This window comes from Schistocerca piceifrons, chromosome 3, assembly GCF_021461385.2.
Source record: "Schistocerca piceifrons isolate TAMUIC-IGC-003096 chromosome 3, iqSchPice1.1, whole genome shotgun sequence".
In the NCBI taxonomy this organism is placed as follows: Eukaryota; Metazoa; Arthropoda; class Insecta; order Orthoptera; family Acrididae; genus Schistocerca; species Schistocerca piceifrons.
The window spans coordinates 494,833,905-494,887,594 of NC_060140.1; the positions used below are offsets into that span (position 1 = coordinate 494,833,905).

Consider the following 53,690-nt stretch of genomic DNA (forward strand, 5'->3'; position numbering starts at 1 on the left):
AGAAAATCACCCTCATCAGAAGTGGTTGCATCAATAAATAATGTTGCTCCAATGATCATTCATGAAATCACTTCAGAATCCGGAATAGACCTTCCAACAATTTCAGAAGAAGAAGAGGGGATATCATCACTCCCACAAGCAGAAGAGGCTTTCCCAGCACCACCTCAGGGAGATATACTGGCATCAAGAATAGTTCCAGAACCAAAAGATGAAGCATCATCAGCACCCAGAGTATCATTTGCAACTGTTGCAGAACCATCAAAGCAGCTAACAGACAAGAAATCTTCAGCAAACCAAGGAGAAGTGCCACCTGCAAGGAGGAGGAGCCAGAGGTCCAAAAAAGCTGCAGTTCGTAGTGAGAATTTTTTATGGTATCATCACAAGGAAAGGAAAATTGTGTCATAGCTACACCTCCAAGTAAGCCTAATGTTAATACTTTAAGAGAGACTATCCCAACCAGCCACCCCAAATCTCCAGCCAGTGCTAATAAATTTGCTGTTTACCATCAGAACATTAAGTAAACTAGATGAACTATCCATTAACATTCTAGATGTTGTTGTTGTGGTCTTCAGTCCTGAGACTGGTTTGATGCAGCTCTCCATGAACATTCTAGATAAGGACTTTATTAATAATGCTGATGTAATCTGTTTTAGTGACCACTTTATGAAACTTGGTTGTGACACACTGCAGCTGAATAACTATAACTTAGCAGTTCTTTACTGTAGACATTCTTTAGATAAGGGTGGAGTGGTGATTTACGTTAAGAACAAAATAGCTTATAGATCTTTAGACTTGAGTCAGTACTGTATTGATCAACATTGTGAGGTTTGTGGAGTTGCAATTTGTACTGATTTCTCTGAAATTACTGTCCTTTCATTTTATAGGGCTCCTGCAGGCAACATTTGTATTTTTCTAAAACAGTTAGAATCGCTGTTAACTCATCTCTTTGCAAAAACAAAAGATATTATAATTGTAGGCGATTTTAATGTTGGCTTCCTTACAGATAATAGGAAATAAATGATTTATCACATTTAATGAACTCTTTTAACTTAACAGCACTGGTGGATTTTCCCACTAGAGTCACAGCTAATTCTACAAGTTGAATTGGCAACGTCTTTTTAGACAGCACTAGAATTCTAAACATAACTGTAAAATGTACATTGAATGGGCTCTCAGACCATGATGGTCAACTTCTTGCAGCTGATAATGTTAGCACTCTTTGTAAGAACCACTCCTGCAGTAAAACTTTCAGAGTAATTAACACACCGTCTAACAATAGCTTCTGTAATTCCCTACAAGAAGTAGACTGGGACCAGACTGAGCTCTTTGACAATGTTAATGACAAGTACAATGCTTTTCTAAATGAATTTATCTGCCTATTCGAAGCGGCCTTTCCTAAAAGGACTGTCAAATCCAAACGCAAAACCTACTCTAATAAAAACTGGCTAACACTGGGCATTAAAACGTGTTGCAGAAGGAAAAGGAATCTGTATGCCTCACTCAAATCCAGTTATACTGTAGAAAAGGAAAAGCATTACAAAATATACTGCTCTATCCTTAAAAAAGTGCTAAGAAGGGCAAAGAGTATTTCTATAAAATGAAAAACTGATGTCTCTAACAACAAAATTAAAACTATATGGGGCACAATAAAAAGGGAAACAGGTAAAATCCCTGCTGCAGAAAACACAATAGAAATTAAAACAAATGATACCGTTCATGACAATGTTGAAATAATCACCGACATTTTTGACAACCACTTTCTGGCGTCAGCAATACAAACTGGAAAAACATGTTCTGTTAATGAAACTATGTTACCCCTTCAAAAAGCTATTAATAAAAAAACCAAGCAGATTAAAGTGTCTCCTATCACAGTACATGAAATTGAGAATATAATTAGAGATGTGAAGAGCAAGAATTCTGTTGGCACAGACGGTATCTCTTCAAGATTACTGAAGAAGTGCTATAAGTCGATAAGCAAAATACTGTGCCACATATTCAATGAATCCATCCAGCACAGGATTGTTCCTGAGATACTAAAGTTTGCTATTGTCAAACCTCTCTTTAAAAAAGGCGATAAAGCCGACGATACCAACTATCGTTCTATCTCCCTTTCAACAACCTTTTCGAACATTCTTGAGAAATTAGTTCAGAAAAGACTTATTGAACACCTCAAGCTTTAAAAGGTATTTAACAGTAGCCAGTTCGGATTTCAACAGGGTGTATCAACAGAACAAGCTATTTTTTCCTTTACCTATCAAATCTTAGAGTCTTTTAATAATAAATTGTCTCCTGTTGGTATCTTCTGTGACCTTTCCAAGGCATTTGGTAGTGTTAATCATGAAATCCTCTTAGCAAAGGCTGAATATTATGGTATAAGTGGCTCAGTTGGCTCATGGGTTAAATCCTACCTAGCTGGAAGAAAGCAGAAGGTCATGTTGAACGACTCTGAGGGGTACTCTGTGTCATCTAGCTGGGGCTCTATTGGCTGTGGTGTTCCTCAGGGCTCTGTACTTGGCCCCCTTCTCTTCCTCATCTTTATCAAAGACCTTCCCTTGCATACTAGCTTTAAAACTCACTTTACTCTTTTTGCTGATGGCACCTCTATCCTCATCAAGAAAACTCCCAACCTCAATCTTGAGGAATCAGCCAATATTGTCTTTAGTGAAGTATGTAATTGGTTTGTAAATAATGGGTTATCACTAAATGTTAACAAGACCCAGTTTGTACATTTCCAAGTAAGGAAAAAAGTTGAGGATCAGTTAAGTATTACATTGAATGGTAGTGAGTTACTACAAGTTGAGTCAACCAAGTTTCTGGGTGTACACATTGACAACAGTCTAAAATGATATGAACATATTTTGCACCTCCACAAAAACTCAGCTCAGCAACATTCGCTGTTCATATTATTTCCACTGTATGTGACCGAGACACCACAAAAACTGCTTATTTTAGTTATTTCCATGCACTATTTCTGTATGGCATAGTTTTCTGGGGTAATCAGCCATGATCCAAAAAATATATTCATTGCCCAAAAGTGAGTTATTAGGATAATGAGCGGAGTCCAGCCTAGACATTCTTGTAGGAACCTTTTCAGAAAATTAGGGATACTGACAACTGCATGCCAATATATCTACTCCCTTTTATGTTTCATTGGTAAAAATTGACAATCATACAAACCCAATGATTCATACCATACCCACAATACCAGGAGGAAGATGGACCTTGTAACGGAACATATTAAAGGCTTTACTTTAATGAAGTATGTGATACCCTCCAAATTCAACCAGTTTAACGAGTATTTATGATTATAGAAGAGTTATTGTGTATGTTAACAATGATTGCACAACATGTCTCCATAAACAGTCAAACCATATTTTTATACTGAATAACTGACCCACACAAAAGTTAATATCACTTGATCACTGATACAGCAAATGTCATCATGTAAAAACACTAAGTTTATCTTAAATAATTAATATGAAGTACGGAAAATAGTAGCCAACTTAGGTATTTTGGATCTCCTTAAATAAAAATCACCCAGTGAAACCTATTTGTTCACTAGGAGCGTTTTCACTCAGTATTCACGTAATCAATCCTATTTTAGACGAAAACCAATGTAATTCTTAATAATTCATGTTACTTACTTATTTACGCAAATTAGAGAAGTCAATTGACAAACTTCTAAAAAATGGACTTTTTGTAACAAAGAATTATTCTGTCAAGTCTACAAATCTGTCTGTCATTTTAATAACATGTTAAATTATGTCACTCGATGCAAATTAATAACTTTTCTGCACAAATTATGATAACAGATGTACATGTGACTTGTAAACTATATCTCTTTTTAGTAGTTCTTTGACAATGTTATAAATACAAGCAACAAGAACGGTCGGAGGCAGTCGGAATGTCACTTTGGTAGAGTGTGTTTGTGTGTTAGTGTTTGAGGTGGATAAACAATGCAAAGAACATGCAACGGAAATACTACTTTGTCTTGTGTCATGGTCTTTGGTGGACAGTGGAATTAAGATGGCCACCAGAGTAATAAATATTTGAGGTTTACATATTTGTTGGTTTCGCTCGTTCTTTATCATCAAAAGCACATAAAAAACACGGGACCTCATGTTTTTAACCCTAGACAACCAGATTTAGAACCAGCATCAGCATCGAGACACAGCAGCGATCCAGCAAGCAGCAGCGATTACTACAACGCATTTTAATGGCGCCAACCAAACATCAAGTGCTAACAAGCTCCGTAAATGGGAGTGAAATAGTGCGATTACAGCAATTAGCAATATCAACGACTACGCGACCATTACAACCTCCATTATGAATCAAAAAACCTTACTATTGTACCAAAAGGAGTCCATTACATGAACTGCAAGGTGTCAAATGCTCTCCCACTATCACTGAAATTACTTATCTACGAGCTTCCCAAATTTAAACAACAGCTCAAACAGTATTTATTAGGTAATTCCTTCTATTTGGTAGAAGAATATTTCAGTAAAGTTAACTGTAATTGATTTTTCATTTACTAATTTGATATGCTATTGTGCATTACAATACTCGCAATCACTGTTAACATTACTGTGTCTGTCATTCAGCTATTAAGATCTACCATTTTTAATGTAATTTTTTCTATTCCTATCAATGGGTATTTTGTCTTATACCAGATATCCTCTTGCAAGAGGTACTTTTATGTATTCTTTGTAATAATTCTGACACGTCCTACGTCCATGCTAATGCCTCGCAGTATTGGATTTATGGGATATAAATAAATAAATAAACTCCTGTATATTTCCATAAATTCAGTAAAGAGCTCCCTTTAGCTCTAATATGTGTCAACATTTTTAGAATTCACTGTGTGCACAAAGACAAATAAAATAAGACTAAACAGACAAAGGACACTAATATTTTTTTGCGTACCAGATTTGTGGCGATCTCCTCCCCACTTGCTCAGCCTTGTTTGCGATTATGTGATTTCCGCCCACAAATTTGAGCAGCTTTGCTCAACTCTCCAACTTCCAGGTTTCCGCTAGGAAATCTCCTGTCCACACGCTACGATCTGTCTGCATATAATTGGTATGGACAGGCTTCTTGTGCAGACAGATCGTGAACTGGCCGTGTCACTGAAATCGATATTGAACTCACGCCGTAAAAGAAGTGTGTTAGTTTCTTGTGATCTTTGATTTGTTGCCGTAAACACACGTGCTTCTGCATGTAACTAACCTTGTATTGTGTTTTGAATTGTGCGGAAAGGAGCGTGGTTTGGTTTGATGTCAGCTACTGGGTATGTGGAATAAGAGCATCAACAGTATTTATGTTTTTTGTGTTTTAGTTCGTAGATGTTCGATTGTTGAAACCCACACTTCTCTCGCTCGGCGGAATGTGGATGCTGGTTGGAAAATAACAGTTCTCTCTTCGAAATCTTGAGCGTGGTGAGAGGAATGATTTGTAGGGTGTCATAAGTCTAGGGGACGTTGGACGGTAACAATCTTGTTGAAAGATGATGAGGCCGACGAATGTGAGGACAGTATAGAAGCAAAGCATAATGCTGTAGATAGGGAGATGCTGAGTGAAACGTTCGCAAGTCAAGAGAGCAATGGCGAAGGCTTCAGTGACTTGTCTTAGCAGACAATTTTTCTTTTGTTTGTGTATTTGCAGCTTGATCGATTACAATATTTGTTATACTATGTGTGTGTCTAATATTTGTGTTGTGTTATTATTACATTATCATAAAAGAAGGAAGATGGTAAAATCCGGTACGGGTACATAGCCTACTCCTCGCGAACAGCACCAAGGGGGCCGCCAAGCTTTACGTCCCCAAGGATGGATCACCTTCAACAATGTAACATGCCCTCCTTCATGAGACACTGTGGAGAAATTTGGTATTTAAACCAGGTTATTGGCGCAAAGGCTGGTGATCGTGAACATTACACTACCACCCTACCTGCCTATGCCATCCAAATACTGGCACTTATGCAGTTTAGCAGGTACGGAAAAAATTTTTCATTCCAAATGTATCTGGCTTGGAGAGCTTTGTGGGTGAATATGTAAAGTTTGTTGGTGATTGTACTTTGTATTTTCATAAATAAAGTGATCTGTAGCGTAGCCCACTTGAGGTTAGGTTGGGAGTGTGTTTTTTTTTTTTTTTTTTTTTTTATGCGGCAGCGGCCGCCTATGATTTGAAAATACTGATTAGTTAGTGTATTACGCAATGTTGCGTCATCGGCAGCGCCGCGCTTATCGGGCAGAAGATATCGCCGACGGTCAAGGGAAAATGAAAATGGATGTTATATTCGAAATCAGCGCATCAGAATTCACTATATCGACAAAATATTGAAAAATAAAAAAATTTAAAACAATTTTTTTGATGTAAATAATTGACTGGGCCGAAAATAAATATCGTATTCGTAATCAGCGTATCAAATTTGATAAAGTTTTTCCGTACCTGCTAAACTGCATAAGTGCCCAAATAATGGCCGTGAAAAATTCTTCCACTACAATGATTTGAACTGGCTCACTCGCTAATTAGAGCGTCACCAGGTAAGCCATAGCAGAATATTGTTGGAAGATCTTTCACAAAACACATAGTTAATCTAGTTGAGACTAGAAAGGAGAAATGCTTAATTCTGCTTTCAGATAGGCCCCAATCACACCACTGAAGAACATGAGTGAAACAGAAATTGCCACGTGGAGGGGCTGCACGGTTTGAGACGCCATATCACAGATTGTGTGCCCCCCCCCTCACCCCTGTTGGAGGTCCGAGTCCTTCCTCAGGTATGGGTGCATGTGTTAGTAAGTAGTGCCTGAGTCTGGGGACTGATGACCTCAGCAGTGTGGTCCCTTAGGAATTCACACAAATTTTTGAAACAGATTATTAAAATATCTGAAACTGTTAAAATTGAACAAAGCCCTAGGGCCTGATGGAATCCCTATCAGTTTCTATACTGAATTTACAGCTGAGTTAGCCTATCTGTTAACTATAATCTGTCATAGATCCCTTGAACAGAAAGCCTTGCTCAGTAGTTGGAAGAAAGAACAGGTCACACTTATCTATATGAAGTGTAGCAGAAGCGATTCACAAAACTACCATCCAGTATACTTGACATCCATTTCTTGCAAAGTCTGAGAACTTAATCCGAACTCCAACATAATGAGGTATCTCAAACAGAACTCCCTCCTCCATGTCAACCATCATGTATTTTAAAAACATATTCATATGAAACCCAACCTCACTGAAAATATTAATAGTAACCTCAGACTGTTTGCAGACGATGCATTTGTCTTTAATGAAATGTTGTATGAAAAAACATGCGTAAATATTAAGTCCGATCTTGATTAGGTTTTAAAGTGGTTCTAAAACTGGCAACTTGCTTCAAATGTTGAGAAATATAAAAGTGTGCACTTTACAAAATGAAATAACATAGTATTCTATGACTTTAGTATCATTGAGGTGCAGTTACATTCAGTTAACTCATACAGATACCTGGGTGTAACACATTGTAGGGATATAAAAATTAAATGATTACATAGGCTCTGTGTGGGTAAAGCAGGTTGTAGACTTTGGTTTGTTGTTAGAATATGGGGAACTGGAATCAGTCTACAAAGGACACTGCTTATAGATCACTTGTGCGACCCACCCAGAATATTGCTGAAGCATGTGGGACTCTTACCAAATAGGACTAACCGTGCAGTCACTCCGCACGACAGTTTCTGTTTCACTCATCTTCTTCAATGGTGTGAGAATTAAATTGGGGACATACTCCTGGGTTTCCGTTGTAGATGACTATTTGAAAGCAGAATTAAGCTTGTTTGATCAATGTGAGAGTGTCAGAGAGAGGCTGAAGAAACTGAACTGGAGACACTCGAAGATGTAAACTATCCCGAGAAAGTCTACTAACAACGTTTCAAGAACTGGCCTTAAATGATTACTCTAGGAATATACTACAACTATCTACATGTCAATCCCATGGGGATTGTGAGAACAAGATTAGACTAATTTCAGTATGCACAGGTCTAGGAATATACTACAACTATCTACATGTCAATCCCATGGGGATTGTGAGAACAAGATTAGATTAATTTCAGTATGCACAGGTGTATTAAACAAATTATGCTTCCTATGCTGCATTCATGAATGGAAAGGGAGAAGCCCTATTAACTCATACAATGGGATGTACCCACTGTGATGCACTTTACAGTAGTTCACAGATTGTAGATATAGATGGTTGATTAGTGGCGTACGCCAAGGTCTATGCAACATTATCTGTAAAGTACTTTTTTATTAGTAGGTGTAATAACTAAAACTGTGAAATAAATTCAGAAAAGCTGTGCTATGTTCAAAAAGCAACTGTCACAAATTTTTGCCCATGTGAATGCATCACCAGCTTTTCCTTCTGAAATTAAGAAAATTATATATTCGCTCAAAAATAAAAGCTCATCTGGATTTGATGGTCTCTAAAAATGCGTGAAAGGTTTGCTCCCTTATAAGAAGGCCTACCGTATTTTAAATGTCACACACCACTAACTCGGGGCACTTCTGAAAGAGAGATCGAAAAATGCCTTTGTCAGAACCTTCTGCAAGAAAGGTAATAGGAGAGATGTCATTAACTGTTCATCTATTTCACTACTGAGATAATTTTCTACAATCTTTGAGAAAGTGATGTAAGCTAAAATAGTATCTCACCCAAGCAATAATAGTATCCCAGTATATAACAGTATTGATATTGGAAGAGTTGTTCAACTAAGGAAGCCATTTTCATATTCACTCACAAAATTTTCAAGCATTAAATAACAAAATAGCACCGACTGGTATTTTTGGTGACCTGCCCAATGCATTTGACTGTGTTGCTCACTACATTCTCCGAAATAATCTCTAAGCACTATATTCTCTAAATAAACTCAGGAATTGGTAATATCTTAGTGAACCAGTGGATAATGTCATGTCTAGCGAAAAGAATGCATGTAGGCCTAGTTATATTTAGTAATTCAACCAGTGTAAGCAGAGGAGATTCTTCTGACTGGGGATATCATTTATGGGACCCAAGTTTATTTTAACTGCACTGCAGAAGTTTCACTAGAAAGCCCTTACACATCCTCCATACAGTCCCTACCTCTCCCCATATGATCCATATTTTTGGAGCCCTAAAGAAAGACATTTGTGGCCATACATTTCCCTGGAAGGGAGATATATGTGCCTGGATACAATCATGGTTTTTTTTCCATGAAGGAACTGACCATTGTGTCTCACACTTGGATAAATTGTTAACAGGTGTGGCAATTGCTTTTGAAATAATAATCAGTTCACTTATTTTTTTTCACATGTCTCATTTTTATTGCCTGCTCCTTGTAGATAATATGATGTAGGCTACTTTAACACTGAGTTAAAGGAATTTCTCTTTGGCAAGTCCTACTCCACTGAAGAGTAACTTCATAGCATCTCCTAAATTTAATGTTTTAAGTTAATTCCTAATTTGATTTAGCACTGTAAAGCAATGAAGTGTCATTTCACTGATTCGCACTTAAATAAAATGTGCATCTTGGACGTATTTCTACATCCCAGAGACAACTCTCCTTGGGCATAGGCCATACCAATTCAGGGATGCTAGGAAAAAATCTTACCTTCATGGTCTCGGATGTTATTGAATTTAGCATATGTTAAAATGAAGGACTAAGTAAAGGAACACATATTTTTTTGTTTTCTCCAAAAAAAAATTCTGCTCAGAGATACAGCCCTCCAAAGATGACACCGTGCATACCATTTTGAAGATGTGAATTTTGGAAAAAAATTTAAAATCCATATCTCTGGAACAGTTCTAGATAATTTGTTGGTTTTTTTATTTGAAAGATAATTGCTTTATGATTACAGAGAAATCCTCCTTTTGGACTTACTGTCAAAGTTCTTTTCTATAGCATTCTGAACTTTTTTTAGTAATTTATGGAAAAAAATTTTTTTTCAAAAATGCCAATCTATAAAATTTTGATTTTTTTCTGTTGTTTAGTTCCATATAGTTCTACATTCCCTGAAGTGAGAGCTTCCACTTTTAGGTTGAACAGGTTTTATAAACAATTGAAATTTTTTCCATACATAACACCTGTTTTATTGCCACATTATCACATAACAGGCCCATAAAAATCAAAACATAATTTAGTTTTGAAAGATGAGTAAGAGTCTCATTTTTCAAGCATTTTAAATGGTTCCAGAATGTATGTGAAAGGTCCAAAGACACAAAGGTTTCAATTTATACAACTTATGTGCACTTTGTTTTGTACTGAAATTAGCCAGTCAGTGAACTAAAAATGTGTTCCACTGCTTCAGTATTTTCCTTTGATATAGAGTAATGCCTTCCTGTTGAACCAATAGGAACTGGAGCACTTACAATCTTCAAAACATTGTGAACAGGAAGTGACCACTGATGGCATTGTTACTGTCCTTCCAGCAGCTGGTCAATGTGGTAGCATAAAGTTCACTACAATTTTGTTTAACTCATAACAGGTGTCTATAAACTCTGCAATCCACCAGTCACAGTCATACACACACGCCACAAACATCCTCCTCCTCAGGTTGTGAATCTGAATATTATCATACTGTTTCTGAGGTGATGGCCAAAGGAACAAAATTTCTTCTTTCTTGCTCTTTAAAGTGCATGCAGTATGAGTTCGCCCATCATTTTGAGTCCAAAAATGTGTCTTCTAAATTCATTTCACATGAGTGTTTTCGTTTGGACCATTCTTCTTTTTTCTGTTCACAGAATTCTTCGATTTCCTCTTTTGACAAAAGAATGAGGGCTGTGGATGTGTAAGATTTCACGACTCTCGTAAAATCCTCAACATCCTGAATCACAGCTGTATTTGGTCTGGAAAGATTGTTTTGTAGCATGGTGCTTCCGCAGGCCGCCTACACCATCACAAGCCCCCTTCCCATGATCAGTAGCACTGTGTATCCAGTCAATTGGCACAGGCGACTTACTCAATTCAAACAGCTGGTAATGATTTTTAAAATGACTAGGAGCACCATCAGAAATAATGATGATATTCTGTGCGCCTCTTTCCAGTTGAAGAATTTTTTGCATTCCTAGCAAAGTATGTGCTGAGTCATGTCCTGTGTCATCACTTATAACTGCAACGCATGTGGTCTTGTTTTGAAAATATGTCACTCCTGTAAAAATCAAAACCAGGTCATTACTCCAATGATACCCTTGAACTCATTGTGGGAGAATTACAGACCAGTTCTCAGCAAAATGACAGTGAAGCACTAAACATAGTTCTTCAGCCTGTACACACCCTTTCACATCTGCAATGTGTTCTTGTAGCATTTTCTTCAGATGCTGGTGTGTTTTGGTTTCACTGACCGTTTACCAAATTCAACAATGAAACTGTCAAAGGCAACAATTTTCTTAATTAGTTTATTTTCGTCCCTTGTCGCATATGTAATTTCTGCAGAGTTATCTGCTACATCTGCCAGGCCAAGTGTCTGTAAAGACAGTCCTTCCTTTCCAGGGGAGTCAGCACATTCTTGAAACAAACAAGTCTTTTGCTTTACTTCACAGACTACTAATGACTTCACATGCCCAACCAAGGTGTCATATGTCACATGCTCCAGTAAGTTCTTCAAAATTACCACAGGAAGTTCAAAATTTGCGCAGTACACACATAAACAGACATCTCTAGGTGGGTGTGGAACTACCCACTTAGGTCGTAGTGCATAAAATTTTGATCTTCCAGTATGTGAAGCTGTATAGTTGCTTTTATAAACTTTACTCTTATAAATTGCAAAAGTTTCTTCAATATTGCGAGTCATGTATCTCTTCACTTTCACAACTTTCAGACCTTCATCTGTTATAGCTATGGTTTCTTTTTTGTTGGCACTCTGGTGAGAGCACTCCCATTTATCTTCCGGATAAAATGACTGCACTATTTGAACTTGAGCTGCTTCTACAGGATGACCATAACAGGGATCTGGTCTTCCAAAGACTCCTTTTACAGGCCTTACATTTCTTGATTTGTCTGCCAGGTATTTCAACAGTTCAGTTGATATGTGTGAAAAATTTCTGGCAAGAGTGCTTTGCTTCATTTCCTTCTGAAGAGGGAATTTCTACTTTGAAGAGTGTGGCCAGCTTTTCTGTAGTGTGTTCATCCATAGCTTCAGTAATTTCCCTGCACTTTCTTGGTGCATAGAGCTTATGACTTGACTTAACTGACCACAGTTTCTTAAGAGGACTAACACCTACCTCTGTAGTTGACTAATTCAGGGTATTTAATTCTTTCTCTACTGATACAAACTCTGCATCATCTGCACCATGGGAGGCTTCAGCTTGTTCAGATACTATCATTGGTGTTCTGCTGTCAAAGCATTTAGAACACAAAAAGTTGTCACTGGAAACATCTTCACTCTGAAATAAAGTCTTCAAATGAGAACACTTATTCCCAACCTGAACAAAGTCTGTTTTTTTGTTTGTCTTATATATCACTCTTTAATGGATATGCAAATAGACAGCACACTTCACTCTCCTGTGGCCCTAGTCAGAAGATATTTCAAACAGTCCTTTTTCACAAAACACACTGCAACTGTTTCAAGTGGCAAATTCCTCACGAAAACACAGAACTCACTGGATGGTCTGAGATTTCTTAGAAGCCTCTTCAGTAAACAAATTAGTGCTGAACAACTACAGTACAGAAACCCGCAATGAACAACCAAGACAAAGAAACTGCCAAGAAACTACAACAAAATGTAATGACTGTGAGAAGAAATAACTGCAATAAAGGAAGCGAAAAAGTTAAAAAAAATAATTTTAAAATACAACCTGTTCAACTGAAAAGTGGAAGCTCTCATTTACAGAGTATATAGTACTACATGGTACTAATCAACAGAAAAAATCTAGCTTTTCTGGCTTGGCATTTTTGGAAAAAAAATGTAAATTATAAAAAAAAATTCAAAGGCGACAGTAAAAGAACTTTGACAGATATGTCCAAACGGGGGATACCGTTGTAATCATAAAGCAATTATCTTTCAAATAAAAAACCTCTAACAAAATATCTAGAACTGTTACAGAGATACAGCATTTAAAATTTTTTTCCAAAATTTGCATCTTCAGAATGGTGTTCACAGTGTCATCTTTGAAGGCTGGTATCTTGGGGCAGGATTTTTGTTTTGAAGGAAGCAAAAAAAATGTGTCTCTTACTAACTCCTGACTTATAACACATGCTAAATTCAATAACATCCGAGACTATGAAGGTAACCCCCCTGCCTGAAGTGATATGGATTATGCCCTTGGCATCATCCATGGAATACTACTAATGTAAATGTAACTCTTGTGAATGAGTATGAATACAAAATAGGAAGCTTTACAGTATGACGTGGTGTGCATATTCAGTTGAACTCTGTCGTGCAGTTAACCTTTCAATGCCATTTGGAAACGACTATTTCCTGCAAAAGTATTTCCACCTTCTGTTGTTTCAAGATTTGTTGGCATAGTGATAGCACATTTTGACAGCTTCCCTAGCTGTTTTTCTCAGTCAAACTAAGCACAGATGTCTGTGAATAACTCAAATGCTAACTTCATACATCTGAGGATGGCGACTATGGAAGTTATGGCAAGGGAATTACTTGGGTCAATATATCTTTCTGTTTATGGGATATAAGTTGTTCTCTCAAGACAATTTTGTTCTTCCCTCAACATTTGTATAACACTGGCAGTGATTGCATTTGCCAGAAGAAAGCAATGAATATTTTCAAGCAGTTTGTATGAATTTAAATTCACCCAATTGTTGCTTGAATAATAGATTGGTTTACAAGTTGTTCAATTTGTTGTTCAGTTCCTCACCCTGTTTCTGTTTAGTTGGTATGATATGTCAGGTCAGTCTTAAGTTTCGTCTTTACTAATGCCCTGTCATTTACAGATTTGGAGATTCCATGTCTGTCTTCTGCTGCAGTCTTTCATAGACAAAACAGGGTCTGGAGATGTCTGGCCCTTGAGTTGTTTCCTGCAAAACAACCATCATTACTATACAGGGTATCCTAGGAGGAATGGTCAGTATTCAGGGATATAACAAGAATGGTCATTTGGAGCAAAAAAAGTATGGTGAACATGGGTTTAAAATATAAATCTTAGGATCTATGAGCACATCTTTATCTTTGCTAAGGATCTATGAGCACATCTTTATCTTTGCTACTGTGAAACATACCTCTCCTGCTGAGTAAGTGTTCGTAGCTCTTGAGAGAGGCATATGCATATTAAACCCCATGTTCACTAAACAGTTTGTTCTTCTTTTGGTCCATATTGCCCCTGTCAAAATATGGAAAGCGAAGAGCTTTCAGTAGAAGAGATTTGTTTCATTGTATTGAAGATGTAGTAGTGCTCATAGCACTAAATGCATGCATTGTATAGACCATGTTTACTACACTTTTTGCTTCAAATGATCATTCCTGTCATATCCCAGAATATTGACCATTCTTACTGGTACAACCTGTATGGACTTAGAATCAACATCAGCCAGTTCAATGACTTGGTGTTGAGCCCTCTTTGAGTCTGCGTACAACGTAGGTTTCCTGTAGATTCTTCTGTTTCTGCCAGTCTTGAGCTTCCCGTTGCCAGTTCAGTCTGGCAGTCTTCTTTAAGTCTCCGTCCTATCTATCCAGAGGTCTTGCCCCTTGTCTTTTTTGGTAAATTGGGCTCCAATTGAGTACTTGTTTTGACCATCTATGTCTATGTGGATACTCTGCAAATCATATTTAAGTGCCTGGCAGAGGGTTCATCAAACCACCTTCACAATTCTCTTTTATTCCAATCTCGCATAGCGTGCAGAAAAAGTGAACACCTATATCTTTCTGTGTGAGCTCTGATTTCTCTTACTTTGTTATGCTGGTCATTTCTCCCTTTGTAGGTCGGCGTCAACAAAATATTTTCGCATTTGGAGGAGAAAGTTGGTAATTGAAATTTCATGAGAAGATTCTCCGCAGTGAAAAACACCTTTGTTTCAGTGATGTCCACCCCAAGTCCTGTTCATTTCAGTGACACATTCTCCGTATTTCGTGATAATACAAAACGTGCTGCCCTTCTGTAAACTTTTTCAATGTACTCTGTCAATCCTTTCTGTTAAGGATCCCACACTGCACAGGAGTATTCTGAGAGAGGACAGACAAGCATAGTGTAGGCAGTCTCTTTAGCAGATCTGTTACAGTTTCTAAGCATCCTGCTAATAAAACACAGTCTTTGATTGGCCTCCCCTACAACATTTTCTGTGTGTTCTTTCCAATTTAAATTGTTTTGTAATTATAATTCCTAGGTATTTAGTTGAATTTACGTCTTTTAGATTTGACTGATTTGTTGTGTAACTAAAGTTTCACGGATTCCTTGTGGCACTCATGTGGATGACCTCACACTTTTTGTTATTTAGTGTCAATTGCCAGTTTTTGCACCATACAGATAACTTTTCTAAATCATTTTGCAATTTGTTTTGATCTTCTGATGACTTTACTAGTAAAAAAAAAAGACTCTGTCATCTGCAAACAACCTAAGATGCGTGCTCGGATTGTCTCCCAAATCATTTATATAGATAAAGAACAGCAAAGGGCCTATAACACTACCTTGGGGAGCACCAGAAATCACTTTTGTTTTACTCGATGACTTTCCATCAGTTACTACAAACTGTGGCCTCTCTGACAGGAAATTATGAATCCAGTCGCATAACTGAGATGATATTCCATAAGCACGCAATTTCACTACAAGCCACTAGTGTGGTATACAGTGTCAAAAGCCTTCCCAAAATCCAGAAATGCAGAATCAGTTTGAAATCCCTTGTCAATAGCACTCAACGCTTTGTGCGAGTAAAGAGCTAGTCGTGTTTCACAAGAACAGTGTTTTCTACCGGTACATCCGTGTTGACTGTTTGTCAATAGACCATTCTCTTCAAGGTAATTCATGATATTCGAACACAGTATATGTTCCAAAATCCTGTTGCATATCGACATTAGTAATATGGGCCTGTAATTTAGTGGATTACTCTACTACCTTTCTTGAATATTGCTGTGACCTGTGCAACTTACCAGTCTTTGGGTATGGATCTTTCGTCGAGTGACATGACCGGCCTACTGCCATTTCAAGGTATCTATTCTTTCCATTATATCACAGACCTTGCTGTCTGTCTGATATCAACTGCTTTCTTTTTGTTGTTGTTTGTGTAGCTGAACATTGATCTTTCCATTCCTCTTTGGGCTACTATTAGTTTTCTAACAATGAACATTTAATGTCCATGTCTCACAGCCATTACTTATTACTGGCAGTATATGTTGGTCAAAGACTGTTTTCTTCAGCTCAGCCGATATCTTGGACTTCAAAATGAGCAGTATCTTCCATAAGCTTGCTAGCCTATTTCTGATTTCAGGCCTTCTTTCATATTTAACAGTTGACCAAGGTACACATTGTCTGTGATGTGACCCATTGAAGTTGCACACTTCCAATAGACATATCTGCCTCCGGTATCCATTCATTCATCATGATCTTGGTTTTACTGTAGTTCATTTTTAGGCCAACTTTAGAGCAGGCTGACACAAGTTCACTGACCAGTATTTGAAGTTCTTGCATGCTATTTGCAAATAGTACAATATCATTGGCGAACCTCAGGTTAACAAGTTTGTTTGCATGGCCACCCTGTGCAACAGGCACAGAAATATTTGCTTTGTAAATAACAACCAAAATCGCAAAGAACTATCCCACTGATCAGCCCTTAAAGTGAAAAAGGGGAAATGCACCTGGGAGACATAAAATACAATGCAGCAAGGAAAGGCAATTTTTATTTACAAAGCAAACGGAACCTCAGGTTGTTTAATCTCTTTCCCAGAATTTGGATTCCCTTTGTTTTCCAATCTAATTGAGACATCTATTTTTCAAGGACTGCGGAGAACAGTTTTGGAGATACAGAGTCATCTTGCTTTGTGCCCTTTTTGATGGGAAATTCGTGGGGTTCTTCAACTACATTTATAAAGGCTGTGGAGGTTTTGTATACATTGTATAAAACTTTATTATAGGCCTGTTCTATTCCTTGCTGTGCCTGATCGAATCGAATACCTTTTCAAAGTCTATGAATGAAAGGCAAAGAGGTAGATGGTGCTCATGTGTTCTACTAATTGTTTCATGTAGAGTGAGGATATGATTAGTTGTACTAAACCCTGTGCGGAACCTAGCTTGCTCAATGGGTTGGGCCAGGTTAAGTGTAGTGCTCAGTTTAGTGGTTAAGGTTCTAGTAAAAACTTTGTACAGTATGGACAGGAGGCTGATAGTTGTTTATATATTTTGTACTACCATTCTTGTATGTTAGAATTATTTTGGCTTTATTCCAATCTCTTGGTAGTTTTCCACTGTGCAAACTATCTGAAAATATTTGAGCTAAATGCTTTATAGAGTCATCACACAACAGCTTGCAAATATCGATTGGATGCCATCACTACCTGGAGCAGCCCTTTTCTGTAGCATGTTTGACTTCTGAAGGGATTATTTCTGGTATTTGGGAAATAGAGGCATCTAATTCATCTAGGATTAAGATATCATCATCAACTTTACTGTACGGGTTACTATAAAAATTTTCAGTATGTTGAGAATTTTTTTCTCTTCTGTAATTCGATGTTGGTCTGTGTGTAAAGCTCTTAGCTGATTCATTCCAGTCATAAGCTTCCGCTTGGCTATCTTTAAACTAGGTTTATTACTGAGACATTTTTAGCGTATCTTCTTCATACTTCTTGATGTCATCTTTCATCCTCTTTCTCAGAGCCTTGCACAGTTCTGTATATTGTCTGTTTCTTCTTTTATTTTTCTTCTCTTGTCCAGAAAACTTATCATTTTATTTGTCATTTCTTCACTTGGTTTTGAGATTTGCACAAGTCACCCACTTCCTCAGCTGTTGTGATAAGTATCTTTGTTTCTGCTTCTCCTTCACAGTATTTTAATTTTCTCTCAATTCTTTCTTGAAATTCCTCTTTCTGTTCTTCGATATTTTTGACATTTAGAATTAAAATACCGAATTCCATATTCATTTCTAGGTTGCTGTGAGTGCCAGTTAGCTATATATTCATTATTAGATGTATGTAGTGTATTATAGTGATCGTTCAAGCGTGTTATAAAAATGCTAGATTGCTTCAAGTGGACAGGAGTTATCACTTAGTTCAACGCAGTCTGTTTGAAAAAGAACTCCCTGGTTTTAATGCATCCTAGAATCTGTACCAAGTGACATACACTATTCTAGTTTATGGTGTTTGACTCATCAGCTCTCAAAGTTTGGCTCCCCTGCAGTTGGCAGATCTGCTTGACCTTGAGACGGCATCAGTGCTGTTTTTTTCCCTGTGTTCCCTCAGTTCAGTCCAGGCATGTGTGCAGTGCAGTGCAGAGTAACTCAGCAACTGTTTGTACTCTGCAACAGAAAGTGCAGTGTGTTATTTGGCTTGTGAAAACTGAGTCAGTTATAACAGTGCAACGTAATTTTAGATGCCAGTATGGTGGTGAACCACCTACAGCAAAAACTATCAGTCATTGGGTAAGCTCTTTAAAGGAAACTGGTAGTGTTTTAAAAGCAAAATCACCAGCCAGGTAGACTGAGAACTTCTGAAGATTATGTTGAACGGATCTGTGTTTCGTGTGCTCGAAGCCTGAAGAAGTCATTGGCCAGACGTAGTCTACAGTTAGGAGTGCCTAAAGGTACTATGTATGATGATGTGCGTAAAAGACGTAAGTAGTGTGCCTACAAATTGCAACTGTTACATGAAATAAAACCTACTGATAAAATTGAAAGGTACGAGTTTGCTGTTGACTTTCTACACAGAATTGCTGATGTCAATCTTTTTAAAAAAGATTCTCTTTTCTGATGAGGCTACATTTCATATCAGCGGAACAGTTGATCATCATAACTGCAGAATTTTGGGGGCAGAGCATCCACGTGAAGTTATTCAGCATCAGTGTGATTATCCCAAAGTTAATCAGGTGCAGTTTGATGGAAGATCGTGTGGTTGGTCCTTTCATTTCTCTAGGAACAAAACAATAAACAGGAACGTTTACTGTGACATGTTGACAGAGAACGACTTTCCCCAAATGGACAATATTGAGACGGAAAAGGGTCTTGTGTTTTTCCAACAAGATGGCGCCCCAACTCATTACAGTAACTATGTGCGTGCAGCTCTTGACACTCTCTTTCCAGGAAGGTGGATGGGCAGGGCTGGCCCAATAACTTGGACACCACAAAGCCTGGACTTTACCCCACTGGACTTTTTCTTTTGGGGCCATATAAAAAATGTTATGTACAGTGAAAAGATCAGACACATCAATCAGTCATTTACGGGAAAGAATCATCACAGCAGTTGGGACAGTTACACCTGAAATGTTGGTGAATACGTGGCGAGAAGTGGAATATCAGCTTGACATGTGCAGGGCAACAAATGGACCCCACATTGATGTCTACTAACATTAAACAAAACTTGAAGGAGTTCTCTGTCATGATATGTACTAATTGATGTAAAACTAGGGAGGTTTTTTTTCCCCCAAACACCCTGTATTTCTACACACATGTAGTAACAAACAGGTTTCAGTTATCTTTTCTGTTTGTTGCAGGGAAGGCAAGAAGGGGATAAAACGGAAGAAAGAGAAAATCAAGAAACCAAAAACAGAACCGAAAACAAGAGATGAAGTATTAGCGCAGAAAAAGGCACTTACATATTTGAAGCAGTGGCATCGAGATCGTGGAAACTGGAAATTTGAGAAATTGAAGCAGATATGGCTTATCCAAAACATGTTAGATGCAAGCAAGGTATCATAGTCTATTAGTAATAATCTGGGGAATGGAAAGTGTCTCCCCAGTGTCTCCCCACTTTCAAGATTCAGGTTAATAGAATTCAGAACATCAGCATTAGTTTGCAGTTATTGCCGATGCCGATGAGAGAGAGAGAGAGAGAGAGAGAGAGAGAGAGAGAGAGAGAGAGAGAGAGAGAGAGAGAGAGTGTGTGTGTGTGTGTGTGTGTGTGTGTGTGTGTTTTCACTCTCAGATGCTGTGGGGAAACTTCTGGCCCTGTTCGGTAGTGTATCTACAGATCAACGTGTGGTTCTGATCAGGAATGTTGTGAATTTCAATTCAGAGAACCCCTGGTGCATATAGTGTTGTAATTGGAGCCTAAATAATCTATACACACAAAGAGTTTTATGTCAATTAACAGCCAGAAAGTCTTATCAGTAGTTATATCTATGAATACCTAAGACCATCTCTGCAGATCAGCTCAGAAACTAGCTCAAAAAAGAATCACATTGTCCAAAGAGGCAGCAAGAACTGCTAACCAATAGCTCTGGAAACCATGTAGAGGCAGTGCTGCAGGAACTTCTCTGTAGTCTATATAGACCTTAGGCACAATTTTGCCAGACCAACCTGAAGTTGTTGAATCTGCGTTCTCTAAGCAGTAAATGGAATTGTAATGCTGCACTAAATTAGGTAACAATAAATGTACCGTAATACTGCTACTAGTGTTTGTTGTGAGTGACACACTGCTACTGTATATAAACTTCTCGCCAACTTGCACTGATCATGCCTTCACAGCCTGATACACCATCTTACTTGCTTTGCCATACACCATGGCATGATAGCATGGATTTGCTGTTGAAATATCTGGTATAGTCTGTCAGCCTACCCTTTATAGTTCCAGTGATTTGAATCCTTGAACAAATCCTCTTAGAATGGACACCCATTAGTAGATTGAAGACCACTTCAGATTATGAATGCCTTGGAATGATGACATGAATTTACCTCTGGTTATATTGTCCATTATCACTGAACTGTAGCCATTAATTTATGCCTCACGTTATGTTTTTTTATTGATTGTCCACTTTTTTATTCCTGATTCCTACAAATTCCCTTTTCAAAATTTTCATCCACGTTGTGTGCCTTATTAAGAAAGCTATGGCTGTCAGTAATGTACATGTACCTCAATGTAACTTTATTTGAAAACAATCTTTGTTCCTTTTCAGACAAATATTAAATATTCGTCGTCATCAGTCATTTGACATCCATTGCTGGATGAATGTCTCTTCTAGATTTTTACTTGCATTACGGATTTCAGTGTTACAAGTCCATGCTGCTTCTGCGTGTTTTCTAATGACATGGATGCACCTTCATCACATCATTGGCTAATATAACTTATTTTAGCCTTTGAGGGGCAGACATACAAACAGATTAGGGGTACTGCCATGGGAACCAGGATGGCTTCTTCCTGTGCCACACTTTCATGAGTTGCTTTGAGGGAGCATTCCAGAGATCCATAAGCCTTCAGCCTCCGGTTTGTTTTAGATACATTGATGACATCTTTGCCATATGGTCTCATGGTGAGGCCTGACCTGTTAAAATTCCTGGAATCTCTTTTTACTTTCTCCCAATTAAATTTTACATTGTTGTATTCTGAATCCCATACCCATTCCCTTGATATACATCTCACCCTCACTGAAGCCCAGCTGCACACTTCTACCCACATTAAACCTACTAACAAACAACATCCTTTGTGTGTCAAGCATTCCCCCTCCCCCTCACCCCTGCACCCTTGGCATTAGAGGCAATGGTATTTGTTCATATATAGCAACACACCACCATTCTTACCTGAGCCTTCACTGGACGTAATTACTCCACCAGCCTAGTTCAGAAGCAAATTTCCATGGTCATCACATCCAAACCAGATCCCTCCAAAAAGCAACTTCGGAGCACACCAGTTGCCACTCAGTATTATCCTGATTTTGAATGTATTAATCAGCTAGTTTGACAAGGTCATGACTTGCTAAAATCATGCCCTGAAATGAGATCCATTCTGTCTGACATTTTACCCACAGCACCTAGAATAGTTTTTCGTCACCCTCTTGATCTGCACAGTATGCTTGTCAAACCATATGCTCCTGCTGCCCCATCTTCCTATCCTATGGCTCGTACTCCTGTGACTGTACCTGCTGAAAGACTTGCCCTATGCACCTCCCTCCGATCACCTATATCTACCCTGTAATTGGCAAAATATACTTTTGAAGGGAGAGCCACTTGTGAAACAATGCATGTTGTCATATACCAGCTGTTATGTAACACTGTTCAGCCTTTTACATCAGCAGAACTACCACCAAGTTATCAGTTAGGATGAATGAACGTAGACAGAGGGCACATACTGGCAAGACACGATATCCTGTTGCGAAGCAACCTCTGTAACATGACAGTCATGACTTCGGTGCCTGTTTCACCGAATGCGCCAGCTGGATTCTTTCCCCAGACACCAGTTTCTCACAACTCTGCACGTGGGAGCTAGTGGCACTAAATGTCCTTGGTTCTCGCCACCCACCTGGCCTTAATTTACGTTAATTTCTTCTGTCTCAGTATTTCTTTGCAGTAACTACTCCTTTCTCCACTCTGTATTAGTTTTATACATCTTTCATTTTCTGATGTGTTGGTTTTTTGCCGTCCCACTCCCATCTCTGTTATATACAGTGCACTTAGCTTTTCACTTTTATTAACTCGTGCACAACATTTTAGCAATAATCTCTGTGTTGCATATTACCCTGCTTCATCCTCTCAGGTATTTGAATCTTGTCTGCTGCCCCAACAATCTGTCTTTCCTTCTCGTCCCATCTTGTAAGTCTCCCCTGACCCGGGGTTATGCGTGACTTTTCCAAACTGAACCCCTTTTTCCTAAACCTCTCTCCAGCTCCTTTCCTTTCATCCCTCTTCCTTCCACTTCAACCCTATTACCAGAATAGGGAGCCACTGGCTCTGAAAGCTTGCAGAAGTAAAACCTTTTTTTATTTGTGTATTCTGCTGCTGCTACTTGGTGAGTAGATTTTTTATGATATCTAATTACATCATTGAACAAGTCTTTTCCAATTTCTCAGGATACTGCTTGAACTTATTTGGCCCATCTGTTATCTGTCACCAGGTTTCATATCTCACCAACCTCCATTCAGTTTTCATTACAATTATAATTACTTCTTACACTCCAGTCTGATTCCTGATCCTCCCCTCTGTACCTTCCCTGTTGTCTGATCCATTAATGATGGTGGGTCGCCCAGCTCGAGACATGGATGGGGATTGCATTGTTGTCTGTTCCAAGTGACATTTGCGGTAATCCCATACAAGTCCATTGCATTTGAAGAATGCATATATATTTTAAATTTTGTTTCTTGCTTGCTTGTATAGAAATTGTCACTTACCATGACCATCAGCAGTGACAACTCACAACAAATGGAATAAAAATTCAGTAAACAACTGCTACGATCATGTTTAATTCTCACGTTAGTCACGACATTCACAGCAGAGCACTGAAAACACTGCTGAATGCGTACTGTTTGCCAGAGAATGTGTGATGTAGATGCGCAGAACAAACCTAAACTCAACTGCCATTGTTCACGACTTCAACTATAATAATTTGCAGTGTTTGTCCCACAGGTTTTGAGTGGTTTGCACATTACAAGTACATGTCTCACTTTCACTTGTCAAATATGTTACAACATAGATGTGTCATTGCTACAAGTGAAAGCATGTGATATACAATAATTCCGTAACAATTGCCTAATCACTACTGTCGGATCCTAACTAAAAATCCAGTGACAACCCAGATGAAATTTGCCTCACATAATTTAGATTTTATAAGATTAATAGCTTCTTGCTGTTTATATCACCTAGTTCTGTCAGATGATCACATCAAGGTTGAAATTAGTTGCCGAATAATAAATAATAACTCTTGGCATCTTGTGGTTGTTATTGGGGGGAAAATGGGGGGGGGGGGGGAGAGGGGGTTTCTGGTACGACAGTTGTAATGCTCAGTTCTAAGAATATGTAAACTAAAGAGAAGGCAACCACATACCAATAGCTGACTGGTGTGTGGCATATATAAACACACAACAAAAACAGTATTTTACTAGCTCTTGCTCCTCTTTTCTCAAGTAGAATTACACTTTCACCATGCTCACAGCTACACAAACATCAAAACTCACACATCTACGACCTCGGCGATTTTCTCTTTTCCCCATATTTCGGAAATTTTTTCACCAAAATCAAAGTTTCACCACCTTAATTTTTGTTTCACATAATGTGTATTGTCCTACTTTTCGACTTAAAAAATCTGAAGGGTGTTTCTCGTTTATTGCTAGGACTCATACTTTTTCCTTTTTCAGTAAATTGTAATGATTGTTGCTTCAAATGGCTTATCAAGAACTCATGAAACAACAATGAAGTATTTAGTCTAGCACTATCACTCACAGCCAACAAACACCCCTCCGTCCCCCCCTCCCTCCTTCCTTGGAGGTCTGGGGGTTAAAATAGTCCCGAGGTATTCCTGCCTGTCGTAAGAGGCGACTAAAAGGAGCCTCACATGTTTCGGCCTTTCTGATGGTCCCCTGTAGGGTTTGACTTCCATTTTTCAAAATTTTCCCGAAGAGCAAGCCAGTTGGGGAAGGGCGGCTTACATGGTGCATCGTGCCCATCATATCACTGAGACCTACTGCATCCTTCATCGATGTGGATCTGCACTTCTGCTCATTCTCCAACTGTTGGGTGAGGTCATCCTCCTGGTTGCATATTTTTCCATCACCTGTGCAGTATCGTTTTCTACACTGATGATGATAATGGACTTGTTTACGTGGTTGCACCCTGATAATGGACTTGTTTGCTTGGTTGCACCAGATATCCAGCATGATAGCCAGTCCGTTGTGGTGAGGCTGCCATGTACCCTGTTGGTTGTAGCCCCCTGACCACACAGGGATCACTCTGCTGATGCCTGCACTGTTAACTCCCCTCGTATGCCAAGGGATAGGTGCCCATCCCCCTGGGGCATCAGGACTCCTGGCAATGGCCATCCTGCCAGATGGCCTTTGGTGCGGCTGGGTGGCACCCGTGGGGAGGCCCCCTGGTCAGAGTGGGTGGCATCAGGGTGGATGACACGCGATGAAGTGTATTACATCATCTCTTGCTGGTGGCCAAACACCAGCAGTCACTAAGTGTTCACAGGCTCAATTCAATGCACAGAAGTATGACCCCAAATCGTTCCCCTCTCTGGCCACACCATGGGAGGAACGTCAGGCTAAGGATGGCAGTGGCTCTTATTCGTCCCGGTACCTTGTAGGTTCGAGAGCTGATGGGGAATCTTTCACGACGATGAAGCCCCAGTTTTTTGTTGAGCATTTAGAGGACAAGTTTGGAGAGGTGGAGGGCTTGTCCAAAATGAGATCTGGGTCAGTTTTGATCAAATCATCATCCTCTGCCCAGTCACGAGCGTTACTCGCTTGTGTCAAGCTGGGGGATGTTTCTGTAACCATTGCGCCCCATAAGAGCTTAAATATGGTCCAAGGTATCATATTTTATGGGGACCTTCTTTTTCAGTCCGACTGTGAGCTACTCGCCAATTTAGAACGTGTCCACTGGGGTCTGAGGGATAATCAGGTTGTCACCAGTGCCTTCATCTTGGCCTTCGAGGGTGATACATTACCCGAGAAGGTCAAGGTGAAGGTCTACCACTGTGACGTAAAAACCTATATCCTTCCCCCAATGCAGTGCTTTAAATGCTGGAAGTTCGGTCATATGTCTTCCCACTGTACTTCCAGCATCACATGTCGAGATTGCAGACACCCGTCATATCCCAATACTCCATGTGCCCCGCCTCTCATCTGTGTCAGCTTTGGGGAGCACCATTCGCCTTGCTCGCCAGACTGCAGGATTCTCCAGAAAGAAAGGAAAATCATGGAGTACAAGACCCTGGACCGGCTGACCTACACTGAGGCTAAGAGGAAATTTGAACACCTACATCTAGTATGCATGATATCGCCTTACATCGCAGCTACAACAGTTCTAGCTCCATCAGCTCCGCCAACCCCAATCACCTCTCAGAGCCAGAAGAATACACCTGCCCCCTTGATGGTGGGGGCACTTGCCTCCCTGTTGCTCGTGCACCACCTACTTCAGGAGTAACACCCCTCAACCATTGGGGATGTCTGTCCCCACTTCTAAGTCAGAGCAGTGTCCAAATTCTTCGGCTGCTCTCGCTAGGAAGGGGTCCCTTGGGTCATTCCCTTCCTAGGTTTCTGCTAGTGGGAAAGATAACACCCGCCAGTGGCTGAAGAGCCCAAAACCAGCTGGTCGCAGTACTTCACACTCATCCTCAGTCCCAGAGACTGAATCAGTGAAGTCCTCCAACCCAGGCAAACCCAAGGAACAGCGAGAGAAATCCAAAAAGAAGCTAGCCAAGACAAAGAGAATTGTGGTGGCACCCACACCACCGCTACCTCCAAGCTCTGCGTCTGTGGATGAGGTGGAGACTCTGGCGTTCGCTGAGGTGCTAGATCTCGCCAGACCCTCAGACAAAATGGATATAGACTGCTCAGGCAAAAAGTCGGTGTCAGCAGTGACCCTGAGACATAAACTGCCTCATTGAATGTTCCATGCCTTCCCAGTCTCATGATGACGTCATCCTCCCGTGGAATTGCGGCGGTTTTTTCCACCGCCTGGCAGAGCTATGGCAACTGTTAAGCTTTACACCTGCTTTCTGCATTTCCGTCCAGGAAACCTGGTTCCCAGCAGTGCAGATCCCTGACCTCCACAGCTATAAGGGATACTGCAGGAACCGTAGCAACTGTAATAGAGAGTCAGCTGGAGTTTGTGTTTATGTCCTAAGCTCGGTCTATAGTGAACCTGTGCCTCTTCAAACCCGTCTTGAAGCTGTGGATGTCAGAATACGGACGACAGTGGAAATAACTGTCTGCAATGTATATATTCCTCCAGATGGTGTAGTATCCCTGAATGTATTAACTGCATTGATTGATCAATTCCCTAAACCTTTTCTACTTTTGGGAGATTTTAACACCCATAATCCCTTGTGGGGTGGCACTGTGCTTACTGGTCAAGACAGAGATGTCGAAACTTCACTGTCTCAGTTCGACCTCTGCCTCTTAAATACTGGCGCCACCACACATTTCAGTGTGGCTCGAGGTAGTTACTCGGCCATTGATTTATCAATTTGCAATCCAATACTTCTCCCATCTATCCACTGGAGAGCACATGATGACCTGTGTGGTAGTGACCACTTCCCGTCACTGCCCCAGCGTCAAGCCCATGGACGCCTGCCCAGGTGGGCTTTAAACAAGACAGACTGGGAAACTTTCACCTCTGCTGTCATCGTTGAATCTCCCCCACACTGGAACATCGATGTGATGGTTGAACAGGTGACCACAACAGTCGTTTCTGTGGCAGAAAACACGATCCCTCGCTCTTTAGGGTGCCCCTGGCGAAAGACAGTACCTTGTTGGTCGCCGGAAGTCGCTGAAGCAATTAAGGAGTGTTGGCGAGCTCTACTGCGGCATAAGCGGCACCTTTCCCTGGAGCACCTCATAGCAGCTCTGTGCTCGCGTTCGCCAACTTATCAAACAACGGAAGCAGGAGTGTTGGGAGAGAAATGTCGCGACCATTGGGTGCCATACATCACCTTCCCAAGTCCGGGTAAAGATCAAACGTGTCTTCGGATACCAGACCCCAACAGGTGTTCCCTGTGTTAACACAAATAGTGTGTTATCTACCGATGCAAATGCGATTGCCAAGCACTTTGCTGAGCACTATGCTTGAGCCTCTGCATCGGAGAATTACACCCCCCACCCCCACACAATGAATCCCATAACACCCCATTTACAGAGTGGGAGCTCCCCAGTGCCCTTTCTCATTGCCCCGACACAGCTCCTGGACCAGATCGGATCCACAGTCAGATGATTAAACATCTCTCATCTGACTACAAGTGACATCTCCTCGTCATCTTCAACCGGATCTGGTGCAATGGCATCTTTCCATCACAGTGGCGGGAGAGCACCATCATCCCGGTGCTCAAACCTGGTAAAAACCCACTTGATGTGAATAGCTATCGGCCCATCAGCCTCACCAACGTTCTTTGGAAGCTGCTGGAACTTATGGTGTGTCGGCGGTTGGGTTGGATCTTGGAGTCACGTGACCTACTGGCTCCATGTCAGGGCGGCTTCTTCTGGTTCTTCCTTTCTCTTGTTATTGTACTGTACGTCTCCTTTCTTTTCTTCTTTCTGTTGTGTAATTATTTTACTGGGAACAAAGGACCGATGACCTTGCAGTTTGGTCCTTCCCCACCCTCCCTCTTTTAAACCAAGCAACCAACACAAGCCATGTGTGTGTTGGTTTCTTTTTTTGCGTGTTATTTATCTCTGACGGAGGACTGGATCCCTGTTGCAAACATTTTGGTGACTTTTTTGTATTTTGATTTGTTTCCTACATGTGTCTGCTTCTCTCGGAGTCTAGTCTGTCTGCTAAGTTATTTGAAAGTAATACACTAGTTTTAGCTGGTAACAGAAGCATGACTGCTGTGCTTCAGTTTTACAACTGTCCTTAATCTGACGGTGTTACAAGGAGATTTGCGCTATGTCAGATAAAAATCTTTATTGTGCTTGGAGCGGGCAAGGTCACTTTTTTGGATATTATGAATGCATTTTATGTAAATTGAAGATCATTTGTTGTACACTACCTGAGATTCACAAAATGAAGCAAATATATTTTTGATGTTGCTGAGCAACAATCACAATAATTTTTAAAGGAACACGTCATCATTTGACGGCATTGTTCTTTATTTAATTACGACCCAGGTTTTGGCCTTTTATGCCATTTTCAAGTGACTGTGAGTAGATCATTAACACACACTGCAAGACATCAAGCTCAAAATTGCCCATAAATTAAGAATAATATTCAGTCTCCACCAAATGCCAGATGTAAAATCATCATCTTGTAAAAAAGATCAATAAATAATAGTGGGAACACATCATATTTAATAAAAATAGATTTACTTTGGTATATAAAAGATGAACCTTTTTTTTTTACATAAAAGATGAACCTGTTTTGTATACCAAGGTAAACCTGTTTTTATGATGTGCTCCCACTATTATTTACTGATCTTTTTACAAGATGATTTTATGTCTGACATTTTGTGGGGAGCGAATATTTTTCTTAATTTATGGTCAATTTTGAGCTTGATGTCCTGCAACATGTGTTAATGACGTAAACTCAGTCACTTGAAAATGGCATAAAAGGCCGAAACCTGGGTCATAATTTAATAAAGAACAATATGGTCAAATGGCAGTATGTTCATTTGAAAAATATACATATGTTTATTTCTGGTTTTTTCCCCAGTTTTAAATCACTAAACAGAACAAACACCCTTCTGATTTTTTTATGTTCAAAAGCATGAGAATAGGTATTATATGAAACAAAAAATTCCTGAAATTTGAAAAAATAAACTTTAATTATAGATTTGTATCACTTCTTTCACCTCTGTCAATATTTTCTTGCATGAAAAATGCCAAGTTACACCATGGTTCGAAATCCACATTAAACTGTAGGTCCCCTATAACTGCCTGGGTAAGTCCATTCAGAGGTCGAAGGAAGGCAATGGCATATCACCTCCAAAAGGCCCATGCCTAGTAAGGCACTGTGGTGTTCAAAACAATCCATTGAATGATGAGTGCTTTCCTCACTTATTTATTTGTATGCATAATTCCAACACTTCAATAATTTTATATTGTAGTTGATCCTTTTATATTTCCAGTGATACCAAATTGAATAAAATTGATTCATAAATAAAGAATTTGTAATGGTTACAAACTTTTAACCCATGTAGCTTTCTGGTGCCAATTTATGAAAGTGACCCATGTTTCAAAATACTCTCCTAACTGTAGTTTTGATAAAAAAAAAAGAAACTTGGAAAATTATTTTATCCATCTTTCATTATGTACTTTCTTACACCACTTTTTTCACAAACATCTGTGACTCGAGGGCAACAACATTGCTCTACTTTGGGTGATTTTAAATGAAATGAGCCCTGTTAGTATTATTTGGTATGGTCTCGCACACTTGAGCAATATTCTAGGATAGTTTGCATGGGTATTTTGTAAACAATCTCATTCACAGGCTGGTTGCATTTCCTTAACATTCTAGCAATGAGCTGAAGTATGTCAATCACTTTACCAATGACTGAGCACAGTAATAAAGTAGTCAGATTTATTTATACTTTTATACAATTGTAGGATATTTACTACATGTATTCTTGGTCGTGAAATAGTCACAGTTGTTAACAGCGAATGACACTTGACATTTCTATTTTACTTTTATAGCTCAGTGTTGTTAGGACAATTTCCCAGTGTATTTTTCTTTAAAACACCTGAGGGCAAATGTTCCTAAGAACATATGTGTTTAAAAAAATTTCATTGATAATGCTCTCGAATAAAATCAGGAACTTGTATGTGGAGTGGCTGTTTATATACAAGAGCATGCTTCAAGTAATGCCTCTCAGTTGTATGGAGGATGATAGATGACAGTGAACATAAGACATTGGATTGTTGTGGATGTGGCAGTACTCATGTGTGGCATTGTCATGCTAAGCAGAAGGTGGTCCATGTGTAGACGAACTTCAAATTCGAAACTCGATTACAGAATGCTGTTCCTCATGTACCGACATAGTTATGTTACATATAACCACGTTTCACACTACAATTTGGAACCCTCTTCCGGCAGGTGGCTGCAGATATGTGGATGTGAAGAATACAGATGTATAATATTAACAGGGTCTGTTTTATTTAAAAAGCTTTAAGAGTTTTCACATAAAAAAATTCAGAGGCATTACTTTTCAGCACACTCTCATATAACATTTCCTTAACTTCCTGAGTGTATTCCTCCTCCAGTCATCTCACTGTGCAATAATTTCCTTGTTGAGATGCCACAGTCTGATGTAAAACCTAATACAAATAAATCCATCAGTAGCTTGTCCTGGAGCTAACAAATCCTTAACTTGCCACATTACTAATTTTTTAATTTAATTTCATTATTACTTTTGCCAATACCTGTCTCTTATTTCGAAATTTTTGTGGCCCATGGAAATTTACAACGAAGTTTCTCGCATGACCATCATCTGCTGCAAGTATGATAAACATCTCAGTCCATTTCATATTGCTTTGCAATGTTACACCCAGATATGTAACTTTTTCTGTCTTATCTGCATAAACTGAAATCTGTCTACAGTTAGAGAAGTTAGCATTCATCACATCACTAGAGCTTCTGTCCAAGTCATCTTGTATCCTCCTGCAGTCACTCAACAATCAGTCATCAGTGAACAGCCACAGATCGCTGCCCACCCTGTCTGTCAGATCATTTATGTACTGTATATAGAAAACAAGAGCAGTCCTGTCACATTTCCCGGGGGCATTCCTGATGTACCCTTGTTTCTCTAATGAACACTCGCAGTCAAGGACAACTCATTGGGTTCTATTACTTAGGAATTCATAGAGCCACTCACATATCTGGGAAATTAATGCCTATGCTCAGACCATCGTTAACTGTCTGCTGTGGGCCCCTGTGTCAAACACTTTCTGGAAATCTAGGAGTACAGAATCTGCCTGTTGCCCTCTATCAGTGGTTTTTTGGATATTCCTGAGAAAGGGGCCAGCTGAGTTAGGTACAAGTGATGCTTTCTAAATTCATGCTGATTTGTGGACAGGAGCATTTCCATTTCAAGGAAATTTATTATCTTCAAACTCAGAACATGTTCAAAATTGTGCAGCAGCAAGGTATGCTTGTATGATCCTCCTCCATGAATTATTTCTTAAATGCGAACATCAAAACTTCAGTTTTCCTTTTGCTCTCTTCTGTTGTCACACAAACTGGTTTATGTATGACCAGAATTTTCTCCAATTCTCAACAAGACCTTTTGGTAAGGTATAGTGGTGAAAGCTGTGCTTCACGCATAAGTCTTTTTTCAGACGCACAATTTCCACTAACTTTTGCCTTTTGACATTTGTGCATTCCTTCTTGAACATACAGTGCAACCTTCTCTGCTTCCTTCACATATACTGACATTTGTTATTAAACAATGATGAATTTTTATTGCCCTTAATCCACTTACTCAGTACATACTTCTGCAGAGTGCAATTGTTCATAATTCTTCTATGTCCATTGAGAAACAAAATCATGCCATTCATCTGCTTATCTGCTTTTCCTGGCAAAAATACTCTCCTAGCCTTCTTGATGGATTTATTATCTTAGTAACTATTGTCACTGTGGTATAATGATCACTAAACCTTGTCTCTATATTGACAGGTCAGGCCTGTATTTAGCTACAGGTTCTAAAAGTAAAAAGAAGTAAAGTAGTATGGCATGAATGGCTGGGAGAAACTGAAGGGCAGGTTCAGTTCCATAATTGGAAATGTGTTCCCCATTCTGTCTGCCCGCAGGCACCTTTCCTTTGTGAAGCATGAGAGCTGTGTGCGTAAGTGTAGGTGACTGTAATGTGTGTGTATGTGTGTGTGTGTGTGGGGGGGGGGGGGGGGGGTAGATAGGTAGGTAGGTAGGTGGGTGGGTGGGTGGCTACAAGGTCTAAAATGTTTCCATTGTATGTGGATTGTCAGACTAGCTTTCCAAGACAGTTTTCAGAAACATGTTCAAAACTGCTTCACAAGACAGTCCGATGTAACACCTACAATGAGTCCATATTCCCACAGTACTTGATCTGGGTATTCCCACAGTACTGAGCATAGACATCCTTTGAATGATTGTACTACTGTTATGGTGGAATATGTTGCCTGATAAAAACATCCAACAATTAACTTGAGTTCACCGAGGCCTGTTACATGCGTCCTGATAACTTCACTGTTAGACTCTATTTCGACATCCAGAGACACAATATTTTTGTTGATTGCAATGAACACTCCCCTCCTTTGGCTCATTCCGTACCTTGCTAAATATTTCAGAACTTTCTACTTCAGGTTTCAGACAGATTTCAGAGCTTTTTGCTTCATGTTTCTGCTAGCTCTCATTCCCAAGAATAATTTGAGTGGGCAGTAAATTAGAGAACTTAGTTCTGAATACTTCAACATTTCTTCAAAAAATTTTGACAGTTGAACTGTCTTTACTCTGTACATGGACTGATTTCACTCTCTGCATTTGTGCTGCATCAGAGGACAACAAAATACTGCCTGGCCTAAAAAACCCATGTACATTTCACAAGTATTCTGCTACCCAAGTAGCTGCTTCCTTTGTGTAGTGCACCTCTGACCTATCAAAGAATCCTGCATTTCTTCACTCCATAATGCAGGCCCAGAAACCGTAGCCAAGACCATTGCAGAATCAGTTGAGTCTTTGGTTGAGACCCTCCATTTGGCTCCAGAGCAAAGGACCTCAATCAACTCTATGATGCAGATTGTAAGCTCCACTTATACCACACTATTTAGACCAGCAGTCTTCACCATTTCCACCTGTCCAAACCGAGGAGGGTATTGGAACCCGAGTTACAGGCGTCATTGGTGCAGATATGAGCCACAACTTTCAGGCGACTGCATGCTACACCCTTGATAGTTGCAGGTAGAGCCACCTCCACGTCTCAGATGAGGTCAGTCTGAAGGAATAATGTGCACACATTGGACTTCTTTCCAGCCCTGGATGCTATTTCACTAAGGGGCTCCATAACACACCGAACATTGGAGTTCCCAACAACCAGCAAACCCATGCACATGTGCGCCTGCTTGGACACTGTTGAAGAAGCGGCCCCTTGTCCACTCACAGGGTTAATGGGCGAGGCCAGATGGCCAGCCTCCAAATTGACTCTCTGCTTCAAGTGACATGAAAGCTGAACAACCTGCCACTCACTCTCACAGCAGGTCACAGCGTTGGGTGCACTGTGAGGTGCCTTGGCAGCAGAGTTCACAGGCGAAACAAGCGACACCCAAGATGACCCATACAACACAACACATTCTTCGCCGCTGCTAGAGCCCAAGGCAGCAGCCTGCAGACACCTGACCATGGCCAAAAGCATTTTCAGTTGTTTGCAAACTGCAGCCTGCACACATCTCGCACATGTCCTATCCACCCTCCTACTACTAACTTGATAATTGAACTATGAAAGCACAGAGAGAAAGCTAAATGTGTAACTTGCTACTCTTCTGATGTGTCACCAATGAAGGCTGGCACCTGACACAAACCAGCCACTGCAGTGAGAAATACTGCTGGCATTCAAGCAGCACATCTACAGTTGTTCTAAGGCTTAAGCATCAGATTTTTGAGCCACAGTTTTTTGAGCCAAGTAAAGAACTGGTCCGCTACCTCTTCAGACAAGGACCATAGCCTACATATCTGAACTGAATTGGGACAAAGACCATTTGTGACTGGTGAAATGGGCACACCGGATCATACTTTGTGGAAATGTCTTAGGTGATACAGCAAGAACACTAGGCAGAATGTAAGGGCTGAAGCCATATGCTGGCTTAATTAGAATAAAAGAAGCATAAGGTATTCTAACTATTCTAGCCGATGCAGTATCAGAAAAAAAGACAAGACATAGCTAAAATAAATAAATAAATAAAAAACAGCAAAGATGAGAAATGCCAATAGGCGAGTGTCGCTGCTGCTGTTGTCTTCAGTCCGATGACTGGTCTGATGCAGCTCTCCATGTTAGTCTTTCCTGTGCAAACCTCTTTCTTATAACTACTGCAGCTGTTTGCGTAGCCGCTATCTTGTTGCGCAAGGCGGGTGACATTGAACGAGGTTCGCCTGGCTGCCGCCAGGGCTCGGTGGATCGCGCTCTAGTTTTAACAGAGCGCGATCCGAAAAACATGACATCCAGTGCGGCGGCGGTCTTCCGGTGCGTGCTGATTGGCTGCTGGGCGCTCTTATCAGCAGCCACATCCGGTGAGGGCCTAGTCTCTCTCGTGAGGCAACAGCATGCTCATTCGACTCGAGGCAGCTGCACAGTACACATCATTATGATGTAGAGTAGTGACGTATAGGGATTGCATTACTTATACGTTTTAGCTCAGGGTCTCCCTCGTGAGGCAACAGCATGTTTATTTTAGGCGAGGCAGCTGCACAGTATACACAGCCATGGCTTACAGAAGCAGCAGCATTAAGATACAGATGGTTTAAGGATTTTTATGTTTTTAATTTTATTTGGATTATCTTAATATTTATAATTTAATTTGTAAACTACACATTGATCTTGCCAAAAGCCGAGAAGCGATTATTCTTAGTGTTTTAGCTCTCAGGGGCACTCTGGGATGCTCTCAGGTGCACTCTGGGATGCTGTGTACTTGATTATCATTTTCGAATTTTTACCCACCACAGTTCTCTCTATCTCCAAATTAACTATTTCTTGATGCCTCAGAATGTCCTATCAGCCAAATCCTCCTTGCTGGCACATTGTGTCATAAATATCTTCATACACTCAATTTCATGCAATACTTCCTGATTAGTTATTTGATACACCTGTCCAATCTTCAGTATTTTCCTGTAGCATTGCATGTCAAGTGCTTCTGTCCTCTTCTTGTCTGAACTGATTTCCTCCTCTGCAAAAGTGTGTGCCAAACATATATCTTCAGAAAAGATGTCTTAATATTCAAATTTATATTTAATATCAATAGATTTCTCTTTCATGAAATGGTTTTCATGCTGCTGCCACTCTGCATGTCATATCTTGTCTACTTCGATCATCGTCACTTATTTTGTGCCCAGATGAGAAAACTCATTTACTTTTGGTGTCTTATTTCCTGAAGTATTTCCCTCAGCAGTGCTTGATTTAATGTCAATATTTACTATTGTCAATGTTCATCTTATAACCCCTCTTCAAGTCACTGTCCATTTTGTTCATGCCATGTAATGTTATCAGCAAACCTCAATTTCGTCTCTGTGGACTTTGTGTTTGCAAATTTCTCCTTGGTTTTTTCCATAGCTTGCTCAACATGCGGATTGAATAACATTGGGGGCAAGCCTACAAATCTGCTTTACTCCCTTCTTAACAACAGCTTCCCTTTTATATCCTTCAACACTTATAACTGCAGTCCAGTTACTATAAAAGCTGCAAATAACTTATTACTCCCTGTATTTTGTCCCTGCTACTTCCATAATTTCAAAGAAAGTACTGCATTCAGAATTGTCAAAACTTTCTCTAAATCAACTAATGCTATTGTAACATTCAGCAACAAAATATTTAAGTACATTGATGAAAAATAGAAGTGACATACAAAATTTAATAACTGATTTTTGAAGCATTTTATTATAAAATATTGAAACTATTCATAGTAGAATGCTGCTGAACTTAGATCTTCTCCATTATTACAGAGGTGGTTGTTGTTGATATTACCTTGCTCCTTTACATTTCTATTGGAATCATTTTGCCTGAAGGAACAAAATTTATAGCTCTCTAATTCATGAAATGATGAACACGTGATTCTGGCTGACAGACACATTGCTGGCATTTACTCAGAATCTTTATTTATTAACGAACATTGTACATTTGAGTTTTTGAAAGTAAATACTTTGGGAAAGCAATTTCAGGAACTGACGTCAAACCAATGATCTGGAAATTTCTATGAAAGTAGGTTTACATAAAATAATGATGATGATGATGATCGTATGGCATTGTTGGCCAGGAGGCCCCATGCGGTGAAGTTCGGCCGCCGTATTGCAAGTTCTTTTTAGGTGATGCCACTTCGGCGACTGGCGTGCATCAATGATGATGAAATGATGATGAAGAACACCCAACACCCAGGCAGAGAAAATCCCTGACCCCGCCGGGAATCGAACCCGGGACCCCGTGCGTGGGAAGCGAGAATGCTACCGCTAGACCACGAGCTGCGGACACATAAAATAATGATAATTTGAAAGCTGGAAGAAAGCCTGTCTAAGCGAAAAGTAATTATAAACTTATGTTTAAGTGCAATGAAGAATTGTCGTATTAACAGTAACGTATAAAATATGTATTCTATACGTGACCTGTGTATCAGAATGAGCATCACTCCTGGTGTCGATAACTTCATTATATTGTTTTTTGGTCTGCTACATTACACTGAGTTCTAAAATAAGTTGTAGTATCAGTATTGCCTCCCATGTATCTGCAGAACCAAAACTGATCTTCCCCGAGTGTGGTTTCTACCAGTCTTCCATTCTTTTGAAACAATTTGGCACAGGACTGACTGAAATCAATACTCATCTGACAAGGCCAGGGTTTTCCAGTTGTCCAAGGTCCAACCAGTATGGTCATTAGCTCAGGAGAAGCATTGCAGGTGGCGTTGGAATGAAAAAGCATTTCTATCAGTCATCTGCTGCCACAGTTCATTAATGCCAGATTTCACCACACTCTCTTAATGGATACATTTGTTTTATGTCCCACATTGATTTCTGCAGTTATTTCATGCAGTGTTGCTTATCCGTTACCACTGACAACTCAAAACAAACGCTGCTGCTCTTGGTCACTAAGTGAGGGCATTGACCACTGCATTGCCCCTGGTGATAGGTAATGCCTGAAATTTGGCATTCTCAGTACATTCTTGACACTGTGGATCTCGGAATATTGAATTCCCTAATGATTTCTGAAATGGAATGTCCCATGCGTCTAGGTCCCACTACCATTCCATGTTCAGAGTCTGTTAATTCCCATCGTGCAGGCATAATCACATCAGAAACCTTTTCACATGAATCACCTAAATACAAATGACGACTTTGCCATTGCACTGCCCTTTTATACCTTGTGTCATGATACTACTGCCATCTGCATATTGCTAACCCATGACTTTTGTCGTGTTGGTGTAGTATGGCTCATCTGATACAAAATGTACAGAGAAACAGAGAATCTATACAATTCAGTAAGAGTAAAGAGAAAATGAGTGTAGCGACAAAAAGTACTTCTTAACTGTGTTCTGAGGATCTGTGACCTAAACATTATGAAAAATGATTCTAGCAGGGGTATAGTATTAGCATCTGTGTAATAAGTCCTAGTAGTAATGGTTGCTGTATTAAGTTAATTATGATGCTGTAGCTAGAACAATGTTCTATCATCATAAGGTGTTGTGCTCATTGCTGAGTGTTGTGGCCCCATGAACCAAGTATCTCCATCATGGACAGTTGCCAGCTTCTCTTCGTGCCTGCTGAAGAGGTAGACTGGAGATCGTCTTGATTTGATCTATCCATCTGCTGATCTATCCATCTGCTCGCTGCTCTTCCTCTTCCTCTTGGGCCCTTGATCTTTCCTTGCAAGACTATTTTCTCTAGATTTTTTTTCCATCTCTTCTCACAATATTGCCAAAGAAATGGAGAATTTTTTCGGTAACTCAAAAATAAAGGTGTCTGGAGATACCGAGTTGTTCAAAAATGGACACATTTGTTCTTTCAGTCCATTTTTTGTATAGCATCCTACACCAGCACCAAAGCCCAAACACACTTATGTACTGTTTGTCTCTGGCCTTGAGTGTCCATGTTTCGCAACCATAAAAAAAGAAAGAAAACACGAGTGTTTCAACTAGCCAGATCTTTGTGCTATTTGTTATAGCTCTGCTCTGCCAGATCTTGATGAGCTTCTTCATAGCCACTTGCTGTAGCGTGATCCGTCGTCTTCTCTCATCTTCACAACTTCCCATGCTGCAGATGGTTGACCCGAGATAGATGAAAGAATGCACGAATTCCAGTTCCTTTAATGAACCTGTGAGCAGGATCTCTTCTTCTTGATCAATTATCCTGAATTTGGACTTGCTGAGGCTGATGTCTAATCGATATGCTGGACTAATGTCCTTTATTCTTGTTAATAACTCAGCAAGTTCATCTTCGCTGTTGGCTAAAACCACAGTGTCATCAGCAAAACGGAGGCTGTTGATAGTTCTCCCACCAATTGAGATGTTTTTGGTCCATCCATCAAGAGCTTTCCTAATGACATGTTCTGTGTAGATGATGTACAGCTGTGGAGATAGTACACAACCCTGCCTCACACCATTTGTTACCCTGAAGGAATCAGACCTGCCAGCACTTGTCTTTACAACTGCGAAGTGATTATTGTATAGACCTATGATCAATGTTATCAAGTGGGGTGGGACACCGAACTCTGCAAGCGCCTGCCACAACTTTTCTCAGACAAAACAGTCAAGGAAGCAGATGAAAACAGGAACACAGAACTCTCACAATTTTCTATTATTTGTCTTATGTTGAGGATCTGTTCACGAGTTCCTTCCACTTCAACAGAACCTGCTTGTTCTGTGGATATGTGAGACTGAATGTACAGCTTCAAACATTGGTTCAGGATGTAGAGCAAAATTTTACTTGTGAGAGATATAAGGGCAATAGTTTGGTAGTTGGAGCAGTTCCTGATAGACCCTTTCTTGTGAAAGGAGATGAAGAGAGACTTTGACCAGTCATCCGGCCACTTCCCAGTTTCCCATATTCTTTTACACTATGAATGCAGCAGATATACCGTCTATGCCAAGGGATTTATAATTCTTCAGATGTTGAATTGCATTCTCTATGTGCTGTATGATTTAAAAAATCAAATTTGAACTTTTTGATATGAAATTGGGATAACAGTCGATGAAATTTCCTTAGCCCTCAACCTACTTACACTCCACCAAGACACTGTTTTCATTATGTTCGTTAATGGACACATACTGAATTTAATCTTGATAACACTACATGTCCAGGTTGCAATGTTGAGTTTCTCCAAGGGTTTTTGTTTCTGGCACTGAGCGTGACTAACTTCGAAGGTAGTGCTTTGTGTATGTATAAAAATCAAGTACCCCTGTTTTGGATTTCACTTTAAGCTTTGGGTCTCGTATCACTAGTTTTCTTGAGTGGCTCAAGTGCAGATAGACATAACCATATTGTATGTAAAGGACCATGCCTAGTAAATATCTGTGTCATCAACTTGTGACAGCTACCGTGGCTGACATATTTATAATTCCTCTTGTAATCTTGAGAGTAGTTTTATTGTTGTAATTTGAATTCTCTCTTCTTTTTATTTCTTTTTTTCCCAGTGGAGTCAGGTTTTTTGGTAAATTGGCATTATTCATTTCCCTTTCGTTTTTTAGAATGGCAACAATATAGTTTTTGAAAGCAGACATTGCCTGCTTTCATGATATGTTGAGAAATATTTTGTTTGTGCGGCTGATTTAATTTGTTAAATAATTTTTGCTTATTGTAATCTTACACATGTTATACTGTATGGTTTATTTTCAGCTTTTTCTCAGGGCTACTATTGATCAGACTTAGTGCTAAGATTTAAATGATTATCCCTCTCTAACTAGCATAAAATGCAATGAATGCTGGGTAGCTTAGTGAATAATAAAGAGACAATGAATACTACTTCAGATAGTACATAATAAACTGTAGTGAGTGTAATTATTGATAGACAAATGCCTAATGAAGGCTATTCCTAATTGCTCACAAAATTTGCTAGCATGTAGTGTCGGCCAAGCAAACAAAAATACAATTTCACTCTCTGACACCTTGTGCAGGAGAAGATGCAAGGCACACAAATGTGAACTACTTACAGCTGGATGAGGCTAGTGTATGTATATTGTCTATGGTCAGGACACCTAGGACTTTCATGTTCTGAACACTTCTCGATGCTTCTGGAAGCTTCTTGAAGTTTCAGGAATTCATGTGAACATGTAAATGCTGTTGAATAGCAACCAGCCTTGTTTTCAACTTGCAAGTGGGAAATGGAGAATAAAAGGGGGGGGCTTCATCCTTACTACTAGTAAGAGTACCAGAGCAAAGGCAGTAACAAACACCTGTCACAGAAGCTTCTGCTGCCATCACTGCAGAAGGAAGCTCTTATTAGCAGTAGATACAAATGACTGAATTCTGTGTTGTTTCACTGTATATTACCCTGTTAGCTCTAAAAGTTAGTAAGACCTGTTGTAGTGTGGCTGGATTGGTTGCACAGATGAGCTATTTTCCAATAACGTCTTTTATTGCACAAAACAGAGCCGTAAGTGGCAGATAGCACTTGTCTCCTTCAGTCAAGTCTGAAATTTTCAGATTAACAGTGGGCAACTAGACCCTGTATAGAAGTGCTTGGCTCTGTGTGTTGAAGTACTTACATTGCCAAACAATATAATTTTTATCACTAAAATTACCTACCTTTTCCTAACTCTTGGTATCACCAGTAGACAAGGAAACTCTTCTCCATCTCATCTTCTTGATTCTAATGTGAGAAATACAAAAGAACCCAAGGTCCTCAATGTTGAGACTGTATCATGAAACAGCTATGGTGAATCACTACAGAAATTCATGCACATTGTTACTTTCTGTTATTTCATTCCTTTTTTATATGTTGCGTGTAATTTTCTTTTAAGTATTATGTTAGCGTGTTGGCTTTTATGTTTTTGATTGTCCCATGTAATCTCACAGCTGTTATTCTTACAGATTCCAGACAAGAAATTCAAAATATTTCTTCAGTATATTGTCCCTATAAAAGGGAGTGCAAGAAGATTAGTTGAAGAAAAAGCATCAGAAATAATTTCCGCAATGGAAAAAAGAATAGGACTTGAAGAGCAAGGATTGACTGAAAATGAAATACTAGCACAAAACCCACAATTGGCTGGTGTGACCCATACTTCCTATGAACGTAGCAGACAGATTCTTCAGTCATTGCAAGAAGAATGATAATAGTCGAAATGTGTAAATACCATGTATGTTCACTTAATCTCGGATGAAAAATGTCCTTATTCTTCTGTATCTGTTTTTTTTTTCTTTTTAATGTGAACAATATCCTAGTTAATTAATTTTACATTAATGTATAACAGTGACACTTCTGATATGTAAATTGTATCATAAAATATAATAAATTATTTTTATACGAAGAATAATCAGCAGTGTTTTATAATTGAGTCAGGATACTAATGTCACTGATGGTTTTGGTCTTTAGGAAGCTCTATTTTCCTGTCTTAGAGATGATTTGTCAAATGCTGATGTTCTACTACATGTGCTCAGTTACAGAAATTGCAAAGGAAATCTTGACATCCTGGCTACCCATTTTGAAAATGTCTCGTGTTAATTGAGGATCCCTTCTGAGTATTCCTGTTTTTTCTTCTTCTTCCTCCTCTGTTGTTGTTATCCTCCTCTGTTGTTGTTATCCTCCTCTGTTGTTATTAACAGTGTATTATTTGCAGTAAGAGGTTATATCTAATGTTCTCTATGTATTGACAGATTTTTATATCTGCTGCCAAAATTAAATTTTCAGTAGCTACAAAGACTTGTTACGTTGTTATATCTTCAGAAAAATAGTCTATCACATTGCCTCTTTGGTCCTTAGAATATATTCATTACATTATACATCTTAAGATGTCAGAATTGTTTTTGCGCTTTTGTATCAAGATTTGGGGGGGGGGGGGGGGCGAGTTGTATGTGTGTTTGTAATAGAACAAGATTGTCTAGGAAGGGAAACAAGCTCTTTATTAGAGCAGCATTTAATTGATGGTACACTGTGTGATAAATGTTTTGTGGTAGCATTATTTCACAGTCTAGTGTGATATTTGTGTCCTTTTAGGGCAACAAGAACATTAGAAACTGTTTCTCACAAATAACTTTTGTGAGTAGTTTTGCGTGACTGAAGGGGGCTTAGCAGATAAACTTTTGGCAAGGAACTCAGGTACAGAAATGTACTTTATGGATATAAAATAAGTTCGAACATCGGATCACTTTCAAATCTCTCGCTTCACAGTATCCACACAAACCTAAGAGAGGGTGCCATTGTCAGCCCCTTGTGTAATTATGTGACATCATTTACCAACAATGGCTCTGAGAAACTGATGCATTTGCAGTTAGGAGGGTTGACTGTGGTGCTATATGAACACACTGCACTCTTGACTTTGAAGAGGATGTCCTTCATCACGTAGAAGAGACCCTGACAAGTACTCAAAACAAAGCCCATGCCATGGGATCCTGTCGAGCACACAGGTGATACCTTGAAGATTTGGCTGTGATACGATCTTCAAACTTATTTTGCACACAAACCGTACATATCAGGACATGGTTTCCATATCAGAACTTCATGTGCTAAGTCCCTTCTACAGTGCATAAAAGCCTGTTATTGGAACTACGACAAACCTCAAAGTGCCCCCACCCCCTCCACACACACACACACACACACACACACACACACACACACACACACACACACAGTTTACTTTTATTGATTCTGTCTCGTTTTTTTAATGAAGTACTTTTCAGAAGTTGTATAACAACACATGATCTAGTTCATCAGAAAGGGGAAAAAACATTACTTTATGATGCAGTAATCGTGTATTACAACTCAGTAATCATTTGTAATACCGAAACATTGTATGTATTCACAGAGCACCTTTTTCCTGTTTATTTACTGGCCGTGTTGCACAATCTTCTACACATTAGCATATCCAGAAAAAATTGTGTGTAATATTCCTATTGTTATTCACAATAGATATGAAATATGGTACCAATTTATTCACTGCATATGAATGCTGGTCAACCCATTTCCAGTAGTGCGGGTCAAAATGAATGAAAGGATATTTGATTTTTGAAGAGTACAGAAAGCTGTTGAGGTGGTACTGGAAATTTGAGGATATACTGGAGGGATCTTGACTGCCTGCCCTTTACAAAGCAGCACCTGGAAGTTGGGTATACCAGTTGAAAATTTAGTTGGCAGAGCTGTCACCTAGGACAGCATCAGTGGCTCCAATCTAGCTCGACATCATTTTCAACTGTGTTTAAGTTATAGATACAGATTTGTAATTCCATGGTGCTTCAACTCTGTGCCCGAGTTCATAAATTGCAGTGGCTGGCAAGTGGTATCATGCCAGTCTCTCAAAAACCCATGAGCAGATGTTTTCAATGGGTGGGAGATCCAGAGAACGTGCTGGCTAGGATAACAATCGAACATCCTCTGTCTTAAGGTAGATCAAGACGGCACAGGCAACATGCAGTGTTTTGTTAACCTGCTGAATGATACGAGTGAAAATGTGTGCCAGGCTTGAACCTGGGATCTCCTGCTGACTACGCAGTAAACCATTGCACCAACCAAAGTATGTATCACAAATGTGTGGATGTTTATGCTATAACTTCTGGTATGTCTATTCTGTGAGTGCCAATGCAATAATTTATCTGGAGAGTGTGTTCAGAATTGTATGTTGTAATGTTGTTTCCCAGTTCTAAATTAAATTTTTCATCTTTCCTTTGTTTGGAGCTTTACACCAGCATTTGCATGATGTTGGCAGTATATAAGTAAATTGTTTTCGTTTTATATATACTCCTGTTTTCAGTTTTTTAAAAGAATTGTGACTTTATTTTGTGTGTGGCAAAACATAACAGTCACTTCTGTTTCACGCTACTGGTAATTTGGAGAGTAACTGTTGTGATGTTCCTCTTAATTTCAACAACATTTTCTTTACTAATTTTGACACTGTTTTGGGGTGCTACAGATAAAAGGAATAACTTACTTTCTTCAGCAGGAACGTACGAGGGTCACTCCAAAAGAAATGCACACTATTTTTGTAAAAATACAATTTTCATTCTGCATGTGTGAAAGTTTTACTGTGTGTAGATACATCCTTCCTGGTTGTTTTCAAACTTAGTTCAGCCTGTTCCCGTGAGTGGCGCCGTCACAGCATGTCTTGAAGATGGCTGCTACACTTGACGTTCGTCAGAAGCAACATGCTGTCATAGAATTCCTGTGCTGTGAAAACGAGACAGTGGGAAACATCCACAATAGGTTGAAAAAGGTGTATGGAGATGCTGCTGTCGGTCGCAGTACAGTTAGTTGATGGGCAAACAGGTTATGTGATGAAAGCAGGCGTGGCAGTATTGAGGATTGTCCTTGCAGTGGCAGGCCTTGTACTGCACACACTCCAGACAATGTGCAGAGAGTTAATGAATTGGTGACTGCTGACAGACGCATCACAGTGAACGAATTGTCACAATAGGTTGGGATAGGGGAAGGAAGTGTTCGCAGAATACTGAAAGTGTTGGCATTAAAGAAGGTTTGTGCCAGGTGGGTTCCCAGGATGTTGACAGTGGATCACAAAGAAACAAGAAAAACGGTATGCAGTTAACTTTTGGAACAGTACGAAAATGGTGGAGATGAATTTCTTGGAAGAATTGTGACAGATGATGAAACATGGCTCCATCATTTTTCACGAGAGATGAAGAGACAATCAATGGAGTGGCATCATGCAAATTCACCAAAGAAAAAAATTCAAAACCACACCTTCTGGTGGAAAAGTTATGGCTACGGTGTTTTTCGATTCCGAAGGACTCTTGCTTGTGGACATCAAGCCAAGTGGAACCACCATAAATTCTGATGCATATGTGACGACACTGAAGAAACTTCAAACTTGACTGAATCGTGTTTGGCCACATTGGCAAAGCAGGATGTTTTGCTGTTGCACGACAATGCATGGCCACATGTCGGTCAATAAACCATGGAAGCCATAACAAAACTCGGATGGACAACACTCATAAACACCCGCCTTACAGTCCTGACCTGGTTCCATGTGACTATCATCTCTTTGGGAAACTGAAAGACACTCTTTGTGGAACAAGGTTTGAAGATGATGACTCCCTTGTGCATGCTGCCAAACAGTGGCTCCAACAGGTTGGTCCAGAATTTTACCGTGCGGGTATACAGCCACTTGTTCCAAGATGGCATAATGCAGTTGAGAGGGATGGAAATTATGTGGAGAAATGAAAATATTGTTCCTAAAAGATGTATATACACACTGTAAAACTTTCAAACAAGTAGAATAAAAGATGGATTTAAAAAAGAATAGTGTGCATTTCTTTTGGAGTGCCCCTCGTAGAATGCTACAGCGATTGTTAAGGAACCATTCCCATGTTCGGAACAAAGGCAGCAAGACTGGCCTTTCCATGTGGTGTAAATATGGCAGTGGTGCAAGGAGCTATGTACAACCCATGAGAGTTGATCCGATTCAGCAATTCTGAATGATGATGACCCATCAACATTTAGGCGACAAAATAAGACATTTTTTTTTCAAATAATTATTATTAGAGTTCACTTTTGGCATATTAAGTGCTAGGGAGGCCTAAGTGTAATTGAAACTTTGCTGCAACAGTGCTATTGTACAGTAAACTATTTATATCAGTAAACAAATGACAATTTTTATTCTGCCAACAACGTATGAATCCTTCTGAAATTATGTGAGGTGTGCTAAAGATTTCTGTTGCACCTCAATCTCTTCAGTCAGCATTAGGACATACTCTAGATCTGTTCTCTATCATGACTGGTCTCGATTTTCCATGTTTTTTGAAGTTATATGTGTCAAACTGTGTCACTGTCAGTTACTTTATGGTGTTTGTTAATAAGTGCATTGTATCAATAGCCCAGAATTTATCCGAAGTAAATTAGAAGATGCAAGCATTTCCATTTTCAGCCACATATGAGGAATCTGGATTCCTTAGTGTGCTCCCTGTCAGACAGCAGCAAGCAGTTAACAGTCTGTGGTCACTTCAGTGTATATTTTCTAAAGGATTCTGATAGGAAAACTGATCTGGAAACCTTATTTAGATCCTAAAATTTGGTCTCAGTAATTAATTTTCTGACACATGGGATGTAATTTGTAATGAAGCAAATGCTAACATAAAATTTAATGTGTTCCATGATAAATTCATATCATTATTTGAAAATAGCTTTCCACATAAGCTAATCAGAAAGGACAAATATCAGCCACATAAAAAACCATGGCTCACTATAGGGATTAAAGCATCTTGTGACAGGAAAAGGGAAATGTACCTTTTGGCATGAACAAGTAGGGATCCTGCAATAGTTGCACACTACAAAAACTACTCAAAATTACTAAGAAAGGTTATTAAAAAATCAAAGAACATGCACATAATGTCAGAAATCAGTACTTCTCACAAGAGGTGTAAGGCTATATGGAACATAGTGAAACAAGAAACAGGACAACCAGTCACAGTACAAGACAACAGTTTGATGGAAGTGAATGTCAGGGCTATAAATGATGAGTCATAGGTAGCCTATGCTTTCAATAATCATTTCTTAAATATAGTAGAAAGCATAGGGACAAACAATTCAAGAGCAAAATCACAGTAGGATGTTGAAAATGTAACTTTCATAAAATTCAATCGTATGAATGTATCACCAACTTCTCCTCCTGAAATTAAGAAAATTGTACATTCTCTCAAAAATAAAAGCTCATCTGGTTTTGATGATGTTTCCAATAGAATACTAAAAATTTTCTCCCTTGTAATAATCCCAATCTTATTTGAAATATGTAACGCACCACTAACGCATGCCATTTCTCCAGAGAGTCTGAAATGTGTGTTTGTAAAACCTCTCTTTAAGGAAAGTGATAAGAGATATGCCAAAAAACTGCTGACATTCTCCAATATTTTTGAAGATGTGTTCCAGAATAATATCTCCCTTAGCAACAATAGTACCTTAGCAAATCACAATTTGGGTTCCAGAAGGGTTGCTCTACTAAGAATGCCATTCACATGTTCACTCACCTGATTTTGCAAGCATTAAATAATACTATGGCAGTGGCTGGTATTTTCTACAACATGAGGTATTGATTGTGTAAATCACAATATTCTCCTAGATAAATTGATGTTTTATGGTATTGATGTTATAATCAACCAGTGGATATTGGCATATCTAACCAAAAGAATGCAGAAAATTATACTTAATAATTCAGGCAATATAATCTGGGGACATAATTCTGACTGGGGAGAAATCATATCATGTATGGGGTCCCCCCAAGATTGAATCTTAGGTCCACTACTGTTCCTCATACAGGTAAATGATCTTCCGTGTAGTGTGCAACAAGCACAGTCAGTTCTTTTTGCAAATGACACTGGTATTGTAGTCAGTCCAAGCATATGTATAGTACAGAAGAAATGGTAAACAAGGTTCTCAAAAGTATCACTGACCGGTTTTCTGTGGGTAGTCTCGCCCTCAGTTTTAAAAAAGTCGTAACATATTCAGTTCTGCACGTTTAGAGGTGGTACATTAATGATAAGTGTAACACATGTTGAGGAAATATTAAATAGGGTGAAAATTCAAAATTCTTAGCGGTCCATATTGATGAGAATTTAAATTGGAAAAAACTCATTTTGGAACTCACACAACAACTTAGATCATCCATATTTGCACTTAAAATCTGGGGAGAGACAAATCTGTAAGCTGGCATATTTTCGTATTGTCATTCAAATGTCATATGGAATAATGTTCTGGGGTGACCCATCTTTAAGAAAGAAAGTCTTCATTGTGCAAAAATGTGCTGTAAGAATAATATTTGGTGCTCGTCAATGATTATCGTGTAACTGCTTCACAGTATATTTATTCCCTCATGAAGTTTCTTGTAAATAATCCACTACAGTTCAAAAGGAACGTTGAGGTACGTAATTACAGTACCAGAAGAAAAAGTGACATTCATTACTCCACATTAAGGTTGACTTTAGCACAAAAAGTGGTGCACAATGCTACAATAAAAATTCTTGATCACTTACCCAGTGATATAAAATGTCTGACAGACAGCAAAGTAAAATTTGATGATAAACAGGATGTTTCTCCTTCTGTTCCATAGAAGAATTTCTATTACTGTCCGATATAAAAAATTGTCGGCAGGAATTACTAACTCACAACTGTATATCTATTTTCTCGTAAAAAAAAAGAAAAAAAAGAGAAGTTTCAAAATGTAATTTGTGATCTGAATGTAAAATGACTCGTTCCACATCATTACGATTTGCAAAATGATCCACGGAACACGTAACAGGAAGCTGTTTGCATTTCTGAACAAATCCAGTGTGCTTTGAGACCTGCTTCAAGGGTCTACATCAGCAAGAGCAAGACGCAGAACAGGTAGGGAGGAGTTGATTCACTAAATTGATCCAGGAAAGGGATAACTTAAATTTTGCAGTCTCAACTGTATATGTTGCCTAGTCCACTTCCCTATCTACTCACTTATGGGTAGATAGGGAAATATCTATGGAGGTTTAGTACCATGGGGGATCTTGCAATATGTTATTCCTTGTGTTGAGGACAGGAGATACAATATGACATACCTTGTGGGGAATTTTTTTTTTTAATTGTTGAAGATAGGAGATGCAATTTTGGAATAACTGTGCTGAAGATGAGGAATATAAACAGTATCACAATTTATTGGAAAATAAGGATTACAAACATTTGGTGATGAAATATCATGAACAATCATGACAAGGAAGAAGACGGAAGACAGTGGTTTCAGATGTGGTGAGGAAGGTCATGCATCTGGAGGCAGAATCGTGTCCAGGAAGTGCATGGGAAGTAATTGAAGCCACCACAGGAGCAGTGGAAGGATGCACTATGGGTTCATGTGCAGAGGTCCAGAGTTTAGTGTGTAAACACCTCACATTCTTCAAACAGCCAGGCCTTCAGGAAGGTGCGAGAACTTACAGAAAGTAAGTCAAGGTTTACATTAGGGACAAGGGTGCTTGAACATTAGTAATTAAGTACTGTGATATATATTTTCTTTGAGGATAGCAAAAATAATGGGAGGCAAAATGTGAAGTGCAGAAACGTGCAAGGAGCAACGAAGGACTCAAAGCACTGTAGCTTTAACAGAAACTAATGTTGACAAGAATACTCAGGTAGTAAGTGGAATAAAGTTGTAGGAAATGAAAAGGGAACATTAGTATGAAGGAAATGATGTAAATGTTTAAGGGTAGATGTGACAAAATAGATGCAGTTACAATGAAATAAAGAAGAATGTCAAGGATTAATAGTAAATTAAAAGAATCTGCCAGGGATACTAACAGTAAGTTGAATGAAATAAGGAGGGGTATCAGTGAGAATAATGAAGCAATTTTCTCAAAATACTGACAGTACACTTGACAAAATTGAGGCAGCTCTCACTGAGAGAATATAGCCAGCTGCCTGGTTTACAAATAAAAATTTTAAATAATTAAATAAAAATATTACCAGTTTTATAGAAGAACAAAAATTAACAGGTATCAGTGAAATCCCTTCATATCGACTCCAGTAAAGGTATCAATGAAAATGAGAAAGCTATTAATAACTTGCTAACTACTGTTTGTGAGGTGACAAGGACGTAAAGGACAGTCTCTGATATTCCCCAATGAGCAGGTTAAACTAGATTCAGTTTAAAGGTGTGTTATGCAATTGAAGGTGGAGAAGGGAAAGGGAAGGGAAGGAACTAATAATATTATCTGCATCATGACTTTGTGCAGAATTGGCAGCGACAAGTGAAAATGTGTGCTGGACCAGCACACGAACCCAGGATCTCCTGCTTACTAGGCAGTTGAATTAACTGCTGCACCACATGGACACAGTGTTTATCACAAATGTACGAACTATGTCGGCTGACCCACACTCCCAAATAGTGCCACCTATCTGCAGTCCATGTCCACTGTGCTTGCTAATATTCATTTCAAATTTTTAATGCATGATCATCCTATTACTAAAAAATTGTCTGATACAGTCTAAAGAATAAATTGTAGAGGAAGTTAGTAACAGGTTGCCTTCAACAAAAATGAAGTAAAATGTTATCGCTATGGATCATAACAGATTCAGATTTGCTGGAGCAATATTATAAATGCTTTATATATCTTATTTACCTTATGATATAATTGGATGCTTTGCACGACAAAAATGTTTGAGGTGCACTTACAAACATGCATTAGATGTGATTGACCACTGCAGCTTCGAGGCAAGAGTGTGTACGCAATGGTGCAGATTTGTGCACAGAGCCACCATGTGCAGCCACGACTGAGAGACAGGTACGACAGTCATGCACCTTAGCACTTTGTCTTTAGAGGGCTAATCAGAAACACAGAATTTGAAGAGCACTGAAGTGCAGTTACTTTTATTTTTTGTGGCCAGTTAGTTCAGCAGATAATGAAGACAGAGTTAAACAAAATGGCTGTCTACAGTTCCTCACAAATAAGAACAACCTGCAAACAATGAAGGCGAATCTGATCAAAATAAAGAATTTTCATTTATACTTCTGACAAATATATGCTGAAAAGAGGAACGATTCTGGAGCCCTACATGTGCCGAAGCCATCCTGTTTCCTTTAAAAGCCACTTTGATTTGCTAACAGTTTGTGTCAACACGATAAAATAAAAGAACACAGAAATCATGCTTATGACTGAAATAGTTGCTATCATTGCTGTTTGGGTACTGTAGAACTATGTGTTTGCCATCCAAGGTTCCCAAACAGTACAGTACATTCATCTTACTTCAAAATCTCACGCGACATCCAACCACTCTCCTCTAAAGTTTAGAAGCTGAAAGTAAATGAAAATCAAACTCAAATGATCTAATTAAATGTTTTTGATCTTTTGATAAACTGTACTTTGATTACTATACCTCTACAGTATCGCATGTTCTGAAGTAAATTATATTCACATATTCTTGCACTCCTGACTGTAAACATTAGGCGTCAACTAAGTTGTTCGTTTTCATGTGAAAGAAACATTAATTGGCCATCAACTTAAAGTAGGTTTTCAGGGATTTCACCCCAGCCTGGCAAATCTGTGGGATTATGTTAGATCTTGATGTTGTGTGCATCATGAACTGGAACATAAAACTGGGTAATCTTCCACTTTACTCACACATATATTAAACTGCAAGGATCCACAGAATTCATACCAAATCAGTCAGTCATCTACAATGAGTGACCCAAGACAACATAACTGTCAACAGATGAATTCATTTCTGAAGTTACTACAGTGAGGAATAAATAGATCGTAGCAGTGTTCATGAACACGTTGCAAGAAATGAACAAGAGAAATGATTCAGATGCTGTACGATAATTTAGTCATAGTCCACTAAACTTGTAGAAAACTTCTGCAATCCTGTCCTTCTAGCACTACCCTTCTTCCACGTATTTTGTCTCTCTGTCTCTTCCATTCCTTCCATCACTCTCTCTCTCTTCCACTATTTTCTCAGTTCCCAACATTCATCACTCACACTTGCTGAGCAATCTCAATTTTTCATGGTATTCACATTAAAAATCCATCTCTCTTTCATAAGTTCACACTGGTAATACTTTCTGACTTCATATTTAAATAACAATATTATGAAAAGGAATTTTGCTACTCACCATATAGCGGAGATGCTGAGTTGCAGATACGCACAACAGAAAGACTGTCACAATATAAGCTTTCGGCCAACAAGACCCTTGTCGGCCCTTGTCAAAAATAGACCCCCCCCCACACACACACACACACACACACAACTCCAGCCTCTGGCAGCTGAAGCCACAATGTGTGTGTTGGCTAAAAGCTTATATTGTGACAGTCTTTTTGCTGTGCCTATCTGTGACTCACCATCTCTGCTATATGGTGAGTAGCAACTTTCCTTTTCAAAATATTGTTAATTCCATCCTGGATTTTACATTGTTTCATATTTAAATATTTTCTATTTTATTTGTTAAATGAACATTATTTAGTTTTATAATTAATTCTCAAGCCTCCTTTGAAACTTTCTCTATCAAGTACTTCCAATTGTTGCTGGAGTTTATTGGCATTGGAGGCAAACAGTACGGTGTCATTAGAGAACAAATGCCATCCAGACCTGTCCCATTGACATATATTTGTTTTTCATTTTCTCTGTTTGAAAATGTGGAAACTTCCTCAAACAGAGCTAAGAAAAGCTTTAGTCACAATAAATCTCCCTGCTGACTTCTTTTCTCAGTTCTGAATTTCTCCTGGCGCAATTCTCTGTGTAATGAGTGCCTGCTACATTTGTACCCAATTTGAGTGTCCAAATTTAATAGTTACGAATCTGAGACAAGTTGATAAATCCACAATCATTGCTCAGGTCTACATTTTTGTTCATGGCCTTCAAATGACTGATGGTGTTTCATCCATTTCTGTAGCCATCTTGTTTGTTATCCTGATTGAAATCATATTTTTCTATGCAAGGCATCATAATTTTAATGAATATCTTTTATATTATTGGCATTATCAGGAGGAGGCTGAACATGTATTATTTTTCCCTGTCCTTAAGTAAACTCTTGTAATCTCCATCTCTGACTTCCTCCAAATAAGTCTGTCTGTTTCCAGCTACTAGATGACTTAATTTATTTTTATTTATAATAAATGAAAAATTCATTAAATGAACTAGACACCATTATTCTTAAAAAAAAAACTATAATGATTGCAGACTTATTCTTTTCTATTTGCTTCATTCTGGAAGAATATGTTGATGACAAGTAGGTTGTTGCTGCACTTTGCAAATTCTACTAATATATGACCTCTGCCTCATATGGTCTCATCTCAATTGAGGACAGATCTGGGGATCTTGCTGGCCACAGGAGTACCTCAGCATCATATAGACAGTGCATAGGGACACGTGCCATGTGTGGATAAGGATTGTCCTATTGAAAAATGTAGCATCATACTGTCACAAGAGACTTAACACGAAGGTGCAGCATATCCATGTCATACTGTTGTGTCATCGCTACCAGCTGTTACCCAAGTCATACCTGATGTCTCCATATACACTGACGGCAAAAGTTACACTGCTGTGCCATTCCAACACATTGGAAGAATGGGACCTCTGCCCAGTCTGCTGCCATATTTGCTGACAATGGTCATCCAGGGTATTGCAGAACTGTGGTTCATCGCTGAACACAATGTGATGCAGTTCATCTGAAGAATCCAGAACTTGATCTCAGATGGCAGGCACAGATCTGAAGGGGTACGGTGTGCTTGGCGTACACGCAACGATCCTTCCTTAGGGTGGTCAGACGTAGTTGAATGGCATGGAAGCTTGGCAATGGGTGTGCATGTCACATCTGAGTACCCAACAAACGTGAGTATTGTATAATTTGACGAACCAGCAAAATGAAGACCTACAATGAAGCCCATTTCAAATTCTTTGTGAT

At 39.2% G+C, this 53,690-nt stretch overlaps 1 protein-coding gene across 3 annotated transcripts; it reads left to right on the forward strand.

Moving 5' to 3' along the window:
- The first annotated feature begins 5,108 nt into the window (after positions 1–5,108).
- LOC124789882 (uncharacterized protein C7orf50) lies at positions 5,109–41,966 on the forward strand. 3 transcript variants are annotated; one of them, XM_047257400.1, is made up of 3 exons: positions 5,109–5,217; positions 19,593–19,788; positions 41,209–41,613. In XM_047257400.1, coding segments are annotated over exons 1-3 (438 nt in total). In that variant the 5' UTR covers positions 5,109–5,215; the 3' UTR covers positions 41,449–41,613. The 3 variants fall into 3 exon arrangements, with proteins under 3 accessions (XP_047113356.1, XP_047113355.1, XP_047113354.1); XM_047257399.1 differs by having other exon boundaries at positions 5,145–5,287; positions 41,209–41,609; XM_047257398.1 differs by lacking the exon at positions 5,109–5,217 and adding an exon at positions 18,364–18,525 and having other exon boundaries at positions 41,209–41,966.
- Positions 41,967–53,690: the final 11,724 nt, after the last annotated feature.

Coding starts and splice junctions, on each gene's coding strand:
- LOC124789882 (XM_047257398.1), top strand. CDS start 18,485: ATGGTGGTGAACCACCTACAGCAAAAACTATCAGTCATTGG. Junction 18,526..19,592: donor CAAAAACTATCAGTCATTGG/GTAAGCTCTTTA, acceptor TGTTTGTTGCAG/GGAAGGCAAGAAGGGGATAA. Junction 19,789..41,208: donor ACATGTTAGATGCAAGCAAG/GTATCATAGTCT, acceptor TTATTCTTACAG/ATTCCAGACAAGAAATTCAA.